Source organism: Chenopodium album, chromosome 14 (genome assembly GCF_948465745.1).
Source record: "Chenopodium album chromosome 14, dcCheAlbu1.1, whole genome shotgun sequence".
In the NCBI taxonomy this organism is placed as follows: domain Eukaryota; kingdom Viridiplantae; phylum Streptophyta; class Magnoliopsida; order Caryophyllales; family Amaranthaceae; genus Chenopodium; species Chenopodium album.
In genome coordinates, this window is record NC_137847.1 from 30,534,968 (window position 1) to 30,607,056 (window position 72,089).

Here is a 72,089-nt window from a genome sequence, read left to right on the forward strand (position 1 = left end):
CCTTGAATTTAGGAACATGATCTTCTTAGTGGGTTGGAGAAGTGGCGTAATGGAGTTGCTGCACAAAGAGATTTTTCCAAAGCGTTTATTTCTCTATAAATAGTTTTTAATCTAAGTTGGAAAAACTCACCCTTGCTCAATTAAGTTTTCAGCTTTTGCTTTCTTTATTCGAGTTAAGAGTCCAATTCCACATTACTGAAATAGAGTGTTCTTATGTTCTTATACTAGAGTTATTTCTTTCGAGTTGTACTTTGGGGAATGGGGAAGTTTGAGTGAACTTCTGTTTGTGAGAAAGAGAAGTGAGAAAGACAAGAGAGATAGAGATAGAGAAGAGAAGAGTAACAAGTTGGGTGACTTGTTCCTCGAGGCTTTAGGTTCGTTGAGGAACTCAAAGTTAGAGTCTTTAGTTTGTAATAGGATCATTTGCCCTATTCTAGTGAAGATTCTTTTCCTAAAATCCCAAGTGGTCGTGGTTTTTCTCCTTGTTAGGGCCAAGGAGTTTTCCACGTAAAAATCTCTCCTGCACTTTTTAGTTCTTTTAGCTTATCTTTCTGTTCCTCTAGCTTACTTAGTTTAAATTCCGCAAAAAGTTTGACTATTCTGTCATACTACAATTCAACAACCCCCCCCCCCCTTTCTTGTAGTATTCATTGAAACAACAGCTTTGGACTTCAAGACATAGGATTTCAGCACTTCCTTGTCAGCTAGACGGTCCAAAGTCCGCTTGAGGCTATAGCAATCGTTGGTTTCATGGCCGACTTCCTCATGGAAATGATAGTATTTATTTTTGTTCCGTGACTGGACGGAACTCTTGATTGGATTCGGCTTCTCAATGGTCAGCCAATCCTTTATCTCCATGAGGATGGAGTAGCAGTCTTTATTAAACTCATACCTCGGAACGTACGGTTTGAATTCTTTCTTTTTCTTTTTGGACGGCTGATCAGGTTCATCAACCGCCCAAACTTCTTTTCTCTTTTTGCTCTCTTCATCTTTCTGAGCCGGCTGAGAGGACCGACTCTCTTTTTATTTATCAGACTTCTTAGAGTCTGACTGATGGTTGGACGAGTAGAGGTCGGTAGCTTGAATAAAGCTCTCCGCCTCCATCAACGCCTCTTGGAGTGTGAAGATCCTCTTTCGAACAAGGTCAAACTTAAAGGTTGACCCATCCTTCATACCCTTGAAGAAGTCTGTGTAAGCTACCTCGTCGGACAGCCCTTGAATCTGGATACTCACCAGATTGAACCATCTGACGTAGGAGTGAAGTCCTTCTCTCTCTCCTTGCCGTATGGTGCTCAAGTCGAGACTTGTTTTCTTGGCAGGGATGTTCATCGAGAAGTTGGAGGCAAACAGAAAGGCAAGCCTCCGGAAGCTATCAATGCACCCGGCTGGCAGGTTACCAAACCATTGTTGGGCTATGCCCTTCAAGGTAGCCGGGAAGCATTGGCACCACATAGCATCCTCCAACCCCTGCATGTGCATAAGGTTGGTGTAGGCCATGAGGTGGTCCTCAGGGTTGGTGGTATCGTCAAAAGCACCAACCAAAACATTCTTAACCTTGGCCGGTTGTGCCACCTCGGTTATCTCCTTGGTGAACGCAGAAGTTTATTCACCAAGTTTAAGTAGACGGAGCTGTCAGTCCAAGGGTTGGACATTATATGTTGCCTGTCCCTTATAGAGGGTCGGCTGCATAAAAGGAGTGGTGTACTGCCCGTATGGCATCTGAGGCACATACGAGACTGCCCCAATCATCTGAGGGCCAATATGGACGGACTTACCGCCTGTATGGCTCTCATACAAGGACTAAGAATTCCTTGCAAATATATTTTTAAATCTGTATGGAAAGCTCGATGTAGAGGCTGACTCAGACAGCTGCTAGCTCCGGTTATGGTCGATGATGTGTCGAGCATCAAAGAAGCTTTTTTTGATGTCATCCGGCTGAATAGCTCGGATGACCTTCCTTTTGCCCGTCTGGGGCAGAAGGATCTTAGTCCAATCAATGGCAGGCGTAGTCTTCTCCTTTGGATGTGGAGTAGGATGCCTGTCTCTAACTGACTTCCTCCTCTCAGCTTGAGAAGTCTTCTTGGCCGACTGACCCTTGTTAGATCTAGTCATCCTCTTGTTAATCAGGTCCTTGATTTCACCCTTGAAACTTGTCATGAATTTCATGAGTTCTCCCGGGTTACTGGAGCCTGACCCCTTGCCGCCTTGGTGTTACCAGGAGGTGGTCTAGCAGTCTTGCTAGTACCAGCTTCATTGTTGGTTCGTTCCAGCTTATCTCTGAAACGGATGTGCTTAGAGATGAGTGACCCATTAGCGGCCACATATGTCTCAACGTCCACATTGTGGTCATCTTCATGGTCTGTAAAGATCTCCCTATCAACCCTAGGACGGTTGGGGTCTGGCGACGGTACAGACTCTTGAACCATCTTTGAGATACTTTCCCCACAAACGGCGCCAAATGTTTTGGGTGTTTTTTTCCCTCGGGAGAGTTTTAGCTCGAAGACTGGTCTGGCGCAGTCCGTACCGGCAAAACATGGAGACTCTGGTTGGTAGGAGCTCCGCCTCCGACGATCAAGTTAAAATGTGTAGGAGAATGCAAAGAGTGCGGAAAAGTAAAGTGAGATCTTCTCAGATTCCGAGATCAGGTGTTTTTTCTGATGAGAGAGAATTTAGGGTAGTGTAATAAATGAACGTGTCCCCAAAATGGGGGAAATCTCCCTATTTATAGGGTCATGGGAATACATGCTCATTAGGTCATTCTAACTTAATGGGTTGCGCCGTTTTGGGCTTTCTATGGAATTGGGCCTTGAAGGCCGCAATTCCAGTTGATATCTGAGGCTGACACGTGTTAGTTGGTGAGTGGCCCATGTTGGACCTGCCCAAGCTTGACACGTGTCCCTCTCTGATTGGGCAACGTGTCTAGGGTATTTTTACCCTAAACACATTGAGTTAAATTATTTTTCAAATCTTTCCACACAATTTGAGAATAAAAAAAATGTTGTTTTCAAGTAGTACTTCGTATATCATTATTTTCAGGGTTAAAAATATATGATTTAGACATATTTATAAGTAAATTCATTATCACTCATTAAATTATTGAATATTACAATATTTGTGAAATGAATATGAGTATCAAGATTTGTAAGTTGTGCATCACACGGGTGTTATACTAGTAAAGAACTAAATTAGTACTTAACTCGACCAAATGACAGGAAAACACTTATAAAGAAAAATAAGTTTACAGGTTACCGAATAAAGGAACATGTGTAGAAAATTACATTTTTTAATGGAAAATCATTTTCAAAATAAACAAGGCTTAAAAATCAACAAGATCCAATTTTACCCTTATAAAATTCCTTAAAAATTTACGCCCCATTTTTAAAAATCAATAAATCTGGTTTTTTGACATTCTCCAACTTGCTGGTAGAGGTGGGATATCCGATCCAAAAATTTAGATATCCAATCCGGCTTTTTAAATTTCGGATATTTCGGATCGGACATCCGAAAAATTTCGGATCGGATTTGGATCACAAATTTTAGAAATTCGGATATCCGATCCGATCCGGTTACATAATAAAAATATAAATTTTAAAATATTAAACATTAAATAAACCCTAAAATCCCACATTCACCCTTGCAAACCTTCACATTCTTGTACTCCGCGCAGCCACACTCACAAAAACATCTCCATCTCCCAAATTCCCACTAGGCCACCTGCCTAAAGGCTTAACGGAGCTAATTTCAGTTTTCATCATCGGTCAAACTCCAACAACACCCTACACACTACCACTCATGATGACAAAGAAAAATTGAAGAAGCAATGAGTTTATTATTATTATTACTACTACGTATTATAGTTGATGTGAAAAATTGAAAAAGTAGTGAATCAACTGTTAACTTTGCCAATTGCCCAGCTGCCAACTCTAACTCAAAATGGAGCATGTGACAAGTTTGGGAGAAAAACAAAAAAAATTTAATATCGATAATCGGATTGGATATCCGGTGATCTAATCCGAAATTTCAGATATTCGAAAATTGGATATCCGGTTTTTTTCGAATCGGATTCGGATCGTAATATTACCGATTCGAAATTTTTGGATATCCGAATTTTCGGATCAGATCAGGTCGGATATCCGAAATGGCCAGCCCTACTTGCTGGTGGATGTCATTCCTTTTCTTTTTCTTTTGTTAAGAGAAACAGGTAACCGTGTTGCTCATGAAATTGCAAAACTTTCCTCTTCTTATGATTCTTTTAGAGTTAGGTTAGAGAAAGTTCCTCATTGTATATTTGAGTTTGTTTTGCCTGATTTAAGGCCTTCGCTTGATTAATAAAGTTTGAGCTCGGTTTTCGTTAAAAAAAAAAACAAACCAGTTTTTTAAGCGTATTTTTATGAAAAGGGTTTGTAGATCGGCGTTCTCTGCTAGAATTCTTCATCATCAAGGTCTGTGGGTATCGTTCTTAAAAACTCGACCTTTCTCTCTCCTTAGCTCAAGTAGATTCATGAATTATTTGTTTTATTTTGTTGAAATTTACGGTTTTTGTTGATGAAATTTGTGTTTTCTGTTGATGAATGAATCTTGGTTTTTGTTGATGAATTTAGGATTTTGTTGAGGATTGAATTAACTTTACACGTATCATATATGAAGTAGTACACTGTACATGTCATGCATATAAATTGATAAAATCAAATCACAAATTTTAACTCTTGTTTATGAATTGATGAATTCATTTTGGTTTGGGCCTTAATTAAGGATGATTCTTCTGGTTTTGATCTAAGTGGTGATGAATTGTCCCTTTAAATGCATACATTCTTGGAATTTTAAAGATGTGTATTCCATCCTAATCGTAGACAACTCTAATTTGAATGCTTCATGGATGAAGCAGAAATTAGGGTGCCCTTTTGATTAGGTAACTTGATTGCCCTTTTTATATGACCCTTGAATTTATTGGATTATGCCCCTTGATGTTGTTGATAAAATGGATAATTATTGTTGACTGAGATAGAGGATTGTGTGTTGCTTGTTGATAAATGGTTGCCAGCAATGTGATATGTTGTTGTTGCTATTGTTGTTGGTGTGTCTGTGATATGTGCCTGAGTTTCTTTCATTATGTCTCTTTTTAATGTCCCTGATTAATGAGTTTTTTTCATTATGTCTCTGCTCGGCTCCGCTCTGCTCTGCTCTACTCTGCTTCAATCTTCTCTGCTCTACTGAAATCTGCTCTGCTCTGCTGACTCCTGCTCTACCCAGAAGCTCAAAAGTACAGGGCCTAAATCTGTTACAAATTAAAACACCTGCAGTCCAGTCCAATACTTCTTCTGACCTTGGTATATGCCTTGCGCCTTTTTAATGTTGTATGTAGCACCATCATAACTAATTACTAGTTTCCATTATGTAAAAAATTAGTGAGGGATCTAGTTATAATATTGGTATATGCGTTAATTATTATGTTGTATTATTATGTTGTATTAAATGAACCTTGCTCTTTGCAGGCGTACCATAGTGTAGACACCTGATTGTGTCTCCCAAAAAACCAAACCCTATGATGAGTACTTTTCACGTCATTGATTATCGAACGAGGTTAAATGTGAAAGAATCTCGTGATTTCTTTGTTTTTAATAAAATAGTTCTTTCTGTTTTCGAAAATCTTTCTTTTCGTATCATGTTTATGAAAAATGTTTAGTTTATTTTGGTCCATGATACGGGTCCAATAATAGTGTAGTTAGATGGGGTTTGGAAAGAGCTTTCCAACGATATATTATAAGCTCAATTCCGATGAATAATGAGGAAGTTATGGTCAAAATACTAAAGTGGATCTTAAATGAGTTTTATGGGCGACCCAATTATCAAGTGGAGGGTCCATTAATTATTATTCCTAAAGTCATTAGGAGTTACTTTAATTTTCTAGAATAATGTAGAAGGTTATTTTAAGTTCTAATGGGATTAGAATTATTAATTATGTTTTTATTTGATTTTGGAAAGATAAAGGATTTTATTTGGAATAAATTAAGTGTTTTAAAAGATTAAAATCTGATTTTTAAGGATAAGTATGGACTCTTATTAATCCCAATTATATTGGAAAAAGGACTCCGTATGGAAATTTATCATACAGCACCATCGCGCTGCGACAGCTTTAGAACCAATTTTACTCCAATTGAAATTCTAACTCTTTTTTATCGTTTACGGTCGTTTTTCTCCATAAACAGGGTTGATATTTCCCCATTTTCAATCACCAACAATCATCAACAATCACCATCTATTCTCTTCTCTCTTTAAGCTAGAAGCTTATTCTTTCTTTCTCTCTCTTTTTAAGCCTAACTTTTTCAAAAACACCACACGTTCATCAAGAGACTTAGACACACCTAGCCAAGCTCGAAGTTGCCTTCGCCCTAGACGTGAAAGGTTGATAATTTGGAGGGTTTGGTCCCAAATCCCTATTTCAATTATTTAAATTAATTGTTTGATTTAATATTTTTATTGAAGTTACTAACGTGTGTATTGTTTTGATAAAAAAAGATACGAGGCATCAAAGTAAGTAATTATATTACTTCTTAATTACTCTTTTGATATAGAAATCATGTTTAGAATATTAATTTAATTCCTTAGGATGCCTTTATTTCTTTCTAGTATCATGTTAGGAATAAAGCTTTGATTTTTATTGTTTAATGACATGCTAGGATTTGTTATTAATCTTGTTAGTATCATGCCTAGGATCTTGCTAATATTATTATGCTTTATTGAGATTATTATTATGATGATGATTTGTTGTATCATGATGTTGCTTGATATATTATTATTATTATTATTATTATTATTATTATTATTATTATTATTATTATTATTATTATTATTATTATTATTATTATTATTATTATTATTATTATTATTATTATTATTATTATTATTGCTTGATCACGCCCTCTCTTGCAGGTTTAAAGGAAATTTTACTTGAAATCATGCTTAATAAGATAATTAATAATTTTATTTAGGCTAATATGATTTTTAATTCAAGTGATCCCCAATAATAGATTTATTTGTGCATTAATACCAACAAACATAGATTAAATAGGTTTAGGATTAATATATTGATTGTATGTTAGTCAGAAAGCGCACATGAATATGAGAAGAACAAAGTACAGGCCTATTTAGGGCAGGTAAAATCTCTTTTAGGTTAGATTTGTACCTTCATCTCCGAATATCCAGTCATGGTTTAGGACCACTATGGGGTTAGCGATCTCATGGATTGTGAAGGGGTGTAACCTTCACTCTGTGAACGGTTTACAAGTTCCTGAAACTTGTTGGTGACTCTTTTGCTCTAGCTTCCTTCCCTTTGGATGCCACCATGATTAAGTGTATGACCACAGTGGGCCTTAAGTGTGGGATGCTTGAAATATTGAAAAGAATGGTGTCCTTCGAACAAGTGTATTATTCCGATAGAGGGTTCGGAGCTATTAGAAAGATAATTATTTAGTTAGTTCAAGTGATCGTAATGCCTAGGTGGAGGCCGTTTCCGATCACTAATATTAATGTATAATTAATATTACAGCTTAATCTTGACTGAACCCTTCGGGTCACATCCAAGAAACTAACGATCCGACACGACGAATTAATTCGAAAGGAATTAATGAGTCACTCGAGTAATAAATATTTAGACGTCGGAATTCGAGCTAGGAGCGTCGAAACCGAGCATCGCATATCGAGTCGAATAAATCAAAGACGAGATAGTAAAATCAATAATTAATCAACAAGTTACCAAAATACCCCTAGCATTGGAGTGCCCTGAGAAAACCGAGTGCTAGGGGCATTAGGGATAAAATGGTGGCTAGCATGTGCACCGCACCAAGCCTAGGCTGGCTGGTGCATGGTGCGGCATGCTGGCGCACCTTCGCTAGCAATACTGCTAGCACAAGGCTAGCAACCATCGCTAGCATACGCAAGCTAGCAGTAGCGTCGAGCTAGCAGCGCGCTAGCGTGCTAGCACTGCTAGCAATGCTAGCTGGCTGGTGCGGAAAGAGCAGGCAGCAGCGCACAGCAGCCCGCAATAATGCGCGGCTTGCTGGCGCTCGTTGTTGGGATGTGCAAGCAGCTAGCGTGCCCAGCCAAGGGGCCAGGCAGCCAGCTAGGCAGCCTTAGCGCCCAAGGCTAGCAGCGCCAGCTAGCGCGTTTTGGTTGGGGCGTGTGGCAATTTGAGAGCCAGTTGGGGAAGCCTTGGGGATCAAGTATTGGTCCCCCCCTTTCCCTTGTGGTCCTTACCTAACCCCTCCTCTTAGAATGCCACTTGTTTATTAATTAGTTGTTGGCTATTTTCTTTTGTTTTTTTATTTAAAAATAAAAGGAGAAAATTGATTTTACCAACTCTCCCACATTGATGGGAGAGTGGATTTCTCACTTGAATTTCCTTATAAATTGAGCGTATGGAAGAAAGCCTCAACAAAATTTCCAACAACTACATGTTTAAGGGAATTAGTTCACAAGGGGTCTAAGTGGACAAGGAACTTCTTTCGCAGAAGTTTAATGCCAATGACATCCCTAAATTCAAGCCTACCGACAACCCTTATTTTCATTTAAGAGCTTTCAAGACTATAATGAATATTAAGGCAATTTACAAGAAGGTCTTCCCTTCATTATTCACACTATCTCTTGAAACCGTTTGTCAACAATGGTTTTTCTCCCTAGAAAAGGAGAAGATCTCTACCTGGGACTCTATCACAAATGCTTTCATTGATAGGTACAAATGCAACATCCAAGTTGAGACTGACCATAGGGAGCTTGAGATGTTGAAACAAAAGGAAGATAAGGATTAATTTCCTTCTTCAACAAGTGGAGGGAAACTTCTGCTAAGATGGTAGAAGTTCCTACCGAAAAGAAGTCTGTGAGGATGTTCATCAAGAACCTCCATGAAAAGTATTCAAAACATCTAAAGTACCAACACAACTTGAATACTTTCAAGGCCGTCTATAACATAGGCAATGACATTGAAGATAACCTTGCAAAACAGAAAGCTACTAACCATAATAACAACAGTGGCGGGAAAGGAAAGAAGAACAACAATCCTTCTTCTTCCGATAACACCTACTCTAGTAACAATGTTAGTACCTTTGACCTTAATGAAGTCTTAGCCATGGATAATCAAAGACATAAAAAGCAACTAAGGAAAGAGTTCACCCTTATTGGGATGAACTACGATACTACTTTCAATCGACTCCATGCCAAGGGACTCATCACTCCCATTGGACCTCTTCAAGATCCAGCACTCAAAAATAGATCACCCAACTGGGATTCTAACGCTCATTCAAGTACCATCAATGTAGGGGACATACTACCGAGAGTTTTTGGAAGCTAAAAGAGACCATCCAATATTTGATCGATAATAACAAGCTTCCCATACCTCCAGCGGGCAAGAAGATCGAGTGATGATAAAGCACAAGACACGAGGTGAGCTTTAACGACAAGATTTCGTGACCTCTTTTCCTATTCTTTTTTTTTATTCCTCCTTTCCCCAATAAGTCTAGCATAGGCATTCCTCATCTTCCTCATTAGATTTATTAGAGTTTGTTTTTTTTTATCCTTTTTCATTTTAATAAAATGAGCATTTATTTCCTTGCGTGTGATCTTTGCATTGCATTGAAAAAAATCCATGTTGAACTAAGCATAAGGTATACTAATGATTTGAGGCACCTCTTGTAGCCACATCATATCACCTTTACTCTTTTCAAATATACAATCCTTTCTTGGAAAACCACTTTGAGCTTCGCCTAACGATTGACTTTTCTTTTTTCTACCCGCATCTACCTAACCCTAGGATGGGATGGTGTGCAATTTATGCAATTTTCAAAAAGACAAAAGCTTAAGTAAAATTCATAAAAATTTCAAAAGTTCAAATAACAATTTAAAAATGTAAAAAAGGGCAAGTGTTCCAATGTCTTTGATATGAACATGTCATTGATAAGAACACGTCTCAGATTGCATCTCTTATCGAGTGCTCGGTACCGTGCCTGAGAAACATGAATGCCAAGTGAGTGATAGACCACATGATTGGGATTGCCCACACTTATAAAAAAAGGACTGGAATAAAATTCATAAAGAAAAATAGAAAGCAAAAATAATAAACAAAAGAGTTCAAAAGTGAGAAACCTCAAGCATAAAAATACTAAGATTCAAAAGCAAGGTTGCACACCTTGGGTGCTTACATTGGGTCTTGAGCTTTCATCCTTTCTTCTTCAACCTTTAGCCTAGCCCCGTTACAACCCTTCAAAAGACCTCTTTGAGTTATACACACTTGTGCGAGGTTCGGCTAGAGCTACGTTCGACCTGATTCCTAACGGATACGTAGGCAACCTCACATTGGGGTGCGGCCGTAATAAAAATGTATTCATTCACATTCACATTCATACATGATCATATCAAGGGATCTCCAATGCTCATCCCTATCCATTTAGAGCTAGACATGGGGGCTTGATCCCTACTTCATTAGCCTACCCAACCTAAGAGTCACCATTATTTGGCTCTTCTCAAAATATTTTCCACACACTTAGCCTTTGCGCCCTAACTTTAGTGTCACTTTCACACACAACAGATATATGACCAAAGTATCCTTCCTTTAGGAACCCTTTGGTCATGAAATCTTAAACGTTGAAGCATGCCTTGTCATCTCAGAATCACTCACTATCACAATCATCATTGCATCACAAAGTATGAAGTACTTAGCCTCCGCGCCTAAGTTTTCGTCATCGAGTCAACAATTGAGATAGCCTAGGATGCTACAATCCTTGTACCATGAGATACAACATCGACGCATACATTTGACTAAGCTCATTCAACATGCACCACAAACACTCAAACACTTCACTTCTTCCTTCTCACGTCTTTCTTTTTCGAGAGAAAGTCGGTACCCTCCACAAAAAAAAGACGGAAAATTTTTGCATTTTCGAGTCACACGAGCACAAACATGATACAATGCACACACAAGTAATGTACATATCACATCGAGTTGAGTCTACACACACGTGTCAAAACACATTAAGTCACATAAAGAGTCAAATACACTAAACCTTGAGTTAACCTCAAGCCAAACTGATGAGTAAAAAAAAAAAGCAAACCTTAGGTCAACCCTAAGAAAAACATAATCAAAGTCTTATAGTCCAAAACATAGATGCAGGTGCACTAAGTCCCAGACGGACAAGTGATCTTTACAAATATCTAAGGCAAAAGACACAAGGTCTTAAAGACATACGAAGCTATCACTTCCAAGGCGTGGAGATGAGAAATTTTGACAAAACGGCTCAAGGCTTAGTGATCTTGGACAACATTTCCTAGGATGAGAAAGTTGTCACTTGCTTTGAGAAGATAGCTTAAGGCAAAGCAATCTTGGATGGTTCCCTAAGATGTGGAAGTTGTCGAACAAAACAACTTTGATTCAACAAAAATTGATTGTGTCCTGAGGCATAAACGACTCACACATCAAGTTTCTCAAGGCAAAGAGATCTATAATTATCGGACAAGTTTTTCCTAAGACGAAGAGAAATTGTCGATTGATGCACACTTCCTAGGGCGTAGAAGTTGGCGATTGCATCCCAAGGCGTGGGTACTTAGTGAAATTTCACTTGCAAGCTACTCAAGGCATAGAAGCTCACGGTAGGACTCTCAAGGCATGGAAACTGTTAAACTATTAGACTTCCCAAGGCGTGGAAAATCATCATTTAGAAGACTGTTTAAGACAAAGGAGTCTACGACATGTTGCCTGAGGCTAGGAAATTTGTCGTCATTCACTTGTGAATTTTTCAAGGCGTAGAAGCTCATGATAAGGATTTTCCGAGACGTGGAAAACCGTCATTCAGTGGATCGCTCAAGACGTGGTGGTTCGCGATAGAATTCCCAAGGCATGGAAGACCATCATTTAGTGGATCACTCAAGACGTGGTGGTTCGCGATAGAATTCCCAATGCATAGAAAATTGTCATCTAGTTGATCGCTCGAGGCTAGTGGTTCGCGATAGAATTCCAAAGACGTTAAAATCGTCACAACAAAATACAACAAAATCAGTCACTATAGAGACGTGTACTCGACGGTGCAAGATACGCGATTCTAACTCTTTTATCTGTTTAGCTAACGCTAGTTTGCAGGTATCGGAGTCACAAGAATGATTTAGGATCGTAGAATGTTCTTAATCATTCTTCGTCCCTATCGCTACTTTGACTTTTGTTTTCGAAACTTATGTTTCTCCAAACTTAGTCAAAGTGGGGGCTTTTGTAGACACCTGATTGTGTCTCCCCAAAAACCAAACCCAGTGATGAGTAATTTTCACGTCATTCATTATCGAATGAGGTGAAATGTGAAAAAGTCTCGTGATTTCTCTGTTTTTAATAAAATAGTTCTTTCTGTTTTCGAAAATCTTTCTTTTCGTATCCTGTTTATGAAAAACGTTCATTCCAGTTTTGTTTGGTCCATGATACGGGTCTAATAATGGTTTATTTGGATGAGGCTTGGAAAGAGCTTTCCAACGATATATTATAAGCCCAATGAGGATGTTATAGCAAAAATACTAAAGTGGGTTAAATGAGTTTTATGGGAAACCTAATGATCAAGTGGAGGGTCCATTAATTATTATTCTTGATGTCATTAGGATTTAATTTAATTTTCTAGAATAACCTAGAAGGTTATTTTAAGTTCTAATGGGATTAGGATTATTAATTATGTTTTTATTTAATTTTGGAAAGATAAAGGATTTTATTTGGAATAAAACAAGTGTTTAAAAATATTATAATCTGATTTTTAAGGATAAGTACGGACTCTTATTAATCCCAATTATATTGGAAAATGGACTCCATACGGAAATTTATCATACAACATCATTGCGCTGCGACAAGCCTGTCGCCAGACGACAGAGCTGTCGCGTCGCGACAGAACCAGTTTTACTCCGATTGAAATTTTAACTCTTTTCTATCGTTTACAGCCGTTTTCTCTATAAATAGGGTCGATATTTCCCCGTTTTGAATCACCAACAACATCATCTATTCTCTTCTCTCTCTAAGCTAGAAGCTTATTCTTTCTTTCTCTCTCTTTCTAAGCCTAGCCTTTTAAAAAACACCACACGTCCATCACGAGACTTAGACACACCTAGTCAAACTCGAAGTTGCCTTCGCCCTAGACGTGAAAGGTTGATAATTTCTGAGGTTTTGGTCCCAAATCCCTATTTAAATTAATTGTTTGATTTAATTTTTTTTTATTGAAGTTACAAACGTGTGTACTGTTTTGATAGAAAGAGATACGAAGCATCAAAATAAGTAATTAGATTACTTCTTAATTACTCTTTTGATACAGAAATCATATTTAGAATATTATTTTAATTCCTAATATCATGTTAGGATGCCTTTATTACTTTCTAGTATCATGTTAGGAATAAAGCTTTGATTTTTATTGATTAGTGACATGTTGGGAATTGTTATTAATCTTGTTAATATCATGCCTAGGATCTTGCTAATATTATTATGCTTTATTGAGATTATTATTATGATGATGATTTGTTGTATCATGATGTTGCTTGATATATTATTATTGTCATTGCTTGATCACGCCCTCTCTTGCAGGTTTAAAGGAAATTTGTACTTGAAATCACGCTTAATAAGATAATTATTAATTTTATTTAAGCTAATATGATTTTTAATTCAAGTGATCGCCAATAATAGATTTATTTGTGCATTAATACCAACCAACATAGATTAAATAGGTTTAGGATTAATATATTTATTGTATGTTAATCAGAAAGCGCACATGAATATGAGAAGAACAAAGTAGAGGCCTATTTTAGGCAGGTTCAATCTCTTTTAGGTTGGATTTGTACCTTCATCCCCGAATATCCAGTCATGGTTAAGGACCACTATGGAGTTAGCGACCTCATGGATTGTGAAGGGGTGTAACCTTCACCATGTTAACGGTTTACTAGTTTCTAAAACTGGTTGGCGACTCTTTTGCTCTAGCTTCCTTCCCTTTGGACGCCACCATGCTTAATTGTATGATCACAGTGAGGCTCAAGTGTGGGATGCTTGAAATATTCCCTACACATAGAAGCAAGTATTATTATGTTATTATCTGGATAAATGGTTATACTTTGCACTTATATTTGTAGAATTCTAAATCAAATTGTATTGTTTTCAATGATTGGTAAAATCATTGAGAATGGTTCTCAAATAAAGGAAAGGCATTTCTAAAATATACTTCCCATAAAATGACTTTTACGACTAAGTCCAAAAGGACTATTGGACATCATGTATTCAAAATACTAGGTAGTTTTGATAAAAATGAAGTATTGAGTTGAAAACTCAAATTGTCAATAGTTGACAACCAACATATCTTTTCGCTTCGTACACAAATGAGTAGGACTCATTAATGTAGTAATACGAATTAAACGAAAACATGGAACTTTGTTTTACGACACGTTAGATTCTTAATTATGCCTAACAAAGTATAAAAGCCAACACACTTAAAGAAATGGTTCTTAAAGGTTATGAGATGATGTGTGATAAGAAATATAGGAAACAAGGAACATAGAGGAGGAATACAAGATTCCAATTCTACCTATGAGTTCATGTTATAGTAGTTAACTCATTATCTTCACAAAGTATCGGATATTGCTTGAGAATCCACTTTGAAAGTGACCCCATACCATTGAAATTAAGCTAAGTGATTGACTTACAAGCTTGAAAGAAGCATGTGATGCTACATCAGTTGTAAGGTCGAATGCTTTGTTTAAAGACCTTTTAAGCTAAGGCTGGAACAAATATGTTAATTATGTTCCATGATCAGCAAATGATCCGTTTACACACAAAAAGACTCACATTCAAAGTAAAAGAGCAATAGTTGTTTGTTTTATTTGAATGGCATGCCCCCCCCCCCTTCTTATGTGCTTTATATGATGTTTATCGTTTGCCTATATGTCTTTAGGTTTAGAGTTAGGGGGGTGGTCCAGTCTAAGCTTGGGGGTGCTTTCTGCCTTTGTTTCTATGCTTCACCATATTTCCCCCCCTGCTTTTGTAGTTCATTCCTGGTCTCCTATGCTTCTGGTATTGATCTTTGTGTTGTTCGGTTTTATGATGATGCTGCTGTATTTCTGCTGATTTTTCTGCCCGGTTATTGGTTGTTGTTTGTTTCGCTGATTGTTGTCCGTTGAGTTTCTCTGTGTCTTTATTATGATGATTCCTGATGATGACTGTCTGATTTCTTATCTCCTGATACTATTTTAGTCTGATGATTCTGACCCTTGATGCTGCTATTACTTGCTTTTTCTTTATTTTCCTACATTTTATTTTCTATTTTCTTCTTTTCTTTTGTATTGAAGTTACTAACAATTTTCTTTGTATATAGTTTTTTGTTATTTCTCACCTTGCTCTATTGCTTATGCTTTGGATTTCGACGATTCATAAAGGTGCTCTTTCACCTTGTTTAATGTGCAATAGCTTTGGCGCCCGGTGAGATCTTTCTACTTCTTTTCTTTTTCTTTTCTTGGTTGCTTAGTCTAGGATTAGTTCTAGGAGAAGTTGAATGGTTCGAGGTTGTTTGCTTTTTAACACCCTAGTGTGTTTGGGAACATTGGCGTTGTGGCTGAATGTTCACTTGTTTGTTGATTAGGATTTATGTGTGTTAGCATTACTTCCTTTTTGCTTTCTACTTCTCCTATACTTTTCTATTTTTCATTTCATTTTCCTTTTCTTCTTTTTCTTTTTCTTTGTTTTCATCTTCCTTCATGTTTTCCTTTTTCTCTTTTTCTTATTCTTTTCTTTTCTTTTTATCTCTTTTCTCTTATAAAAAAAAATTAAAAAAAAATATTAAAAAAAAAACCTTGTTTTTGTGAATATGAATAAAATGTTTTTGCTTTTACTTTGGATTTAATACCACTCGAACTTGCACACTGGCTATTTTTCTTCCTAAATACAATGGTTTGCACGGTTTGAGAGTATCTTTGGTTGATTTTAGGATAGGGTATGCTAAGGTAGCGGTTTAGACCTTTTGGGGCCTTGAAGCCGGATTCTTTTGGTTTGTGGTAAGACGGAGTTGCTTCCTTTGGTGAATTTGACACCTTTAGTAAGTTTTTGCTACAACCGTGTGAGGTTTCTCTTTTTCAAGCTTTCATCACTCTTGATTGTGCGGCGTGGATCCTCCACCTTCGCATCCCTAATCTTGAATCTTGATTCATAATTCTCAAACACGAGACCGAACCAACTAGGAAGGACAAAGGCCATTTTTCGGGGTGGTAATTTTTCATTTCTAGGATTTTCTTCTTTCTTTTTAGTTCATTGGGTTTACATTTTCCATCTTGCTAACCATTTGAGCCATTCCCCTTCTTTTCAAGCCACATCTTTAGAACTTTGAACCTTTTGTTTCTTTTCGTTCCATTATTTGTTTTTGTGAAGCAAATGGTCATGCTTTTGGAGTTTGTGATCTATAAAGTTGGAAATTGGTTTTATTTGTATGCGAACTCGTTTTTTGTACATATTGTGAATAATGGCAAATGAATATAATCGAAAAAGCTGTCCATAGTTAAAAAAGGCAAGGACATAATAAATGCAATATCGAAAAAGCCGTCCAAAGTTAAAAGAGGCGAGGACAATTGCTTTGATATAATGAAAATTACATAAAAAAAAAAGAGAAAATGAAAAATTCAAAAAATAGTTTGATATGATTCTTTTCCCTTTTCTCGCATTGAGGACAATGCTTCCTTTTAGCTTGGGGGAGAAGCGTTTACGCTTTTTGTATATATGCTTGTGAATATAGCTTTGAATAAGCTTGGGGGTATTAGTTTGTTTTTGTTTGGTGACTTCTTGGTTTTGGTGTTGAGGTGTGGCCAACCTTTGCTTCATAATCTAGGTGTACCACCAAATTCTAAATTTTAAGCCTACCCCTAACCTTTTGCCCTTACGTTACAACCTTTGGGAAAGTCCTTTCGACCTAGTGGTTGAGTCATACACCGAGGGAGGGCATTATGAGTTAAAGCCCAAAGAAAAAGGATGCAAGGTTGAGATGTCGAGAACCCTCAAATTCTATTCTTTTCCGGTTCCTTCGTGGAACCATAGAGACACTTATTAAGGGAAGATTTGAAGCCATTAGGGAGAACGCGGTTAGATTGGTTGGGATGAAAGTGGATTGCGCCTCATTAGTTCTCTACGCTTAGCATACCCTATGTTTCAATCAACCCTCGATAACTTAGAACGTGCTTGCCATTGTTGTTTTAGAAAGCTTGATATCCTTTGTGCCTTGATCATGTGCTTTGTATAAGCATTTCTTTTCTTTTTATGGTTTTAAACTTTTTCTTTTCTTTTCTTTTTACTTTGCCTCCTTTTTAATAAAAAGAGTTATAGGTTAACCTCTTTGGAAACCTTTACGAGAGCATCACTCGTCCTCTAGAGCGATCTAGGGGTTTAAATGGCTTGTCTTTAGTTGCTAAAATTGACCGTGATTCCTACGAAAGTGAGTTATTGTATATTCTCATCTTCTCTAATTTTCTTGTTTCTTTATATGCTTGAGTAGTGTCATCATTTTCCCTTGGGTTTGATTTTGTTTTGCTCGAGGACGAGCAAAAGTTTAGCTTGGGGGAATTTGAGGAGCGTCGTTTATGGCGCTCAAAAGAATAAGATTTAGGTTCATTTTCTTTATTTTCTTTCATCATTTTCATATAATTCTTTTAGTTTTATTTTATTTTCCATTTTTATAATTCACTTTAGTTCTCGATTGGTTTTTACGAGTTTTTCATATTATTAGTTGATAATTCATAATTTCAGTCTTAGTTTTACCTTGCTACGCTTCCTCTCTTTGTTTTATTTGTGTTTTGTAGGTGAATGATCAAGTCAATTTGCTCATTTTGGGATTGCCATGTTCGCGGGCATCATCTCGAGTGCACTGATGATGGGGATGCTCGGGAGCGCGGAGTTTGATCAAGCAAGCGAAGGAGCCAAAGCCTATGCATCGCACAGGGGTGTGCGCGCGCGGCTGGGCTGTGCGTGCGCACAGCCTGTGTGGCCCTCTTCGCTCAATTTTTCTTATTTATAGCTTTTGACTTTCTTTTTGGAGGACGACTTAACTTTGTACTAGAGAGAGAAAGTAGAGAGAGAAGCTTAAGATTTACTTGTTTGTACTTGAATTTGATCTTAGATTTCAATTTGATCTTGAAATTCCTTCTTCAATTCAATGAATGTTTGTAAGATTTCTTTCCCTTGATTTACTTTTAATGCAATTCCTTCTAGTTTTTTGGATTTGATTGAGATTACATTCCTTGTTTTAGAATTTGTTGATTGATTGATTTTCTTTGATTTAGCTTTAAATGAATATGAATTTGATTGAATTTGTTTTGTTTCTTAATTTCACCATGTTTAGTGAGTAGATTAGTTGCTAGGGAGAAGGGGAAGCATGCTTGATTGATGATTTTTGCTAGTTGATGATGCTAAATTGATTTGAATGGTGCAATTAAATTGGTTGACATAGTTGTGCATGTGATTAATTAGATTAGGAGTGATCAACCTATAAGATTAATCTAGATTGCATTGCAAATTTCAATGACATGAACCCTTGATTTGAGAATTGCTTTAATTGATTGAATTTGATTGTGATTTTCCTAGCTAGCCATTCATAGTGAACCCTAGCTTGGCTTATAGGAGATAGCCCTTGAATTCCTTTGATTGCAACTATTGTTTGTCCTTTGCAATGTTTGAATTGATTGAGTGATCCTTCAATTAGCATAATCATTGAGCTTGCATGTGGAACCTATATCCCTAGTGTTTAGTATATTGAATTTCTCGATTCATCTAGATTTCTTGATACCTTAGTTACCAACCGCATCTTCCCACAAACTTTGAAGTAGCTTGACCTAGGCTATAGCTTACACCTATTCATTCCCTTGGGTTCGACCCTTGACTTACTATATACTCGTATTAGGTTGGTCGAGTGTTTATAAATTTTCTTTGGCTCTAGGAAAGGGTAGAGAACGACCTACATTTTCCTCGTGTCAAAAACAAACATTTCTCTAACATGAAAACTCACAAGGTTCAAGTCATGGACATGATTTGGGTTTCAAACATCTTTAGCAATGTCACATCGACAAGAACATAGTCAAGGCTCAATTAGATAGACTCTTGATAGTTGATCGATTTGAAATCGTTCTAAGACAAGTATGTCTTACTTGTTAAAATCGACAAAGAAAGGAGCTATTGTGCTTGTTATAAACAATTGACCATCTAAAAGCTAAAGAGGATTCCATTAGTTCAACGTTTTCACAAGAATTTGAAAGAATATGGCTACATTCATCAAATGTGGACAAACTGAATCTTGACTAGCTTAAATTTTAGTGAAGTATATAATCGACTTGGCAAGATATCAAAAATGTCTACATGATAAGTGTCATTTATGACACATTTTAGGGCGTTTTTCTCCCTTTGTTTTAGGTTTATTTTGGTCCTTCTCGTTTATTTCTTGTCCTTTTAGTCTCGTTTTAGTTATTAATGCCTTAGTTTATGTTTTTAGGCCTTAGTTTGCAATAATATACTTTTTTCTTGGTTTCTAGCTTGTTTTGCGTGCTTTTATATGTGATCTTTCACTCTTTGTCTCTTGGTCTATTTTTCGGTACTTGGCACGTTCCTCGTTGTTGATGACCCAAGAGAAGGCTGGGAATTTCATGAGAAAAATCATTGAAGCAAAGAAAGCTAAGAAGCAAGCAACAAGCATCACCAAGAAGCATCACCGAGCAGCCACAAGCAACCCACGGCAGCAAGCAAACAGCAGCAGGCAGCCGCGGGTGTGGCTTGGCCACCTGCGGGCGCGACCCCCTGCATTCCCAGCCTACTTTGCAAAGTGGAAATGGCTGGGAGATGGCCACTCGCGGGCGCGACTCTTTCCTCCGCAGGCGCGTCTTCTTGGTTTTTCTCGAATTTTAACTTCGATTTTCTTCTGTTTTTCGTGATGTATATATATTGTACGACCTCCTTAAGATTAGGGGGATCCAAATATTCTGATTTTTACACTTTCTTTCTCCTCTAATTAGGATTAGTGTTAGATTAGGATTTTCTCTCTCTATTTTAGGAGTAGTTTTAGAGAAAGAAAGCTTGAATTTCAATGGAGATTTGAGAGGTTGAAGAAGCAACTTTGTGGAATCTCTTCTCAACTATTCAATGAGATTTTCTAACTTTCTCTCATCTTTATTGCTTTCTTTAATTCTTAGTTTTGCTTATTTGTTTGTTGATTTGACTAGATGATTAGATTACTTGTTTGATTCTTGCTCTAGTTTTAGTTTTACCTTGTTTTCCATTTTCTTCTTTATAATTTTAGCTTAGATTTTGTTCTAGGGATATGGATGAAGGGAATGTTGATGTTTTTAATTGATTAATTGTGTTTGAATTATGATTGAGATTTGGTTTGAGAACATGGATGATGACTTTATTGGTTAGAGACTTTCTAGCTAATTACCCCTATGATTTTTTATCATGCTCTTAATTAATTGTGTGGGAGTGAGTTAATTGAGGGTTTAATTTCATCCATGTTTAGGATAGTTTAATTGCATGGGGGTGAATTGCTCTAGTTGACAATCATTTTAGCATGTTTGATTGTGCGGAAGTGAATTGAATGTGTTAATTTCTCCTAATTAAGCCCTTGATAATTTGTGCACATTTGGTTAGTTGAATTCATCAATATGCCTCGATTCCCCTATCCCTAGTGCTTTTATTGCTTGATTTTTTTTTTGGCTTACTTGTGTTACTTTACCTTCTTTCCAATCTCTATTTCACAACCCTTCCTACTAGTCTAATTAGCATGAATTGATACACTTAGTCTTCGTGGTTCGACCCTTTACTTGCCACTAACTAGTTTAGTGTAAGTTTAGGTTTATAAATTTTTAATTTGATTATGGATAGTAGCCCCCCTAATGACCTACTTTCCGTGATCACTACATTAGATAGAGCTATATTTGCTTGAGCCAAGAGTGATCATCTAAAAGTTATGAAATTGAAATTTTCATAAATAGCTCCACAAGGAATATAATATCTCTTTTCGGAGACCTCGAGGCCATTAGAAAATGACTCAAATGAACACCAATCATACGACTTCGGGTCCTCCACTACAAGTGCTGCAGGAAGAAACTTCGGGCAAAGCCTATGGCTTGTTGTAGGGCATAGGATATCAACAATGGCAAGTAGCAAAAATGCAACCTTAAACTCATACACATCCTCCAAGGGCTTAGACACCGTATCTGCTAAATTTTTCCGAGGAATTCCTGACACCTTGAAGGTGTTGTCCTGCTGAATCTATTAAACACACAGTCCAGTATATGTTGGTTGTCTTCATCAGTAGCCTCCATCGGCACTGTCTTAAATCCCATGGAAATACCTAACACCCAATGCGCTTGAACATGATCAAACGGAAACTCTTTCCCATCAACTGTTAACAATGAATTAGACGGAACATCAACCCTACTTGCAAGCTAATAACTTAACTCGCAAGGAAGCTGCTTGTTAACTAGAGCAAACAAACCAGCAAAACCCATCTCCAAAACTTCCTTTTATCTTCACAAAATTGTTGATTATTATTTCAAAACTCTCCACTCGGCAATTCACATTTTCAGGCTGCAACAACACAAGTAACAATTACTCCACTCAATCATTAACAACTCCATAAATCATATCAGCTTTTTTCATAAACCTAACTAATATACCCTTCTCAGTGCCTTCTCTCAACTTTTAATCACCTTCCCCTACTGCTTCACCATACCCCCTTTACTTAATGAGTTATCCTACCACACACACACACACATACAAGGTTCAACACTCCATAAAAACACTTACTAAAATTCAACTATTCCATAACTAATAATATTCCATGATTAATAATACGCATACTCACCCTATAAACTGCATCTTCCAATTTCCTACATACCTATGTCCATGCAAAACTTTTAGCAAACACAGCACAACAAATACATAGAAACACACAGACACATGCAAAGAGTACAACCCAGGAACAACCTTCTGTGATTTGCTGCAACCATCACCTTCACCATCAACATCACCTTCAAGATTAGACTCCTCGAAAACATCATCTGTTTCTCGCACAACCTTCAACATTCACACCACAATATTAATTACATTTAAACCTTCACAGAATTCACAGCAAACACAACAGCTACTGTTGTGTTTCTTTACACTAAAATTCACAGCACAACTCTATAAAGCCATGGTATTGGAGTCTAAAAGCGAAAACCTAACATTAAAACACTGCAAAAGACTAACAAAGCCTTAAAAATCACTGCATAAAAGAAACATTAAAGACCTGTAACAGCCCAATATTAATAGCAGATTCTATTCAATTAACCCAAATGATATAACCACAATTATGGGGCAAACTAAATCTCCCACTAAGCCATGGAATCTGATTCAAAAACCTCAACAAATTTCTCCCTTCCACTGTGATGTTGTTCACTCTTTAAAGTATAATGGATAAACCAACTTATAACTCAACTATACAACATCTCATATGACAGTAGCAAGGTGTTCCAATTCAGATTCAAGATTCGTACTAACAACCATTATTATTACCATTAAGAAACACATACTTTCACCATATTATTGCCAACTAATTCACCTAATTTAACAAACACAACACCAATTCACCAATTCAGGAATGCCGATAAACTAACACCTCCACAATTCATACTTTAACCTCCACATTCACATGTACAGTAATTTAACAAGCATAATTTGCACATGTACATAAAACACTAACCTTTTCGACAGGAGTTCGCCCATGTCCGCCACAAAGTCCGCCCATTCTGCCGCTGCGACCTCCCCTTCCCTTTCGACCAACAGCTTAACACAAATAACGGATTATCATACTTTTTAATTGTTCAAGTATTAACAATTTCAACACTAATCCATTCAAAACAAAAAACAAATGTTTCAACACTAATCCCCTTACCTGACATATTGCCTTTTTCTGCTTCTTACAATTTCAAATTCGACTTCAAACCCTAAAATGTACCATTCCAAACGAACCAACACTACCACAAAAAGAAGAAAAAGTAACGCACAACACACAACTGTTATGTTGGACAAGCGTTCTCTAGGATTAAATAGAGCGCCTTTGGTAGAAGAACGTTATATATATTGAATCATATAAAACGCCTCTCTTAGTTAACAGTTCAGTTTGATTTTTTAATAAAATTGTAGATTTACCATATAGAACGCCCTTAATAGTTAAACGTTCTATTTTATTTTAACATATTTAAAAATAAAAAATAAAAAGTAAAAAAATTGCCAAAACCCTATTTATTCCATGACCTTCCTCTTTCCTTGTTTTTTTTCTCACTCCTCAACCAGCTGTTCATGGCTTCTCTCTTCCCTCTCCTCAAAGATTTCCTCTTTCTCTCTTCTCAGATTCGGCTTAGAGCTCCTCCACGAGTCTAATCCTAACTTCAATTAACACTATTCCTCTTAAGCACCTTCTCTAATGGCGGAAAACCCATCTCACCCTCCACCCAAATGTTTTAATTTGGATCTTTAACAATGGTGAGGCAACAAGGTAAAATTCAACATTCATACGCCTTGAACAATATCCATAGCCGCCTAATTTATGCATCGGGCTTTCTGAAGCCACACCGTCTCCTCCGCTCTCCATTGTCATTCCCATCATCGCCACACTCTTCCCCGCTCGATAGTATTGGTCCTGAAATCGTCGAATCCATCTAACAGGTTAATTTCTTTCTCCTCTGTTTGATTTCATATGAGCGGCGATTTTGATTGCAGAATTTGGATTTTGATTGTTCAAGTTGAATTGGCTTTTATGGTTTGTAGATCTATGTTTAGCATATTATTTTTATTTGAATGTGTGATTTAGGGACAGATTTTTATCAGTTTTTCGTTAATTATCACATCTTAATCATATTTTATGATCTTTGTAAAGTGGGCATTTATGTTTACGGAATGAAAGTCATTGGGTTACTTTCTCGAATTTTATGTTATTATTTGTTAGAATTATTGTGTTTATGTGCTTTTATAATTTAATTTTATTAATTAATGACTTTTGAAGTATAATGGTTGTGTTGAAGCGTATTGGGTTGAATTTTTTATTGGTGTGCTGGCTTTTTAACTGGAGAACTTGTGGTTGACAGTTTCAATTGGCATGGTTTATAAGATATATAATGTTGTTGGATTAATGTATTACTTATATAATTAAAGGAACAATGTAATTTTCTATCCTTTTACGCTCCATTGATTTTTATGTCGTAGTTCTTCAAGATTGATTATTATTAATTGGTTAGCTTGTTGGTTTTAATTCTCCTTTATTTCTAAGTTCTTTATCTTAATTTTCTTTTTCCTCAGAAAGTCAGGATCATACTCAAAAAAGGAGATTGAAGTTCACAAGGTGTAGTGAAGTTCCGAGCTCGTTGAGTATCTGATTAAATGATGATGATAATTTTCCGTGTGTACTATATATAGCTTAATTGTATCAATATTCCTTTTTTTTTTTAATGTAATCAAATATTTCGTATAATATGATGTTTTTTTAAACGATGTAATCAAATGCGATTTGAGTATCATACTTCATATATACAAGTACTAGTCTTTTTATTTATCACGGAATGCAGTTATTATTATTATTACTAATTATTAATTAATAAATAAAAATAATAATAATAATAATAATAATAATAATAAATTAAGGAAAACAAAACTGTCATCTACGATAGGCGTTCTCAAACTATACAAATAGAGAACGCCTTTCCTAAGATGACAATTCTCTTTTCCTTGTTTATATATTTTGTACATAGAATAAGAATTACCTATTTAAGATAGGCGTTTTGTATTGTATTGTATACAGAACGCCTCAAATAGGCTTCTAGTATACTTTATAAGGCACCTAGTTGAAGAACGCCTCTAAAGTGTTCTATATTGCCTATTTCAGGCATTCTCTTTTGCCTATTTTGTGGTAGTGCAACTATCCAAATTCAGTTGATTTCAAAAGGAATAACGCTCCGTTTACGCTCTTTGCACGATTTTCACTCCCTCGTTCACACAATTTCCCTGGGTTTTCGCTCTAGGTTTCGGATGAGAATTCCCGACAGAGGTAGAGAGAGAAAGAAAATAATTATAGCAGTAAATGGAGTAAGAGGAGAGAGAGTGTTATTTTGACAGCCAAGCGGTCCATCACTCCTCCAAATAAATCACAAACCTCCCTTTGGAAGCCCTCCTTCACTTACAATTTGTAAGAATCTTGGTGGCCCATTTTGATTAGAACATGAGACCGAATATCGAAACCCCTTAAAATTCCCTCACACAGTCACTCAGGGAGTCTTCCCTCAGTCTTCATTTCCAAAGACCAGAAAAACCCTTTTTCATTGCAATGGAAACTGCGAAATCATCATCATCATCATCATCATATTCTTCTTCTCTTCTTAATAACAAGAAACCAACGCTAACTCCAAAAGCCAAAATTTACCAGAAATTTGGGAATAAAGCATGCTATAAAATTGAGGAAATTCAAGAAGAATCTTCTCAAAATGGATGCCCTGGTTTGGTTATTCCTCAAAAGGGTCCTTCCCTTTTCCGTTGTTCGTTGGAACTCCCTGAATTCTCTGTTGTTTCAGAACCCTGTAAGAAAAAGAAGGAAGCTGAGCAATCTGCTGCATTAATGGCTTTACAGAAGGTCTTTTATTTCATTTGCTTATTTTCATTTTTGATTCTTTCATATAATTGTTGGGTTGTTCTCCATTGTACCCTTTTAACTGAATTTGATTTTGTAATGTACTGTGTAATTTGTTGCTATTGCATGTCTGTTTGTAGATTATAATTTGGATGATATTATGCTTACAATGGTTTCTTGGATTGGTAGCTACTTCTGGGTTTTTATTTTATGATTTGGAAGTTTATAGTGTACTTTTTTCGGCTTATTTGCACTGTGAGTAACTCGAATTTCGTATATCATGGTTAAGAGGATTATTGATTTGTCAATCTTGATCAAGAAATTGGTGAGACCTCATGTATGTATACACATGTCAATTTTTGCACATGGGAGAAGACGAGCAATGATAACTGTTGTGATATCATGTAATTCGTAAAATGGAATGGAGGGGAGGCTTAATCTAGAAATGCCATGAAGGTTTGTTGTTGAATATTGATCGTACAATTAAATTTGATTGTCCCTTCACAAATACACATCGTAACACCTTCCCTTTGTGGCGGTAATGTGTTTTGAGGAATCTTAGTCTATTGTCGAGGCATTATATTATATATTACTTCGTATATATTATACGTAGTACTATTTTTACTTAATAAGAAAATTGAATTGAAGGTAGAGAGATAAAGTGATTTTTAGTTTTCTATTAAGAAATGCTTTGATGGATTTGATATCATGTGATTGTAACAATTGGTGTTTTTTGTAAGAATCTGTGTTTCAGTCAGATTTGGTAAGAATTAATAGAGGACATTGGCTTAGATTTTAGGAAAAGCCATACAGGGTGTAAAATTCTTTTGTATACCCTATATCTTCAAAAGTTGATGTCACCAGCAAGCAAAGCCAAACAGTTTTGTAAATTTGGAAGCATAAAAACTTAGCCTCCAACTTCATATGAACTAGCAATAATGTTGAAAATCATGAACAAATCTCTTCGCAAATTCTTTATTACATGAATTACTAATAATGCCACGTACAATGCTGACAACTAGGATTAACTAGGATCACAACGAATAACATTTCTTTTCGCTGCCTCTTTGTTTTGGGATGTTTCCAAGCTGGAGGTTGTTGGCAGTTTGGTTCACCGCTCAAAATTTATCATAGTATTAAAGAGTTAATGCTACATGTGTGATTAAGGGTAATAAGATTTTAAAAGAATTTTTATCTGTGTATTGATTGTTGTAAGTGAATGGAGCCAATGTAGGTAAAACTGATGCACTCATTGTGATTGGTGGCCTTTTCTTTAATTGATTAAACCAGATTTTATTTTATTTTTTCAATCATTGATGTCACTTGAAGTGAAGGTCAGCATCTATATATCCAATATGTATCTTGCATTTGAGGTCCAAGATGGGGGCTGTCAAAAGCAAGGGATTGCAACATTATTTACCTACAAGGGCTTAGGTAATGTTTGATTTATGATATTTAGATAAGACATGTGAAGTAAATTTTGAGAGGAAAAGAGAAAATGTATTTTAGTTGAGCCTCATCAAAATTGTCTTGCCTAGATTGCTAGACCACAAAAGTTGCTTAACCCCTAACGCCTCAGGCGGGCCTTTTCAAACACTGTTAGAAGCAACAGTTATCTCCTTTGAAGTGGTAGAATTTAAGTTTGTCATATGTACATTTTCTTCCGTGAAAACTACAAAATGTATATCCAATGAACTGTTAATAGATATCTAGAGAGGACTCTTATCATTATTGTTGTGATAATATTTCTGTTAAATAACTTCTCCCTTTGTTCTTGTTGTTGCAGCTTGGTATTGATTCCCTTGAAAGCTGCCTCACAGAATCAGATGCAGAAGAGGAGTTGGTCTCTCGTCTCTCACATATATTCTCAAGTGAGGTTGTGCTCCCTTGAGTCCCATCCCCCTTGCCCTCTTTCTCTTAATTGGCATTATAGCAATTCTCATTTTTTAAGTGAATGTACATAATATGCTTTAGGACCACCAGGGTTTCAATTTGATTTCTGTGCTTGCAAAGCTGCATATATATATACCAAAAATTCGAAGATATGATGACATATTCTATTAACAACAATTCACCTTGCTCTTTCCAAATATTGTTGAGTTTGTTTATCAGATCTCTTAAATCATTTCTAGCAACATTGATCGTAAATCTTGAATTCAGCTATGTCCTTTCTATTCAATTTTGTAGTTTTTAGGATATGCTTGCTCACCTTTATGAGAGCATTAATGCACAGGACACAAAAAAACAGGTCATCGTCAAGTCATTTCGATTAGGAGATTGTATACATTTTTGTCCTTTGGGGACTGATAGTTCTGCTCTTTGTAATTAGTAAATCTAAGTTTGGCGTAAACCTATACTACTTTTGCTTTATACCTTTTAACGGGTGTGTTGAACATTTCTAGTTCTGATCGTTGCTTATTTGTTTGTAGTTCCAGTCATCACATCATCCGCTTAGCAGTCACCTGAAAGCAGTTTATTTCAGAGAGGGTGAACTTAGTGGATCTATTCCTGTATCTGTTTTGATTGGTTGTGATCCCAAGCTTAGTAATTTATGCAGATCCATTGACGCAAGGGTTGAGTCAAATCCTTTCTTATCTATACCTATTGTGATGAGAGCTGCAGTCAAATTATCAGAATTACTTTTTATATCAGAGGAAGATCTTTGGATCAGGAGGAAGTATCCTTTCCCCTCAAATGCTATACCAGTATTAGACAACCAACATTCAGACTTAACAAAAGGATCTTTGACTGAGGCTGTATATATTCCTTTTTCACTTGATAAGGATGTAAGTTCTATCAGTATGAATCTGTCATTGAAAGGCTATTATCTGGATGTTATTGCTGCAGAGCTTGGTATTGTTGATGCTTCAAAGGTCCTTATCTCTAGGTGAGTGATTTTAGATCTATCAGTACTTGTTCTAGCTTGATTTGTTTTTCCTACAGAAATCTTTGACCCAGTTGGCTATAGAGAGTTTTCTTATATCTGAATCTGAGTGTAAAAAACCTAGAATTGAGTTTATCACATCTTTTTCTTTGCAGGACCATTGGTAAAGCTTCTTCTGAGTCAAGACTGTATTTTTCTGCTTTAGAGACACATAATTTGAATTCAGACTCGGAATTTATTTGTGCAATAGAGCAACCCGATCTTGATAGCTCTTTCAACATCCGTGCTAGTTACTTGCTGGGACAACAGGTATACGGTAATGCAATTTTAGCATCAGTTGGATACACATGGAGAGGGGCAGAGTTGTTTAATGAAGACGTGTCATTGCGAACCTATTTTAGGTTTCTCTCTTTTTCTTTCTCAACTTCCTTTTATCTTAAATAAATTATTCTACTTGTTTCACTACACTTGTTCTCCTTGCAAATCCACATTTGAGGAAATTTGAGAATGGATTATGTCACAAAGTTCAGTCAGTAAAGACCTTGTTGAAGTTGTTTACCAACTGTAATATTCAAATGCAATTTTCAAGCAAAGAACTTTATTGCTGAAGTTGGATTTAAGCTTTGTTAATAGGGGATCTTTAATTGTTTCTGCTTTAAACATCTACTGAATCCTGTTTAGTCTTTCTTGTGGGCATTGTCTGTTAAAAGATAGGCCACTTTCCCTTTTTGATTGTCACTAATGTGATTAAATTTGTCAAATATGAATCCTGGCAATATCAATTTAGTGGCCTTTAATTACTACTTCATCCGTTCCTTAAATAATGCAATGTGGGGATGGGGCACTGTTTTTAAGAAGAGGAGAGAGAGAGGAATAAAGATAGGAACGCATGTGATGAGGGAAGAGAGAATGAAAACATATGCAAATAGGGAAATGTTGCAATATTTGTGAAACTTCCTAAAATGGTAATTGTTGCAATATTTGTGGAACAGAGAAAGTATTAATTACTACATGTACTGGACTTGCTACTAAATGACTTGATTCCTGAAGTCCACCAACTTTTGAACCTGATAGTTGAAGTTTTTAACCGTATGTATTTATTAATTGTGTCAGCAGAACCTTTTATGATATGCATCGTTATATCCTGCAATAATGTTGATTTAGACCTAAAATGGCTGTTTGTGTAGTTTGGAGACTTACTAATTACTTAGTGAGTCGGTGTATTGGTGGCTATAATCTTGTTTTCATATTAGTGGCTAGTTAGAGCATCAACATCAGATGGTGAGGGTTTATTTGTCAATAGGATGCTATAATTGACGTGCAAATTTTAAGTTAGATTGTCATGTATTTTTTCTAGGATGTGTATGTTTCTATTATTCCTTGAAGAATTGGTGAATCGTTTTCATTCTGTGAGGGCTAATTCTTTTAGTATGTCAGCGACTCACCAGCCTGGGCCATACTGTTGTAGTTTTTCTTGCAAGCTTCTACTGCTGTGAAATACAAAGTAGGAAAATTTGTCAAGAATAAGCCAACCTTTTAGTGATTAGCTCAAAATAAGTCATCCTTTTGATTAACTAAGAATAAATTAACTTTTAAGGGGTATTTTCTTTAAATAGGTAAATGACCTTTAACCTACCAAACAAGTCACCACCTTCATATTTAAGTTAATTTAATTTCCCTTTTCCATTTAAAAAAAAAAAAATTCGTCACCTTCTTTCATTTTTTTTCAATTATTAATAAACTTTTTTTTTAAAAAAAAAAAAAAAAAACACCCCCAGCCACCGTACGGACCACCTCCCCGTCCCTGGCCCTTTTCTCTTCCCCCTCCTAGAACGTCAGCCGACCTTTCTCCCTAAACACCGACCTTCGTCAGCCAAGAGCAACCCAAACCCACACCGAAAACCACCTGAAAACCACCATACCCACAACCCACCTCGAAACCGAACCCTAACCATATAAACGCTGCCCATCCACCCCCCGGAAAACCAACATATACCCACCCGAAATTCGAAAAACCCACCACTAACCTACCCAGAAATTCAAAAAAACCCACCACTAACTTACCCAGAAATTCGAAAAAAAAGGTGGAGAGGGAAGGAGCAGATCGTGTTGGCGCCGGAGGCTGTGGAAGGGGATGAAGAGAGGGATTGGTGGTGAGTGGGGGAATGGTCAACGGTGGCCGGCTAGTGTGTTGTGGTCGGTGCAGGGGTGGGGAGCTGTTCAACCATGGAGGGAGGAAATATTTTTAATAAAATTAAATAAAAAAAATTAATTTAATTACAATTAAAAAATTTAAATGAACCAATTTAATGACATGTGGCATACTTAACCTAAACAACCGGTTACCCCCAAGACCAACCGGTCATGACTTATTTTGGGAAGATATCTTATAAAATTTGACTTATTTTTAGTTAATCAAAAGGTTAACTTATTTTGAGCTAATTATATAAAGGTTGACTTATTTTTGACAAATTTTCCTACAAAGTTTATGATTATACTTTTGTCTTGTATTCCTGCATTTTATGTTGTCAGTTCAAAGTCTTTATTTGTATGCCAAGTATATAAAGGCATGTTATTTTTTTTATTTGGCCTTAATTATTTCTAAAATGATGTTTGACTTGCTTTACATTTAACAAATATGAAAATATATGATACCTCTATGGTGAGTTCTTTGACAAAGATAATAAATGACAGGATGCTTATTGGAAGAATGCCTGATGGGCTTTTTAAGATATCTAGAGATGCATTACTTACAGCAGATTTGCCTGGAGTATTCACGGGAAAAAGTAATTGGAGGGGCTCTTTGCCAAAGGATCTACTCTGTTCATTTTGCCGTCATCATAGACTCTCTGAACCTGTTTTTAATGTACTCTGTAACTCCAACAAATCCGACCAAGACTTGCCTGGATCATGCGGACTTCTATCAGATGAAAGGTCAAACTCGGCATATATTTCTAAACCCGGAGGGGTTCTGGCCACAGTTAGTCCAAATCAAGTTGAAGCAGAATCCTTTAGTTGTGAAATAAAAGTGGTTTCGAAGAATCACAATTTACTCCTTCAAAGATCTCCAGTAGATACTTTCACGAAACAGGGGGATGCAGTGCAGGATGCGTCTTTGAAAGTCCTAAACTTTTTGAAATTTTACTTCAACCAACCAAATATGCGTTTAGAGGAGCTTTCTTCACTTGGTGGTAAATATAACATTGACTGCCACTTGACATGCTTCTTGAAGGAGTTTTTTCTCTGTCAACAGATGCATAAGGTTCAACAGCCAAGAAGTTTACTAGGAGGCCACAAATCAAACTTAAACCATATAGATCGATTTAATAGTTTGACCAGCATGGAGAATAAACAATTAAGTCTACAAGGAACAGCTTGTGGATCATTACCTTCCAATGGATATATTGTCTCTATAAGTTATGGTGTATTCCTGGTATCAGAAGGAAAAGAAATCCTAGAAATTCTGGAGAAGAATGATGATTTTGAGTTTGAGATTGGCACAGGAGCAGTAATTTCATGTATTGAAGCGGCTATTCTTCGTATGACAGCTGGACAATCTGTCTGCTTCCTCACGGACATGCCACAAACAGAAATGGTTATGGCTGCATCTGTGGATTGTAAAAAAATTCTATCCTTTTTGTCCTCAAGTGAGTTTATCTTTTTTTCTTTTGCATTAGCTTTATTTGAGGATGTATGATTTAATAACGCCTTTCATCACAAATAGTTCAAGCTTCAGAGTCATTGTGCATTATAAACAAATAATTGGTTTGTAAACGTTTTCTAGCATACCAGACTTCACACTATGTTTGGATAGAGAGATTTAGAGGGAAAGTGAAAGATACATTTTTGCATATTTGGATAAGACTTAAGGGAAAGGAAATGAAATGATGGTATATATTTTCCTTGCCCTTTTAAAATAAACCAAAAATCTCCATTGTTGGAGAAATTTTGAAGGAAAATGGGAGGTCAGTCTTTCCTCTGCGTTCTTCCTTTACTCTTATATTTTTTCCCTTCATTTCCCTTGATTATTGTTATGCAAACAGTGTTTGTGCTTAAATACGTCTGGTTAGATTTCTATGAAATTTGGTATGTGTAACATTGCCTGTATGTGATTGGATTTTGCTCAACTTTTTTAGCAATTATCTATAATTATAATCTTGTTAGGTGCGTTCAATTATTCAGAGTCTCAATCATTTTTCCTTTGTTTATTCTCCCTCCAGAACCTTGTTGCTTGGAATATTCCATCACTGTATTGCGAGTAACAGAACCATTTGAAGATAGAATGGAGCAGGCTCTGTTCAGCCCTCCGCTGTCAAAGCAGCGTGTAGAATTTGCATTGCAGTGCATTAAAGAATATTCTGCTACTTCTTTGGTACATATTTCTCAATGGTTTCCCCTCTAATTCCATGATATGTAGCTGAATATTATTCAATCAATTTTGCTATCATGGTTTTAATAATATACAGATTATAAAATTTATTATTTTTACAAAACTATTTGACATTGTATGCAATACTAATTTATTTTTAAAAAAATTGACCACTCATGGCTGCAGATTGATTTTGGGTGTGGATCAGGAAGTTTATTGGAATCCTTAGTTAATACACCAAGCTCTTTGGAAAAGATTGTTGGTATTGATATTTCTCAAAAGGGTCTCATTCGTGCTGCCAAGGTATGATACTTTAGTGGCTATGTCATGCTAGTTCAGAACCTATTGGGGTCTTTTTAGATGCTGGGAGCATATTAGGTGTCCATGTGATGAGGCTGACCATTGTTAAGAATAATCTGGAAATACCCTTTAAGTATTCAGGCCAACTTATTTGAATGTAATGGCTAACTTTGATTGCTACTTCATTGCACAATGACTGAACACTCCACTAACTCTGTTTATCCCATATTATTTTCCATTTAGAATGCTAATGCACTATTATCTATCAGTTCAAGGTACCATTTTTTAATTCCATATTTATCATCCCAATGTAATCACTACTAAATAATTATATGTACATAACCTTAACAGTGACTACATGGGAGTGTAGGGAGTGTATATATATATATATATATATATATATATATATATATATATATATATATATATATATATATATATTAACAGATGATAAGGTGGCATGAGTGAAACTATGATATCTGCAGGTTCATTTAGTATAAGATTGGTTTATTTTATCTTTTGAATTGTATGCAATTATTCTTAGCGTGACTGTATGGGTGATATGTGCCACATTGGTTTTATTTATATTTTCATTTTTATCTTCTGTGTGCTGGTAAGTCGGAAATCAATTAAAAGGTGACATGTATTTAATGGTGCTTGACGTGCTTCATTGCTACAAGATATGCATATGCACATTCTGTTTACCTATCATATACTTCATATGTCTGTTTGCTTATATGTGAGTGGGAGAAATCTGTACTGTGCCATGTTCTACTTCTAGAGGATTCGTATGCAATTACTCTCAGTTTCTCAATGTAATATGATCTATTACAAATTTATTTTTTGAGTGACTATATATTTGGTTTCATGATTTGCAGGTCCTTCAAACAAAACTGGAGAATTTGAAGGATGAGATATCCACATCAAATATTAAATCAGCAATTCTTTATGAGGGTAGCATAACTGCTTTTGATTCTGGCTTGAGTGAATATGATATTGGAACATGCTTAGAGGTTTGTGATTTGATTTCTTTGATATTTTGACTCTTTTTGGCTTCTTGCTTATGAAATATTTTCTCATTGTTCAGTTTATTTTATGTATGGCCTTCATTTTAGTGACTTAAGACATGTTCTCTTCACCTTATTTTGCTAAACTAAAATTAATTTAATGAAATGAAATTGTTTTTGCCAAATGGAAATTATTATTTTTGAACTTAAATTATTTTTATCGAACTGAATATTTTTACTATTTAAAACTTGTTTTTATTGGCTGAAATTATTTTAGCTTAATTGAACTTATATTTAGTGAACTGATGTTAGTTTTCGTATATATTACTTCCTCCGTTCCTTTAATATTGCAACATGGAGATGGAATACAGATTTTAAGAAGAGAAGAGAGATAGAGAGGAATAATGATGGTGACTCATGTGATGAGGAGAGAGATGAGATAAATCATGTGCAAATAGGGAAATGTTGCAATTTTTCTTACATGTTGCAATATATGTGGAACGGAGGAAGTATTATTTTGAGGTAAAGATAATAGACTAAAACTCTAAAAGCATGTTTTTGGATTCTTCATTTTGTTTAAATTATTGCTCTTGACAATTTGTTTACCATTGTAGTTGGCAGGTGTAAAAAAATTTCTCAGTACTTTATCACCTTAATTTTTCATCTTATGTAGGCATAGTTTTTGTAGGTCTCATTCAGTTTGATATTTTCCTAGCTGTCGGGCTACCATTTTACTCAAATTGATTCATTTTTTTAATTTTATTTATTTATCTTTGTTATGCGAAGATTCAAGTATAAAAGTAGACGAAAGAGTTCTCCTGGAGATGACCAATGGAAGTGAAAACTAGCATCACAAAGAAACATGCTTAAAAGATGTCCACAAAATAAATTTTAAGGGATACACATTACATTTTCCCTACTAAGACCTCTTTTTGAGAATTTTTGACATTTTCACCTTAAAATCCATTGAAGTGAAACAAGTCGTTGTTAGTGAAAAACTGAAAATTCTCTACCCCATTTTGTCAACATATATTTTAAGGTGGCGAGGTGTTAATTCGGGTTACTAGATCAGGCTTGGTTAGGTCAATCGGGTCAGGTCTATTTCAAATTTGAGTCATAATAAATTATTTTGTCCATACAAGTCGAAATCTCTATCAGGTTTGTCAGGCTGGTTTAGGAGTGGGTCTGTCGGATCAGAATTTGACACCTCTAAACACTAGCTAACCCATCATATATTTGTTATTGCAAACAATCTTTAGAATAGATATGTAGCCCCACCAGATCTCACTGCTCACTGTCCACACAACGCTGATTTGGGAAACACACCTATATTTTCATCAATTCTGTACATTATCACTTTCCAATCACGCTGAAAACGCCGTAAGAAAAAGGTTTCAAATTCTGGTTTCAACTGTTCTTAGGATATTCAACTTCCACATTAGGCAACCCAAAGAAAGGGAGACGCAAGTAGAGACTCTTCTGATTATAGAAAGATTTACACGCAAACACTCAACTCGGTGTGTGATCTTTAAACACCCACTGATACCCATGAAAGTGCTTTCTAATTACTGCTTTAGTTTCGGGTTGGGTGTCATTAGGGTCGAGCCAATTAGGGTTTTGGGTTGATTTAGGGTCAAAATCGGGTCTCAAGTCGGGTTGGGTTTGTTTTGCTAATAGTACAAGCCTAACACAACCAGTATTTCCTTAGTTGTATACTTTAGTCACAAACAGGTACGGGAATGCAATTTGCTACCCAATATTTTCAAGCTAGTCTAAAAGTGTACCATATACATTCACGTTTGAGTTTGTGGTCCTACAGGATTAGGCAAATCAGGTAAAATGCTGAACTCAACCCTCAGATATAAATCACCTAATTCCACTCTAGGACCTTGTTAGATTATGGGGTCATAGTAAAAACAGAGGGAAACATTAGTTTATCAGTATTATTAATATTGACCCCATATTAAAATTTGTACGGTAAGAAAAAATAGTCATATAGGGTCTTGTTAGATTTGTATCGTAATATACTTTCATAATATTCTTTTTATTATTTTTTTTTCTTATAAATGTGTGTAGAGATGTGTAAAATTATCCATGTTAAAAAATTACTAGAATGAAGGAATTATTTTTCTGTTTAGGGGTTCTTTTATTAGGGTTACAGATCCCAATTTTTTAATTAAAGATTTAATTATCATGCAATTTTTTATTTCCCAATTATGAAGCTTATATCTTTTTTAGTGTCATGTCCATTCTGCTAACGTCCATGCATGTTCAATGACTTCGATGCTAGAAGAAAATGTCCATAGGACAGCCCTCAAAAGTTTATGTTGAATGCCATTTTTATCTTCTAATGTTATTAATTAACTTTTTGTATTTTTTAATTTTTGTAAAAATAATTTATATCCTATCAGGTGATAGAGCATATGGAAGAAGATCAAGCACACTTATTTGGTGAAATTGCACTCGGACTTTTTCGTCCTAAGGTCCTGATTGTTTCAACCCCAAATTATGAATACAATATCATTCTGCAAAAATCTAATTTAGCAAGCCAAGTGGAGGATCCAGATGATAATGCACTACAATCATGTAAATTTCGTAATCATGATCACAAATTTGAGTGGACAAGAGAACAATTTAATCAGTGGGCAGCTGGCTTGGCACTGAAACACAATTACAGTGTCGAGTTTGGTGGAGTGGGTGGAATACAAGGTGTGGAACCAGGGTTTGCTTCTCAAATAGCAGTATTCAGGAGGAACCAACAGGAGCCTATTAAAGATTCTGTATTAAGTATAGATATGGAAAACCGCTATAAGACTCTATGGAAATGGCCTGCTACGAGCTTTGCATAGATGGTAATTCAGGGCCTGATTAGTGAAAAATTTGTTTGGTCAATTGCAAATAGTTTAACAGGTTTAGAACTGCAGAGTTCCTTGTTTAGAACTCTTTGGTTTAGAACTGCAGAGTTCCTTGTCTTTTTAAAGGTTCCCTGACTCAGCCTGATTCAGTGTGTTATTACCACATTTAAGCTGAGGCCTATATATATGGCACTTATGTACACACTAACACACAATTTACTAATTCAGTTTATCACATGCTTTGAGCAGCAAGCTAGTGAGTCTGCCAAACTTGTCACACAACTTTCTAGATGATTTGAGCTTACATGCTGTTGCTAGCCCCATTAAAATCTAGACTTGCTCAATGGGTCAAAGCCCCATTAAAAGCCTTAACCCAGCAGTCCAGCTTGTTTAAATAAGAACCAATTGGTCTAAGCTACATCCTTATGCAGTTATCTTAGCAGCAACCAGCCCAATACGCAAGTCCAACACGGCCCATGAAGTTTCACCCCAATAAAAAACAACCCACCCCACAAAATTTTGCCATCTTTATTGAACCACCATATTAACATTTTAAAAATAATTAAAAAATTGTCACTTCACATTTAAGTTTATGAAATTATTTCTACACTCTTTACATTCTCTCTCCTCTCTATGATTTTATCACTATAAAACTAAAATTACCATGGGTATTTGAGAAGAACTCAAAATCCAACCAAAACCTACAAAAAAAAAAAGGTTAAGTTTATATGAAGAGTTACTTAATTTATTTTGAATTTAATGGTACCCTATTAGAAGTGTACCTAGCAATGAAGTCTTCATATAGTATTCCTGCCTTATGTACTATATGCTTGTCTTTGAGTCTTTGACCCTCTTGTATCGATAGATTATTGACCTATTGTTTGTTTTTGTGCCTTTGTGTTCTCTACTAACTAATCACTTGTATTGTGTGTGTTCTTGACCGAGTAGTTGGTATTCATGCTATGGAAGCTCCAGTTCTTCCAGTAAGTAGTGTGTCTGAAATTGAAGACTGATGCATTCAATATATGTTCCCTACACTAACTATGAATTCTGGTTTCAATTAGATGTCTGAAGGGCTTTCAACTTTGTGGTGGCATGGACCTTCATGTTTGCTCCTCTTGTGTACACGATTTTAAGAATGATGGATACAAGAGAGCTCTAGATGTATTATGGGGCTTTCAAATGTTCTTGACAAACAATAAGTTCTCATGATGACTCATTTGCTTCCGATTTTCCTCTGCTAATTTGATTCTGAATTTCAATAAACCTTACTTATCACTAGTAGTCAGAAGCAGAGGCGGATTATATAAAGGGCGTACATACATTTGGGAAAAAACAAATGTGCAATGGAGACAATCAAAGCTCTTAAAGTGTGAGCTCTCAGTCCAATAAGGTTAAAAAAAGGTGTAAAAAGCCCAACAAATTGCATAATGAGCAGTATGACTGAATTCCATTAAATTTATTGTAGGAAACTAATTCCATTTTCCAATTAAAAAGTCTGACACATATTCTTCCCTCTTTCCAACTATTCTCACCAATCACAATCATCTATAGTAATACTCCGTATATTTTTTTGTCCATTATCCCAAAATTGCATTCAAGGCTTCAAGTATTATCCCATCATTTCATCAACTATTAACGAAACAAGTATATTTTTTTCTTTAATCAATTTCAATTTATTTATGTTTCGGTTTTTTTTTGTTACTACCTCTGTTACACATTATTTGTAACGATTAGACATTTTTCCTCTCTACTTTATGTCAAATCGTTGCAAATAATATGTAACGGAGGTAGTATTATTTTATACTTTTGTTTTTTTTTCCATGAATTTGATTTTTAAATTTATTTTCGCTATGAGATTGGTATATTATTATAGTAATTAGAATTGATTATTATATGTGACACGACGTTATCAAAATTTATTAATATCTCACAAGTATAGAGTAATATCTATTCAAGTACTTTGTATAAAGTAATATCTACTCGTAGTAGTTCACAATGTGTTTTTAACTTTTTCAATACTTGTAAATCAAATCGTGATGCATAGATGGTAAACAAATTAAGGCACTAATGACTAATGAACGTATAAACCTATGATAAATTCATTGAAGTGTTATTCATTGAAGACACAACATCTGACAAAGATAGTCATCCAATTACGTTAAAAATTATCGGCCCCCAAAAGAAATCCTTTCAAGATCCACCACTGGTCAGAAGCAAAACTTTGGAAAAACTAAAGCAATTTACCTAGATGACTCTCCTTGGAAGAGTATTGGCCTTCATAGCATTTTCCTGCTTCATGTTGATAATCAGTGGAGACCTTATTGGTCGTAGTTCATCAAAATCTTTTGCTTTACTACAATATTCATAGGTTCAACTGCTCAAGTTGCTTATCCTAAGAACATTATCCTTACATGCTTTGCTTTGTTTCATTTAGACATCTTGATTCACTGGTTTGAACATGACTAGATTGTGATGTATCCTAGGAACATTATCCTTACATGCTTTGCTTTGTTTTGAATATTTTGTGCAAGTTGAGTAAAGGATTCAATAGAAAATTGTAACCCATTTTTATTTTTGGTTCACAACATTCTTGATACCCTACATGGCTATCAACTAAACAAAGATGTGATGATCAAAGGTGCGCCTGTAGTTGGTTTGGTTGATTGGGCTGTGTGCGCAATAACCATTATGCAATGTGGCCTTTGTTCAGAAGAATTGTAATACCCCGTATTTTTTAATCCGTTTACTAATTATTAATTATGGATCTTTTCGAAATATTTTATTATACAAAAATATTTATATGATTTTACGAAGATAATTTTATAATTATACTTTATAAAGGTTTTGATTATACGAGTCAAGTTAAAATTGTCTTACCCAAAAATCGGATTTAAATTGATATTATTTTGTTCTCGAGTCAAGAAACCTTGTTTTCGAGTCAAACTACAAAATATCAAATTCATTCCTTAACCCCAATACATATTTATAGTACATTAGTACTATACAAAACTAGTACTACACAAAGGCCTTGTTTGGCAATTGGCTGTTGGCTGTTGGCTGTTGGCTGTCGGCTGGTTTGACTGGCTGTTTGTATTGGCTTTTTTGTTGGCTGTTTGACTTTTTATTAGTCTGTAAACATGTTTGGTAAAATTGGCTGTTGAATGTTATTAGTAACTTAGAAAGCCAAAAGCCAAAAGCCAAAAGCTAAAAGCTACTCCAAGTAGCTTTTTCATTTTGGCTTAAAAGCCAGCTTTTCAGCTAGCTGAAAAAGCCATTTACCAAACACGAATTTTGAATGTTTGACCAAATGAAAAAGCCAAAAGCCAAAAGCCAATAAAAAAGCCAATAAAAAGCCATTTACCAAACAAGGCCAAAACCAATACTCCAATGTAGCTATCTTCCTGTACTACTACTACTACAAAAAAAAAAAAAAAAAAATAAATAAATAAATAAAAAAAAAATAAATAAATAAATAAAATTGATGAAGCTATGTCGGCAAGGAAGGAACTACCCATCCACTTGCCTCCAACATTGAATAATTATGGTTGAAATAGCACCAAAACCATCACTATAAATAGCTATGGGAACATAGCTACTTCATCCCATTTCCTACTCTAAATTCCCCTCCTCACTTTCCTTCTCCTATTAGCTCCTCTCTCCTCCACACCACCACCAGTCGCATAACACCACCGCCTGGCTGGCGACCCTTTGCCGCCATGCCACCAGCCGGACATCCACCCGCGGCAACCCTTTTCTCCTTCCTCCATTGCTCCTTCATTCGTACACCTTCTTCAACTAAGAGACCAAAGTGGTCTTTGTTTTTTGATAAATACTAAAGAGTAAGCTGGACTTTCTTCCTATATGGCCTAATAATAGTACTGTACTCCGTATTTCTATTTCAAGAACATACATATTTGGGTCCTTGAATTACTTTATTCTTATCATTATTATTGTTATGATTATTACTACTGTATTATTTTAAGTGGTATTGTTACTTACAACTACTATAAATAACTACTAACACTATTCACTACTACTTACACCTAAACTACTACTCCTACCTACGTACTATTACTACTATCTTTTATTATTATTATTATTATTATTATTATTAGCTACTAGCTACAACTACTTGCACATTTACTGCTACTATTCACATATATAGTCATATACTAGTACTACTTACTTACGTATAGTACCACTACTTCTATTATTATTATTATTATTATTATTATTATTATTATTATTGAAAGATTAGTTTATAAAAGTAAATATTGAATTTATAAAAGTGTTAAAATAATCGATTGTTCATGCACAACTAGTAAAGTCTGGTATATTAAGTCCTTATGTCCATGAGTTGAAAAGTATTTGATTAGGACTATTGATTTGTTGAAGGAGGATTTTGGAGTTCTTAAGTAGGAGTTCCGTACTTGTGTGTAAAGATCAAGGTACGTACACGTGGCTAGATCTTTTATAAAGTGACTTTTATACGCAACGTGATTTACATGTTTAAGTGATTTCGAACCATGTTTGAATGATTGTGAAATATATTTCGAAAGCATGTTTTAATTGTTTAAATATTTTATATGGTTGATTATAAACTTGTACTGATACTCAAAATGTTTAAAATGAAGTTTTATTGTTTAAGTTATCCCGAGTATGGGATATTGGAAAGTTTATCTATCGGATTTATTTATTGGATATTTCGGATTTATGACTCCCATTATGTGGAGTTAAAATTGAAGACTATGTGATATGTATGACCTAGTCTTTCCCCTTGATAGCACTATGTAAAGGAATTATTAGCTTGGGGGGTGTGCACATTTAGGTGGAAAAATGATTTACGAAAATGAGGATTGAACCTATATCCTATTCTTTTTGGAACTATCTTTGAAAGATGTCGATTGTGGAATTTTCATTCATGGATGGTTTGAATAATTATGATTTATTAAAGTCGGATCTTTCAAAAGCATGTTTAATTAACTAAATTGATTTTACATGTCTAGCATTTGTATGCACTTAGCATTTTGGCTAATACATATTTCACTTTTGTTTTGGCTTGGCCCTGCTTATCATTAATGATGAGTAGATAGGCGATGGCAATGAGACGACGTGAATTATATGCTGCATTAGGAACGATGGGCGGTGATCACCTAGTTTAATTTAGTAAACATAGTATCAGTGTTTTAGTTACTTCGGAATTGAAGTGTATCAAAACTACTACTATTATTATTATTATTATTATTATTATTATTATTATTATTATTATTATTATTATTATTATCAATAAATGACAAGTACTTTTCTTCCGCTGCAAGTCTCTGTTAAGTTACGTAATCACGTGGCGGTAATATCCCTAAGTTACTCCCTAAATCATGTTTTATAATAATTATTATTGAAAGAGTAATTTGGAGGTGTTACAAGAATAAACAGCGTTTTCGGAAGTTAAAGTGATAGGTGGAATTACTTGTTGAATTTTGGGATTCGAGAGGCTTGCTTATGCTTTTATCTTGGATATCGTTCTTTACATGATTTTCCAACCTTGGCTGATAAGTGAAAACCTAGAAAACATTTAGGATTACTTATGCTTTTATCTTCGATATCATTTTGGAAGTTTAAGTGACAGTTGAAATTACTTGTTGAATTATTGAATCTCTATCCTACTCAATAGTGTTTCGACACTTTTTTAATCGATCAATGATACTAAAAAAGTTACAATGACTTACATTATCACTTCTTGAAAATTTTCACTATCACAATTACAAGAGAATTGTTTTATTTAGTTTAAATTGTTTATATATATATATATATATATATATATATATATATATATATATATATATATATATAGTTATATATATATATAGTTATATATATATAGTTATATATATATATATAGTTATATATATATATATAGTTATATATATATATATATATATATATATATATATATATATATATAGTTATTGGACTTATTTTTTTGAAATTTGTTAGCTAATTGGTTTCAATTTTTCGGAAATTCAAAAAAAAAATTTCTTTTATTTGTTTTTCAAAATTTTTAGAAAGGGGCTTTGTAGTTTTGACATATTTTATTGGAAAACAGGTTTGGTTTCTATTTTATTATTTTGTAAACTTATCTAAAGACTACAAATAGATTTCAACTTTGTTAGTTCTTTTGTTTTACCAATGAATATTGTTTGGCAAATTTGAAAGATTTTTTGGGTATTTTTATAGGTTTAATTTTACATAATTGGTACCTATCTTATTTAACATAAGTTCAACACTTTTTTACTCCATCAATTGTAGTAGAACATGTTACATTGTAGGTTACATTATTATTCTTCTTAAAAAAATCCTTTGTAATTGCATGAGAATTTTCTTTGAAACCTAGATGTTCTTTCATTTATTAATATTTCATAGGAACTTATCCTTTTGAAATTTGTTAGTTAAGATCATTGTTTCAAATTTAAAATAAATTTTATTTTTTTTATTCAAAAAGGGTGTTTTTGGTTTTAACACGTGTAGAAATTGTGCATATATAGTAAATGATATAAGTTGGAAAGAAAACATTAGATTAATTAGAAGTAGAACTCAATAAAGGATCATGTTGCTAAACATGAATTAGTGTGAGTAGGAAAATATTATTTATAAAAGTGATTTTCACATTTTCTTTTGTTTAATTTGTAATTATGTAAAATAGCTTCACCCTCTCAAGGATAGGCAAAATCCATTACTCTAGAGGAAATGTCAGATGTTCCACCTTTGCCTTCTCACATCTAGTCTCACCTATCCACTTATTATTTTTAATTTTATTCTGACGATTTTATTAACAAATAATATATAGAAAATTTTATTAAAAATAAGAAAATTAATTTTTAAAATTATTTTTCATTGAAATGTTGTATAGAGTACAGAGTACTAAGTTAGTTCTCAATATTACACTTTTTTTTTTTTTTAATAAAAAGTCTCACACGAATAATAAAATATGGTGAAATTATATACGAAGTACTATTTAGTAATTAAAAACAAGAAGAGATATTATGATTAATGTCCTAAAAGAAATATCTTAGTTAATGTCCCAAAATAGACTACAACATTGATGATGTATAATGTATTTAAGAAAACTAAGGAAAGAAACATGTTTAAAGATTGATCATCTAAACTAGGGTGGTAATCGAGTGAGTCAAACCCAAATCTAGCCTTGCTTGGTTTGGCTCATTTAAGTTTCATGCCGAGCCACCATGAGCTGACTTTTGATTGAGCTGAACTTTGATTGAGGTTTGACGAAGTTGACCCGAATTTAAAGTTCTACCTTATTTTTAAATAGACTCAAACCCGAATCAAGCCTCCACAAGTCAAAATTTGACCGAACCCAGCCCAACCAGTTCGCACTCTATGAACACCCCTATTCCTAAACTTCTACAATATCCCATACGGTTGATGAGTCTATTTTATATACTTCCTCCATTCTTTTTTACTTGACCCGTTTTGACTTTTACACTATTCACCACCCTTCCTTTGACCGTCTTTGTGAATTGAATGTTATGTAAGAAATAATATATTCATATGGGATCGTTTTGAATTCGTTTCAATAAGTACTATTACTATATACAACTTTTATAATTTTTACTTATGGAGAATTAAAGTTATTGATCACTAAAGTTTTGCATTGGCAAGCGTGATAAAAGAAACATGTCAAGTAAAAAAGAAAAGAGGAAGTATATTTTTATTCCCGTCCCATGGTCATATTTATGCTTACTTGAGCTCTACGGAGCTATTTTTATTACTAACATACGTTTCCTAGTGTTTTGGTAGAGTTGGTATTCTTTTATAGGAATTTGCAAATTTATGATGATTCCCGAGCATATTGAGCCACTACGAAAATATTGGAGTATGATCGTATTTTATGACCGTAATATTTGAAATCCAAGGTCGAGCCTATTAAATTTGGTTCGATGATTAAAGGTCCGGTTCGCTTGGAGTACTAAATTTTATTACAAGTCCAATACTTGGATATCAAGAAGAAGGAAATTGGGCCAATTCATATAAAAGCACAGGTTACAAATCAAAGATGCATAGAAGCCCAATCCCTAAAAGAAGTCCATAAGTCTTAGCTGCACCCTAGTGTTGGGTTTTGATGAGTCCAACTTACCGCGAAAATAAAACCCGAGACCAAGAACAAACTCATAATTAATATAACAAAATGCATAAATAACAAGAATAGAGAAAAGACTAAATTACCCTTGTAGCGTGCTTCACACAACCGGATGAAGCTCTTACTTGAGAAAGCCGAGCCTCACAAAGGGCGAGGACCTCCGACGAAGTCCACCCACAATGCGACCCGACCGGTCTACTACTTGGAGGTTAGCCAAGTCCGACCAAAAAGACTACCCGAGTAATTAATGAGCTAATAGGTTTCCTCTCAAGTGGAGATGCCTAATCGAGCTCTTACACAAGTGAATAATCCCAACTCCTAAGGTTGGTATTTATAGGCGTAGACTCTCCAAAATTCCCATCATCTTTCCATGTGGGAGAAATGATAGTGTGAGAAAAATAAGCAATTAATTTAATTCTAAATTAAATTAAATAGCAACACAAATAATCAAACAACACTTAACACACAAGGTCTCCTTGATCCCCAAGCTACCAAACCCACCAATCATAAGAGGGCATGACCGGTCAACCTCCTTGTTTACCAAGGAATTAACCGGTCAAGGCCCCTTTGACTTGGTTGGGCCTTGCACCCACACGCAAGCCCGCAAGGCTGCTGTGCACTGCTTGGCCTCGGCCAGCCAGCACGCATTGCACTTGGCCAGCCCGCCCAGCTCGCCCATGCTTGCGGCTTGCTGGGCTTGCGACTAGTGCTTGCGATAGCACGCGCTAGCCTAGCCTTCGTACGGTCAGGTCGATACGAGTCTAGGGCTACGCATTTTGACTTTATTATTTGTTGTTTAACTTATTTGTTACGTCTCGTCAATTCCTAGAATTTAACTCTACATGCGACGCTCGGTCTCGATGCTCCTAGCTCGATTTTCGACGCCTAAATTCATATTACTCGAGCGACTCATTAATTCCTTCCGGATTAATTCGTCGTGTCGGATCGTTAGTAGCTTGGGTGTGACCCGAAGGGTTCAATCAAGATTAAGCTGTAATACTAATTATGCATTAATATTACTTATCGGAAGCGGCCTCCACCTATGCATTCCGATCACTTGAACTTACTGAATAAATAGCTTTCCAATAGCTCCAAACCCTCTATCGGAATAATACACTTGTTTGAAGGACACAATTCCTTTCAATCTCCCACTTGTCCTTCCGGACAAGTGCCCTTTTAGTGTATAGACTTTTCCTATGTCACTTAATGTCTCTTCATGAACTATAAGGTAAGATTATTCGTCATCCTTATTACGTCTAGAAGTGTTTCTCGAAATCCGAGTCTGACTGTCAATAAACAGATGATTTCTAAAATCCATTCGAGCACGGCCATGCATTTTCACAGTCTCGCTCTTCAAGAGGCCTTGTAAATAACAAAGACATGTTCCCTATTGTTAGTAGGGGACATTCCCAGTCTTGTAATGTAAGCTTCTCTTACTAAGAGGATCTAGCCATCCTAGTGTTGCCGTTATAATCTCCATGTACGGCAGACATTTGACTAACATCAAAACAAACTAGTACTCAAACAAGAGAACTCACAATACTCATGGTCAAGGAAAGAGGTTCCGATAGCCATAATGAGAAGTATACTTATGACGATTTTTAAATATCTTAAAGTATTCTCATAGGTCAATCCAGCATGGTTCTAAACTAATACCTGTGCAAGTGATTTATGACAATCATGTCCTTGTAGCACAAGAAACGATGCTATAAATCAAACTACACACTAATCTCAAGCGGTCATTAATTGTCCATCATTTAAATGACCTCGATTAGGGATAATTTTCGATTATAATTCAATGTTCACTTAATAGGTGTTTCTTTATCCAAGACTGGTCTTGATCACTATTTTGAATATTCTCATAATCGAATGGACTCAATATTTAATTCTAAACCACAATTAAATAGAAACGGAGTGATAAAATTGCATGAAATTAAATTACTCCAAAACCTGAATGGTTCATCTTAAGATAAATGGTTTTTCCAAATGTTTTAAGAGTAATACTCTTTATAAAAAATTTATGGAAATCACACCCATATTTAATATGCTTGATTTCTTTCGTGCAATTGTGAATGTTGTCATTCACTTATTGCATAGGTTTAGTTATATTTACTTTGCAAATATTAACATCTTCATTATTGATCACTTTCATAATAAGATGGTAAAATTTGAGAGTGTCATGGATTATATGTGATTTAGGATTTATTGTCCAAGTGATGGCTCCCACTCATTTTCATGATCCGAGATCTTCAACTTGACAACCTACAATCATTAACGTTCAACAACGAACTTTCCATTGAACAACTTTCTTATTATTGCCTTTAAGGCAACAACAATATTCTCATTATATATTTCAGTAGACTTCCTAATGGTGCCTTTACTTGGATTTTATTCCAAACGGGTCACAGTGATTTGGGATTCCCTAGTCACTTGTGATCATGGAAATTTACCTTAAATTCTCGCACATTACACATGGATGCACGTCCATGTTACCATTCTCAAGCCACGACGCATTGTTAGCTCGTATTTATAAATGGCTTCCTTGTAAAGGATCTGATCCTTGTTAAGTTTTTGCTTGCAACATCAATTCTCAAACTACATTTGTTTCCATGCGTCAAGAACCCATCCCTTTTACTTATCTAAGAACTTCGGATGTTCTTGATCATAATCTAACGGTCCATGACTTAGATTTATTTTGATTGGTAATTTATTCTTCTCATGTTCTAAACATGTAAATTGTTTGACGACTCCATAGCATACACGATGGTTTCAATTGTAGAATTATTCTCAATCTTATTCCATCCATGTGACACTTTAGCTCATTCAGTTTCACTGAGTCTTGCTAAACTGTTTGCTATGTGATACGTCTGAAAGTCTCTACTAGAGTCTTTCTTGTTTGACTTAGTATTTAGCCTAGCTTATATTAAGTTCAAACGGTTACTTAGTTTTATTCATACGGGTCAAAAGCCTTTCAAAGTCCTTCAATTCATGTTTAACATAGAAAATTCCTTTACTCGTTCAAACATTTTATTAAGTCTATACAATAGATCTTAATTCCTAATATGTACTAAGTATTGTCTTTAGCTTAGTCCATTGTCGAAAATACTTTCAAATATAATCATTTAGCATTTGATAGTTAATTTACAACAGAGTTCGTAAACTTCTTGTTGGACCTTACAAGATTGACTCTTGCTCCCACTAAACTTCTTATTCATAAGAATTTCTATGTTTCTTCATAAGCCAATCCTTTTATTAACTTTATGAGAAAACACATTCCAATTCCTTTATGCAATGCTTCCTTCAACCCCATAATGGATTTCTTGAGCTTGCTTTCAAATTTAGCATTATTTCATATGAGCAATTTTGCTAGAATAATCACGAAAAGACTTGAGCATTCCGATTGGTGAATATGCTTTTATTAAAATCAACTCTGTGAATTTAATTATACCCTTTTCAACCAATCTAGCTATGTATGCATATACATTTCCACATTTGTTAGTTTTCTCCTTGAAAACTTGTTTGCGATCGATGGGTCTTTCACCCTTCATGCAAACAAGTTTTAAACATGATTTTCAAACATGGAGTCTATTTCCCATTTTATGGCCTCTAACCATTATTCGGAATTTGTATTTGTCGTAGTTATCTTACAAGGCATTATTCTCTTACTATCTAATAGTAAATAGTATGCTTGTAGGTCTTAGGTTTATTTCTAACTTAATAGAAAATTTATAGGATTCTATCCAAACCTTTGGTGAATTCTATACCTATACGAGGTAATTGCACCAAACACTGAGTTTCAAGGCTCTTTCAAAGCCCTTTCATTATGTTGATCTTACTCCAACTTTAAGAAGTTTTTTGAGTAATGAATTCTCTTTTAAGGCACTTGTAAAGTCCTTTTGAGTATTCTTGATCAATCATTCTCATGAAGCCCTTTTGAGTCTTCCGAGATTCTCAGTTCTAGTTTGTTGCTAAGCTTGATGGTCATTGAGTTCATTTTCCTCCCACTTGTCATTTTGGAAATGTGTTACTTTCCAGAAAGACACCACTTAGAGCAACAAACATTATGTTCTCAATTAGGTTATGGAGGTAATGCCCGTAGTCTCACTTGAATGTTTACAAAGAGACATGTATATTGTCTTTGGGTAAAAGTTCGTTGTGAAATAAATACTTAGCTCCCTCTTGAGCTATCTTAGCCTTTAATGAGCCATTAAGCTCTCACTTAGCCACCTAGATCTTGCTAAGCCGGTGAGCTCCCACTGAGTCACTTAGCTCCCACTGAGCCAGTGAGCTCCCACTGTGGCTAAGAGTTTTAGACATATACTTGAAAAGACGTTTAGAAGTTATTTCTATCCATAACTGAATATGGTTTCCTTTGTTAGCTTAGACATTTTGTTTAGTGTAACATTAGTCATTTGTGCAAATCTTTAAGAACTTTATAGGAAGGGATGTGATCCATCATTGTTCGAGTCATTTTCAAATGGCATCGAGGCCTCTGTGAAGACACGCTATGTTCTTTGTGGAGTTATTTATGAAAATTTTAATTTCATCACTTTGAGATGGTCACGCTTGGCTCAAGCAAACATCGCTCGATCTAATCTAGACGTTTTGATATCTTACCAAGTCGATTATGTACTTCATTGAACTCTTGAGCTATTCAAGGTCAAGTTTGTTCACATTTGAACTTTGTGAGTTTTCATGTTAGGGAAATGTTTGTTTATAATCAAGCATTCTTGACTCATGGTTTAGATAACCATGCCATTCAAATAAATTCACAGCTATTGCTCTTTACTTCGAATGTGAGTCTTTCTGTGTGTAAACAGATTATTTACTGATTATGGAACATAATAATAACTATTTTTTATTCCAGCCTTAGCTTTAAAAGGTCTTTAAACAAAGCATACAACCTTTCAATTGATGTAGCACCACTTGCTTCATTCTAAGCTTGTAAGTCAATAACTTAGCTTTTCTTCAATAGTTTGAGGTCACTTTTAAAGTGGAACCCTCAAGCAGTATTCGATACTTGTGAAGATAACGAGTTGCTAAGTTAATTGTAATAACATGAACTCTTTAGTAGAAATGGAATCTTATTCCTTTTCTTTGTTCCTCATTTCCTATATTTCTTATCATACTTTATCTCATAATCTTTCAGAATTATTTCTTTAAGATTTTTTACTTTTATACTTTGTTAGGCATAATTAAGCATCTAGTAAAACAAAGTTTCGTCTTTTCCTGTAATTCATGCTTGAATTACTACATTTATGAGTCCTACTCATCAATGTATGAAGCCAACTCAAGCTCTCTATTCGTTATCCTCGAGCTATTTTCTGATTCGAGCCTTGGTGGAGTTCTTTTGGGACACCGCCAACACTTTTAATTTTCCTTGGGGTGAGATGACTATCACTCCTGTTGACTTCACTCTCATTACCGGACTAGAGTTCCGGACAGCTGCAGTTCCATTTGGCAGCGATATCACCGTTTTCTCTCCCGAGGTAGAGGAGCTACTCGTACCTATCGCTATTTGAGCTCGCGGCGAGGCTCGACCGTTACAGATTAGCAGTCGATGCATTCGTCGGACTATGTTCATAGAGGCTTTCCGAGATGATGTGACCACCCCGGAGCAGCGGGTGCGCATCTTTGCTTTGATCCTTCCGTTAGGGACTTTCTCTCCTGACAAGGGTAGCCGAGTGCTACTCTATTACTTGCCTGCTCTTCGTGACCTTCATATGGTCATGATATATGATTGGACTAGTATGGCCTATGCTGACTTCCTGCTTGGATTGCGACTCGCTTGTCGCTATAGCAGCTTTGGTGAGGAAGTCACACTTTCTAGTTTCTGGAGGATCGTAGAGGTACACCTTGTTACTCTTTACTAAAGTTTACTTTAGTTATGTGTTAGCACTTGCTGATGCTTCCCTATTATTATAGGTTTGGTTCTACGAGTACTTCCCGTCCCTTTCACCAATGAGGCCTTCGCCTCGAGGGCTCCCCGTTGCTGCTAGTTGGGGAGGCCGCTATAGTGACCAGACTGCTACCGCCCATGTTCGAGAGTTGATTCTCTCGGTATGCTTTGCTTATAATTTTTGTTGTTCTGCTGCTTAGTAGGATCCTATCTCATGGGTATTCATTTTGTAGGGGCATGAGGTCCAATTTCAGCCATGGGACGATTTTGACCTTCCTGCACGGGCTGTCCAGTATACAGCTCAATGTCGCTATTTTCAGGGGACGTATGACGTTGTGGTGTATCTGGGTGAGAGAGTTGCGATTCAACACTCTTCAGAGTCCTTTGTCGTTCATGTTCATCCCCTACGGCACATGTTGGACCAGACGGACATGAAAGTCCATCTAGGTAGATCGCCAGCTGGTACGGATTAGCAGCATCATATTCATCTGGACCGGAGTTATAGCGAGAGTCACATGTCGCGTTTGGCTCCACCACCTTGCATATCAGAGGAGGCGGCAGTACATTTCGTGCCTTTGATTTATTCTCTTGTTAGCCCCCTAACAAATTTTAATCACCTAAATTTTCTTTTAACAGGCTGTGGCAGCGGCTGCGGAGTTTGTGCCTCCACCGGTGTCCATCACTTATCAGGGGTCCTTCGATCGGGTCGAGGAGATGATTCCTTTGGTCCCTGAGCCCTGCCGCTTGGTAGAGAGGTCGATACCTCGCCACTAGACCTCGGTAAGTCTTTTATCATTATTTGGTTTGCATACATGTTCTTTGATTGATTCTGACTTTATTACTTGACAGTTCTCACGCGAGGTGATAACGAGGATGGCGAGAGCCATGGACGCCTTTCTTTACCAGCTCGTGAGATTAAGTCACCGAGCTAGTTATCGTCGTGGTGATGACGGCATAGAGGTATTTCTTCTTGACATCCTTACTCTTATTTGCTTATTTTCTATGCTTGACTTGATTTGTTTTTCTATTTCAGCCTATTCCTCCGACACGTACTCGTATGAGACCCGAGGATCGGAGGGAGAGATTCGGATCCGGCTCGAGGCGTCGACGTACTTCGGCAGGGAGCCAAGGTGGTCGAGCAGAGTCGGACCACACTGTAGTACTGGAGGATTCCGGCTCTTCGTCTGAGGGTGCTTCGAAGAGGCCGACTGGCCAAGGAGGCGAGACCTTGGCTCCTTTAGCGGGTGGTGGGACGTATGAGGTTGGGTCATCGTCGCAGCAACCACAGCAGCCTCAGCAGTTGGGGGTGCAGCAGCAGGGTGAGGCAGGATGGACTGGCCCCACTCTTTCGATCCCAACCACTAGTGATCCTAATGCTGGTGAGGGGTTGACGTCTCGGGCTGTACAGTTCTTTGATATGTTTAGAGTTCCTCCACATTTGCGTCCTCCGTCATCATAATTGTATCTGTATATATTTTTTATTTTGACTTTGTAGTACTTTGCTTATTTATATGACTTGATACTTATGTTAGACATATTGTATATATATCCTATGATTACTATGTCTGTTTAATCTTTTGCACTTTTATTTTTCATTTCGTGTGCATATGAGTGTGTGAAAATATTGTAACTAATTTTTACGCAAAAATTTCCGTCATTTTTATTATTGATGGAGGGTATCCGACTTTCTCCCCCAAAAAGAAAGAATGAAAAATAAAATCGAATTTGACTAAAAATAAGCTTAGATTTTAATTAAGCTCAAAATAATCAAATATGGGATAAGTGTTTGGAATAAATTTGCCAAAAATAATGTTTGGATAAGGCTTTGAAAAGAATCAAAACTGTACAGTCAAAGTACGAATACGAGTCAAAGTCAGATAACATATGGTCAGCTAAACACGTAATTCTGACGTGGGAAAAATTAAATTGTCGCGGCGCAACGTTCCTATTGCGGCGCGCTAGCACTTGTCGCGGCGCACTGGGTTTATTTTCCCAAATCCTTCTGGGATTCGGTTTGCGTCAATTCTGTTTATAAATAGCCCCAAAATCTGTCAATTTTTGTATAATCCGAACTGAAAAAATAATCTCCTCTTTAATTTTCCATCATGTCTAAGAGTTTTAGCGATTTTACTCTTGAGTGGTGTCGGTCTTGGACTGCTAAAGAGAGGAAAGAGCGTGACTTTTTCCACTTGGGGGTGGGGGGGTTTGTATGGCATCAAGGGGGTAGATCTTGACATAAACTTTATTCATAGCGCCTTAGAGTATTGGGATCCAGACACTCATTACTTTAGATTAGGTCATGACGAAATTTGCCCTTTACCGGAAGAATTTGGTGCCATTCTTGGCTTCCCTTCTTTAGATCTTGCGGTAATTCCTAAAGTGAGCGAGTATTATTATAAGGATTTTGAGCGTTTCCTTAACGGACTTAAAAGGTATAGTGCATGGGAGTGTGGTTAATTTGAAAGAATTTGCACGCTTTTATTTTGATAGACCACGCTCGGAGTCTTTTCATGTTTATAAGAGAAGGGCTTTCCTGTTTTGCATGTTTAGCCAATATCTCCTCACTAGTGGTAATATTCGTGAGGGTCAAGCAATATTAGTGTTTGTCATGGAGCAAATTAAATCAGGAAGAAATCCAATGCCATTAATTGTTGGAGAAACTATGCTTAGTTTAGATGAGCTAAAAAGAGATCTAAAAGCACCTCTTTGAGGTTCTCCAATATTATTACAGGTATAAAATTAATACTTTTAATTACAGAAATTAAAAATATTTAATTTTGTATAGTAATACTTTTGCATTGAATTTTTGCAGGTATGTCTAATGGAGAGACTTGAATTAATCAGTCCTCCTGACAATATTGAAAAATATACACCAAATTGCTTTGTAAGAAGGAAGAAACACTTCTTCATAAAGATGGGCCACCGGGAGTGGAGTAGAAACTTTGAAACTTGCGACTTTGCCATCAAATGGGTTGTTCCTTGGTGGAAGATTGAGAAGATGGTTGGTGTCAATAGCCAACCTTTTTGTCGTCTTCCTAGCTTGTCCAAGTTGACCTTTTATTACCCTTCTAGAGTGAAAAGACAATATGGACTTGCTCAAACCATTCCCTCCGGAGATCTTCGTCGCCCTTATGAATTCCCCATTTCACAAGACATAGAGAGGTTTGATGACTATTGGTGTGCTAGACCTTTGTGCGAAGTTGTTACCCAAAAGGTTCCTCCTTCTTTATCTAGGGATGTGAAGCGGTGGCTAATTGGTAGATCTCAAAAGGACAAGAACAAAGCCCGAAAGATGAGCAAGACTAATGTGAAAGACCGCCTAGGAGATAAGAAAATTCCTCCTAAGGAACGCTTGGGTGAAAGAGTTGAATTCAGGACCCTTGTTATGCCTAAGAAGAAAAGTACTACCAAGGGCAAGGAGAAAAGAAAGACTGACTCTGCAGAAAAGAAAATATGGGTTAAAAAGAAACATGGTGTAATGGCTATTGGAGAAACTATCAATTTTAAGATTGTGTGCAGGTCTCTAAGGGATCCCTATTAGTGAAAGAGATAGATGATGAATAAGAAGCGGAGAAGAATTGGAAAAGGGCCAGAAAAGAGAAGACAGATTAGAGCATTGCTTTTACTATCAATTTATTAGTCAAATTTTATTAATAATGTAATTTTATTTTTATTAATGCAATTTTTAGCTTTTTAAATTAAATTGACCTTTTCACATCGAATTATTTATTAAAGCAATGAAAACGACGTGAATTGATTTCGAAAATTATTCGAGTACGAAAGTCAAAATTTCTCGAAATACACCGCAATTCGCGCAGATCGATGAAGAAATATTGGCGTTGGAATTTTAAACTTGTCGCAGCGCGGCGATCCTGTCATGTGCGCTAGATCCTGTTGTTGGGCGATAGAGGCTGTCGGGCTGCGCTGGTCTTAATTTCTGCGCGCCGCTTGTTCTGCATCGGCGAACTGATGCGAGGATGCAAAATTTGTAAAAATTAAAATGGCTGCACCCTGTAAAGGGTTGCCTACTGTAGACACCCAAATGTGTCTCCCCAAAACCAAATCCAGTGATGAATACTTTTCACGTCATTTGATTATCGAACGAAATGAAAATGTGAAAAGTCTAGTGATGTGGATGTTTTTATTAAAATATCTCTCTTTCTTTTTTTAAAACATTTCTTCTCTTACCCTATTTATGAAAATAGCCAGTCCAATTTGGTTTGGTCCATGATAAGGGTCCAATAATAGTGTAGTTGGGTTGGGCTCAAAAAGAGCTTTCCAACGATATATTATAAGCTCAATTCCGATGAATAATGAGAAGTTAGGAATTAAATTAAATTGGGCTCGAAATGGTTTTATATGCGGCCCGATGATCTAGAGGAGGACCTATTAATTATTATTCCTAAAGTTGTTAGGATTGATTTTAATCTTCTAGAATATTTAGAAGGTTCCTTTTAAAGTCTAATGGAATTAGGATTGATAATTATATTTTAAAGAGTTTTATTTTGAATAAAATATGTGATTTGGCACAAATATGATTTTAATATGCTAAACATGGAATTTGCTGCTTAATCATGTTAAGAAGAGGATTTCATACAAAAGCGCATTTTATCTTTTAATTAGCACTAAACGACAATGTCTGTCGCCAGGCGCTAATTGTTGTCGCCTGGCGCTAATCTTGTCGCTTGGCGCTGATGTCTGTCGCCTGACGACAGATGCTAGTTTTATTCCGAATGAGACTTGATTTGTTTTCGGACTATTTTTATATAAATAGGGTCCTAGACCTCCGTTTTCCATCATCAACAATTCACAACCATCATCTCTCTCTATTCTCTCTCTAAAAAGCTAGAAGCTTTTTCTCTCTCTATTCTTTTTCTAAACCTTCCCTCTTACAAAATTCCTCATTCACAAGTTCTAGACACACCTAGCCAAGTTCGAAGTTGCTTTCGCCCTAGACGTGAAAGGTTATAATTTCTGAGGGTTTGGTGTTGGGGAGACACATTTGGGTGTCTACAGAAGCCCCCACTTTGACTGAGTTTGGAGAAACGCAAGTTTCGAAAACAAAAGTCAAAGTAGTGATAGGGACGGAGAATGATTCCGAACGTTCTGCGATCCTAAATCATTCTTGTAACGCCGATACCTGCAAACTAGCTTTACTTAAACAGATAAAAGAGTTAAGAAACGCATATATTGCACCGTCGAGCACAAGTCTCTAGAGTAACCAATTTTGTTTGACGATCTTCCTCAAGCTAGGGGACATCGCCTGAAGACTGCTCCGCTTGTACCTGCCTTTAATTTCTGCTGTTTTAGTCTTCCACATCTTAGGGAACACCACCGAAGATTGCTCCACTTGTAGCGATCTTCTGCCGTTTTGTGACCATCTTCCACATCCTAGGGAATATGATCGAAGATAACTCCACTTGTAGTCATCTTCAGTTTCGCTACTGTTAATGTTGTGGTCGCACTTCGCTACTATTGATGCTCACTCGTCTTTGAACAAAAGAGCTTCTTTTTGAGGAATGTTCACTCGTCTCTGAACAATGGAGCTTGAAAGGAATGTCCACGTGTCTCTGAACAAAAGAGCTTTGATAGGATGCCCACGCGTCTCTGAGCAAAAGAGATTTATGATATGTCCACGCGTCTCTGAACAAAAGAGCTTGATAATATGTCCACGCGTCTCTGAACAAAAGAGCTTGATAGGAATGTCCACGCGTCTCTAAACAAAAGAGCTTTGATAGAATGCCCACGCGTCTCTGAGCAAAAGAACTTGAAAGGAATGTCCACGCGTCTCTGAACAAAAGAGATTTGATACTTGAATGTTTGTTGAGGTTGTTCGGTTAGCTGCGAACAGGAGCTTTGCTGAATGGTTGTATCCTGTAAAAATCAAAAGATTGCCAAAAGACTTTGCTGGTGTTTTTCTTAGGGTTGACCTAAGGTGATTGACTGACTTGAGGTTGACTTAATGTGTTTTGACACGTGTGTGGCTCTTATGTGATTTAATGTGTTTTGACACATGTGTTAGACTCAATTCAAGGTGACATGACTCAACGTGCATGACTCGTGTATGCATGTGGTTGACTCAAAATGCAGAAAAGCAAAAAATTTCCGTCATTTTTTGTGGAGGGTACCGACTTTCTCCCGAAAAACAAAGACGCAAAAAAGAATCGAAGTGTTGGAGGTGCATGTTGAATGAGCTTAGTCGAATGTATGCATTGATGTTGTATCTCATAGTGCAAGGATTAATTCACCCTAGGCTATCTCGATTGTTGACTCGACGATGAAAGTATTTGAGTAGCTTAGGCACGGAGGCTAAGTACTTCATACTTTGTAAAGAATTATGATAATGAGTGATCTTCATATGACAAAGCATGCTTCAACGTCATATTAAAATTTCATGACAAAGGGTTCCTAAAGGTAGGATTAAAGATGGGCAACGGGCCGTGTCGTGCCGCGGTGGTGGGCGTGTCGTGCCGTGCCTAAATTTGGCACACCCCAGCCCACGGTACGGCACGGCCCACGTGCCTGGTGGGTCGTGCCGTGCTGGGCCGCGGGCCAGACCGTGCCACTTTTTTTTTATATATATATAAAAAATGTAAATTAAAAACGATATAAATATATATATATATATATATATATATATATATATATATATATATTTTAGTACAACTTAATTTTATATAAATAATGTTATTAATTTATGTTTATGTTAATGTTAATATATTTTGTTCTGAACAACTTTATTTTAATTAAGGTTATATAAATTATTTATCTAATTATGTTTAAGTTTATATAAATAATTCTATTAATTTAGCAAAAAACAACAATACATATAATAAAAAAAAATTATGAGTGCCGTGCTGGACCGTGCCCGGCCATGCCACGTGCCGTGCCTGGCCGTGCCGGCGTGCCGACCCACGGGCCGGCCACCGTGCCGCCCGCCGTGCCTCGTGCCGATTCCCGGATTTTTGTTCATGGCACGGCCCACGGCCCACAGGTGGGCCGCCGTGCCGGAAACGTGTCGGGCCTGTGCCGCCCGCGTGCCGGCACGGCCCGTGCCCATCTTTAGGTAGGATTATTTGTCTATGTATCTGTGATGTGTGTGAAAGTGACACTAAAGCTAGGTTGCAAAGGCTAAGTGTAATTTTTTTTTTTTTGAAAAGAGTCAAATAATGGTGTCTCTTAGGCAAGGTAAGCTAATAATGTAGGGATCATGCCCCCAATTCTAGCTCTAAATGGATAGGGATGAGCATTGGAGATCCCTTGATATGATCATGCATGAATGTGAATATGAATGTGAATGAATGCATTTTTATTACGGTCGCACCTCAATGTGAGGTTGCCTACGTATCCGTTATCAGGCCAAACGTAGCTCTAGCCGAACCTCGCACAAGTGTGTGTATACCTCAAAGGGGTCTTTGAAGGGTTGTAACGTGGTTAGGCTAAAGGTTAGAGAAGAAAGGTGATAAAGGCTCAAGACCCTAGATAAGCCCCCAAGGTGTGCAATCTTGCATTTGAAATCTTTATATTCGTATGCTTGAGATTTCCTCACTTTTGAACTCTCTTTTGTTTAAATTTTACTCTCTCTATCTTTTTTCTTTTGCTTTTGCATTTTTTTTTTTGATAAGTGTGGGAAATCCCGATCATGCGGTCTATCACTCACTTGGCATTCATGTTTCTCAGGCACGGTACCAAGCACTCGATAAGAGACGCAATTTGAGACGTGTTCATATCAATGACATTGGAACACTTGCCCTTTTGCACACTTTTATTATTTCTATATATATTTTTTTTTGCTATTTTAATCTTTTGAATCACTCAACCTTTTGTTCTTTGAAAATTGCATAAATTGCACACCATCGCATCCCAAGGTTAGGTAGATGTGGGTTGGAAAAAAATGAAAGGTCTATCGTCAGACGAAGCTTAAAGTGTTTTACCAAGAAAGGGTTGTATATTTGGAATGTAAAAGGTGAAAGTGATATGATATGGCTACAAGAGGTACCTCAAATCATTGGTATACCTTGTGCTTAGCTCGAGTTTTGTTTTTTTTTTTTTTTTTTAATTCAATGCAATGATCATATGCAAGGAAATAAATGCTCATTTTATTAAAAGGTAAAAAGGAAAAACCTACAAAATAAGATCTAAGGAAAATAAAAGGTGCCTATGCTAGACTTATTGGGGAAATGATGAAAATAAAGATAGAAAAGGAGGTCACGAAATCTTGTCGTTGAAGCTCGCCTCTTGCCTTGTGCCTTATCATCACTCGCTCTTCTTGCCAGTTGGGGGAAATGGAAGCTTGTTTGCCTCGATGAGGTCTTGAATGAGATTTTGAAACTTGTAACATTGATTTATAGTATGACCATTGCTTTGATGGTACTTGCACTAGAAATCTGGATTCCATTCAAGTATTCTCCTTTCAGGAGGAGGATCTTGCATAGGTCCAATTGGTGTGATGAATCCCTTAGCAAAGAGTCAATCAAAGGTGATATTATAGCTCATTCCAAAAAGGGTGAACTTCCTTTCTTGTTCTTTGGTCTTCAAAATCTTTTTATCGATGCAACTTCTATTCTGATAGGAAGAAACAAAAGAAGGGTTGTCGTTCTTCCTGCTCTTGCCACCATTGTTATAGATTTTGACCTTCTTGTTGCTCGGAGGAACACGAAGGTAATTTGAATCAACAAGATCTTGAATTCGGTCTTTGTGGGAGACACATTTGGGTCTCCAAACTCAGTCAAAGTGAGGGCTTTTGTAGACACCCAAATGTGTCTCCCCAAAACCTAATCTAGTGATGAATACTTTTCACGTCATTTGATTATCGAACGAAATGAAAGTGTGAAAAGTCTAGTGGTGTGGATGTTTTTATTAAAATATCTCTCTTTCTATTTTTGAAAATATTTCTTCTCTTACCTTATTTATGAAAATAGCCAGTCCAATTTGGTTTGGTCCATGATAAGGGTCCAATAATAGTGTAGTTGGGTTGGGCTCAAAAAGAGCTTTCCAACGATATATTATAAGCCCAATTCCGATGAATAATGAGGAAGTTATGAATTAAATTAAATTGGGCTCAAAATGGTTTTATATGCAGGCCGATGATCTAGAGGAGGGCCTATTAATTATTATTCCTAAAGTTGTTAGGATTGATTTTAATCTTCTAGAATATTTAGAAGGTTCCTTTTAAATTCTAATGGGATTAGAATTGATAATTATATTTTAAAGAGTTTTATTTTGAATAAAATATGTGATTTGGCACAAATATGATTTTAATCTGCTAAACACGGAATTTGCTGCTTAATCATATTAAGAAGAGGATTTCGTACAAAAGCGCGTTTTATCTTTTAATTAGCGCCAAACGACAATGTCTATCGCCTGGCGCTAATTGCTGTCGCCTGACGCTAATCTTGTCGCCGGGCGCTGATGTCTATCGCCTGGCGACAAATGCTAGTTTTATTCCGAATGGGACTTGATTTGTTTCCGGACTATTTTTATATAAATAGGGTCCTAGACCTCCGTTTTCCATCATCAACAATTCACAACCATCATCTCTCTCTATTCTCTCTCTAAAAAGCTAGAAGCTTTTTCTCTCTCTATTCTTTTTCTAAACCTTCCCTCTTACAAAATTCCTCATTCACAAGTTCTAGACACACCTAGACAAGTTCGAATTTGCTTTCGCCCTAGACGTAAAAGGTTATTATTTCTGAGGGTTTGGTTTTGGGGAGACACATTTGGGTGTCTACACCTACGTATCCTTTCCTAAGGAATCAGGCCAAATGTAGCTCTCTTGAGTATGTTACTCAAGTTATCATGGGTATAACTTCTTGAGTTGGTCAAGATTTGTCATATTTGAGAATTCATTACCATCCATATCACTTAGTTTTGCGGCACCTCCTGATAGGATAGTTTTGACAATGTATGGTCCAGACCAATTAGGCCTAAATTTGCCTCTTGGGTCTAGAACATTTTTCCTTAATGCTTTTAACACTAAGTCTCCCACCTTAATGTTTCTTGTCTTGACCTTTTTGTTAAAGTGTCTAGCCATGCGGGTTTGATAGCATTGAGTATGATGTAGAGCTTCTAGTCGTTTTTCATCGAGTAGACTTAGCTCCTCATATCTTGCTCTAGTCCATTCGACTTTATCGAGTTTACTTCCAACGCAATGCGTAAGGGAGGTATTTCTAGTTCTACAGGTTGTACGGCATCCATTCCGTAGACTAAGGAGAATGGCGTATTTCCTGTGGATGAGCGAATTGACGTGCGATAACCCCAAAGAGCAAAATAGAGTTTGTCAGGCCAATCCTCGTAATTTTCTGTCATTTTTTCGATGATAGTCTTTAAGTTCTTATTGGCTGCTTCTACCGCACCGTTTGCTTGAGGCCTATATGGGGAAGAATGATGATGTTGGATACCATACTTTTGAAGCAATTCTTCACATTCCGCTTGAAAGTGAGTTCCATTGTCACTTATCATGTCATGTGGGACTCCATACCGACATATTATGTTTCTTTTGATAAAGAGTACTACGTGTTTCGCGGTGAGTTTTGCATATGATGCTGCTTCAACCCATTTTGTGAAGTAATCAATTGCCACTAGGATGTATTCATGACTTCCTGTCCCAGGAGGAGTGAATTTTCCGATAATGTCTATACCCCATGTTGAGAATGGCCATGGTGATGTGTAGGTGTAAAGGAGCGATGGAGGAACATGTTGCAAGTTAGCGTATATTTGGCATTTAGGGTATCTTTTTACATATTGATGACAATCCCTATTCATGGTAGTCCAATAGTATCCTTGACGCATTACTTTTTGGGCTAGCATTTTTCCATCATATGAGTTCCACATACTCCTTCGTGGATTATTCTCATTGCCTTTTGAGCTTCCTTTTTGCCTACACATAGGAGAGCTCTACCTTTAGGTACCCTTTTATGAAGCTCATCGTTTATGAGTACATATTGGGAAGCTAAAAGTCTTAGCGCTCGCTTTGCTCTTTTGTCAGTGTGAGGTGGATATTCACCTTTGGTGACATAATTGAGGATGTCAGTATACCAAGGTTCTTCCTCTTCTTCTTGTTCTTGAACTACCTCATCATCTTCTATAGCTTGGATGTAAGCTGGTTTATGCCTTTTCTCTATTATTAGAGGCATTTGCTCAATTTCCTTAGGAAGTCTAACCATTGAGGCTAGTCTTGCCAAGGCATCGGCAAATTGATTTTCCTCTCTTGATAGATATGTGTATTCCACCTTTTTGAGTTGATCAGTAAGAGTTTCCAAGTATGTTTGATAAGGAGCTAAGCTTTCACTCCTTACTTTCCATCTTTTGGAAATCTGGTTAATGATTAAAGAAAAGTCTCTGAATATTCGAAGTTTCTAACTCCTAATGCTAAAGCAGTTTCGAGGCCTACCACACATGCTTCATATTCCGCAGCGTTGTTGGTAACGTCGAAGTCTAGCTTTATGGAGATTGGGACGTGTTCTTCCTTGGGTGATACTAATAATACTCTGACCCCACACCCCTCTTGGTTTGAGGCTCCATCGAAGTATAATGTCCAAGTATCATCTTCTGTAAGCATCAAGTCTTCGTCCGAAAAATCGTTCTCATGCATAGGCGTCGAATCTTCTATTGGGAAATCTGCTAAGAAGTCCGAGACCACTGATCCTTTGATAGCCTTTTGTGGCATAAACCTTACATCAAATTGGGCTAAGTTGACTATCCATCTTGATATTCGCCCGTTAAGTGTAGATTTCTCGAAGAGATACTTTAGTGGGTCCATTCGAGATACCACATAGACTGTATGAACGAGCATGTAGTGTCTTAACTTAGTTGTGGCCCATACTAATGCGAGGCACAATTTCTCATGTGGTGTGTAGCGTACTTCATACTCGAGCATCTTTTTACTTAAGTAGTAGATGGCGTTCTATTTATCTTCTACTTCTTGCGCAAGCATAGCTCCCATTGTCTCTTTAATGACTGTTAGGTACAATCGAAGGGGAATTCCTAGAAGTGCTAGTGCTAATACGGGAGGATTAGCGAGATAGACTTTGATCTTTTCAAAGGCTTTTTGGCACTCATCGTCCCATATTACTGGTACATTCTTTTTAAGTTTCTTGAATATTGGTTCACATATCGTGGTTAGCTTGGATATGAACCTACTTATGTATTGCAACCGGCCAATGAATCCTCGAATTTGTTTCTCGGTCTTAGGCGGCGGCATTGACATGATTGCTTTAATTTTAGTTGGGTCTATCTCTATTCCTCTAGAGCTAATGACATAGCCCAAGAGTTTTCCTGAGGTGACTCCAAAAGCGCACTTAGATGGGTTTAGCCTCATGTTGTATTTCCTTAGCCTTTCGAAGAATTTTATTAAGGCTACTAGGTGTCCTGGACGATCTTTTGATTTTACGATCATATCATCCACATAGACTTCTACCTCTTTGTGCATCATGTCATGGAGTAAAGCAGTTTCTACTCTTTGGTAAGTGGCACCCGCGTTTTTCAACCTGAATGGCATTACCGTGTAACAGTAAGTGCCCCATGGTTTTATGAATGTAGTCTTTTCCATGTATACTTTTGCCATGAGAATTTGGTTGTATCTTGCGTACCCATCCATAAACGAGAAAAGTGCATGGTTCGCTGTATTATCTACCAAAATATCGATGTTTGGTAGAGGGAAGTTGTCCTTTGGACTTACCTTAATTAAATCTCTATAGTCGACACACATTCTTACCCTTCCATCTTTCTTGGGGACTGGTACCACATTTGCGACCCATTCGAGGTATTTGGATACCCTTATAAAACCTGCTGTTATTTGTTTTTAAACTTCTTCTTTTATTTTTAAAGCTACGTCGGGTTTCATTGACGTAATTTTTATTTTACAGGTTTCATTCCTGGGATTAGTGGTATTGTGTGTTGAGATATTTCTCTATTTATTCCTGGCATATTTTCGTATGACCAAGCGAACACATCTATAAATTCTTTTAGTAGATTTATTAAATCGGTTCTTTCTTCTTTATTAAGAGTTAGACCAATTTTAACTTCTCTTTTAATGGTTGGATCTTTTGAGATATCAACCGTTTCAGTATCTTCAAATACCGGCGTTTTATTCTGAAGTGTTTCCATTGCCTTAATTTATTTCTTTGTCATTTTTATTGTTAGCTAAGCAATGCTCATCATCTTGAGTAAGGGAATGGCACGAGGAGTAAGCGGAAGAAGACATGTTATTAAAATAGAAAATCATTACATCAAATAAAGAGATGTCCGTTGGGACTTGACTACTAACTATCCTAGGGGTAGACTTTGAAGTAGACGGGAAAGAAGGAGATGCTACTACAGAAGGTTTAGAGGACTCGACTAAAGAAGACTCAAATTCAGACTCAGACTCTGACTCAAACTCATCGAACATTGGCCCTTGTCCCGTTGTTATGGATATCTTTCTTCCACTTGGTGTAGTCACCTTCACAGTCTTTCTCCATCCTTGAACTAATCCCTCTGCCGGAGTAATGAGCTTTGTGGGATTAAAGTCTTCGCTTTGCAAGGCCGTCTGGATAAGCGCATAATTGTCATCGATACTCTCAGGCTCGTTTTTCTCGTAGCCAAAGAGTAATCCCATGACATTAAAGTCAAAGCATGGATGTCATCTAACAAATTGCAATCCAAGAAGATTTCGAACCCAGGTTGTCTTATCCCATCTTTGACAAAAGGCTCAGGAAATTCGTAGCATGGGTAGTCGTCACCCTCTCTTATGAATTGACCATTTAGAGTGAGAGGATATTGGTCCATTAGGATTGCTTTCTTTTCAGTACGAGTGTTCCTCCGTGCATTAATCTTTTCTTCCGAGCTTACTTATAGTCTTTCGGAGTCGGTTCAAAACCAAGCCCAAAAGTATCTAATTTAGGAAGGCTAGGTGATCCCATTTGCGTTGTTACTCCTTTCTTCTTTCTTAATTCTCATTGGAGAAGCATCGATTGTGACAGGAATTCCTCTAACTATGGCCTTTACTTGTTGATGAAGGGACAGCCTTAAGGTCATGAAGCCAAGGGCGCCCTAACAACAAGTTGAAAGAAGCTTTGATATCTACCACTCTGAAAGTAGTAGCATGTTCAATGACTCCTGCCATGACATTCATAGTGATAGTCCCAAGAGCTTGGTGACGAGTGTTGTCATAAGCCCTTATTCCTTGTGTAGATGGAGACAAATCTTCATCTCTTATTCCTAACATCCTCGCAGTTCGAAGTCAGCAAACATTGATTGCTGACCCATTATCTACAAGAGTCATTGGGACATTCATTCTCTTGCAGATTACTGTGATGTTTAGGGCCTTATTATGTTTATCACCCTCTGGAGGTAGATCCTTATCAGAAAAAGTGATTTGGTTGATGGGACTTGGAAGATCACTCGTGAGGAAATTAGCTAACCCCTCAGGAGTGGTTTCAGAATCTATTCTTACTTTAGCCAAGGCATTCATTACTGCAACTCTATGCTCACGGGATATGGCTAGTAGTTTCCATACGTTCATCTCGACTTTAGTCTTCTTGAGTTGTTTAACAACATCATTGTCCTCTATGATGGGTATGGTATTTGTTGGGTAGTAGGAATAGGTTGTGTTGTAATGGGAGGTTGCATTCTCCCTGATCTTGTGAGGACATCTATGGGTGAGTCTTCTTCATCCCAAATGTCATCTACTGGATAGATTATGGAAAGTGGGGCTTCTTCCAAATCTTTGAGGTAGACATCCTCATCATCGCTTTCCCAAACTCCGTCAATACTAGCATCTTTTTCTGGAGTTATTTGAACCAACTTCTTGCTATCAATTAGTCCTTGGACTAGATCGTTGAACTTGAAGCAATGTTCAATTGTGTGTCCCCTAGATTGATGGTATGGACAATAGAATCTATCTGTCCTTTTTAGTGATTCAAAGGGTCTTGGCTCGAGAGGTTTAATCTTCCCATTCTCGAAGAGATTTTGAAACATATTTGCATAAGAGGTCCCAATTGGAGTATAAGGCTTATTGCTCCTTTTGGGTTTTTCGACTACTTGGAGAGAAAAGGGTTTTCTTTCAGTAGTCTTAGCAGTTGTCATCTTTTCCATATACCGCTTATTTTGAACCAATTTTAGATGGTCGAGGGTTTCGCGGCATATATCAATTGCCTCTCTTAGCGTGTTTATGAGGTGTCATACCTCTTCTTTACTGGCCAGCGACTCACCTATAGTGTGCTTCTTGGCATCGAAAAAGATGTCCTCTTCTTCTCCAATGGCATGAGTCACTTCAACTGGTTTAATGAGGGTTGTTGGATCGACATGATCTTCCTCGTCAAAAACAGCCAAAGAATATGAAAATGGAGCATTGTTAATACTTGGCTTCTTGCTTGCAGGAGGCAATGAAAGCTTGTTATTGTCGATGAGGTCTTGAATAGCTTCCTTTAGCTTCCAGCAATTTTCAGTAAGATGGCCTCTGCCTTGATAGTATTTGCAATGTACATTGGGGTTCCAACTAGCCATCCTTTTTTCGACTAGTGGATCCCTAAATGGTCCAATGGGAGTTATAAGACCTTTTGCATGAAGGCGATCAAATGCGGTGTCATAACTCATGCCAATAGGTGTGAAGTTTCTCCTAAATGGCTTCTTTTGTCCTTGGTTATTCATAGCCAGGACCTCATTCAGATTAAAGGTGCTAACATTATTCGAGTGGGTAGTTTTGGAAGAAGAAGGATTGTCGTTCTTCTTTTCTTTCCAGCCACTGTTGGAGTTGTTAGCGGCTTTTTGCTTTGCAAGGTCGTCTTCAATGTTGATTCCCATGTCATAGATGGCCTTGAAAGTGTTCAGATTGCTTTGATATTTGAGATGCTTAGAGTATTTTTCCTGGAGATTCTTGATGAACATCCTTACGGATTCTTTCTTAGTGGGCACCTCAACCATTTTAGCGGAAGTTTACTTTCACTTATTCAAGAAAGAAGTAAAACCTTCATTCTCTTTTTGTTTCAACATCTCAAGCTCTCTATGGTCAGTTTCGACTTGGACGTTGCATTTGTATCTATCTATGAAAGCGTTTATTATGTCATCCCAAGAAGACGTTTTCTCCTTTTCAAGGGAAAAGAACCATTGTTGACAAACGGTTTCAAGAGATAACAAAAACAAAGTATGAAAAACCTTCCTGTCAATCCCCTTAATGTTCATTATAGTTTCAAAGGCTCTTAAGTGAAAGTAGGGGTTGTCAGTTGGTTTGAACTTAGGGATGTCATTGGCATTGAACTTATGCAGAAGAAGTTCCTTGTCCACTGAGACCCCTTGTGAGCTAATCCCTTGGAACTTATAGTCATTGGAGAGCTTGTTCAAGCTTTCCTCCATTCGCTCCATTTGTTGTTGTTTCGCAGGGTCATTGACTTGAAGAGCAAGGGTCTTCATCATCTCGGTCAGACTAGCAAGGTTTTTCCTAAGCTCGTCAACTTCTTGTTGGGTTGCCATTAGTATGAACTTTTTTCTGTGTGCTTATCGAAGAGTAGAACTTGAATGAATGTTTTGTCCTTAATTAATCGTCCTTCTCTTCTTGACCAAGTATTGTAAATTAAACCATTTTGTTTTAATGACTTGACTCAAGATGACTTTGACTTTATTGGTTTTAAAGGCAAAAAGTATGAGGTTTAAACAACATGGGAATCAAGTATAGAGTTCAAACAACATGGTTATGTTTGGAGGATTAATATCCGACTTACCCCCCTAAAAAAATGACGAAAAATACACGCACACAAGACTCTCTAGACATGGTCAAGGTGTAACATATATAAAAAATGTGTGCTTTAGAAGTGAGTGAAAGTGGCATGATTTGACTCTTGTGTAAGACCATGGGACTATGTGCTTAGACTCAATTAAGGACTAAATACGGTTTTTATCATTAATAAACTGATTAATTAGACTCGGCGTGAAGACTCAAGCAGAATACTGGACCATCGTGCAAATAATGGAACTGTCGCGATGCGCCAATACCGTCGTAGCGCGACATTGCTGTCGCGTCGCGCCTGACACTAGAGTGTCGTGCCACAGGCCAAACTTCGGCGGCATTTCTGAAATGTCAGTCTGGGCCTGTTTCCATTGTTCTACTTTACAGGGAAAATCCTATAGTCGTACTAAGTCAGGTTCGATCAATTTATTTAGATTTTTAAAAACTCGTATTAATTGGTCAATTAATTAAGCAAAGTCCTTTAGTCATTAATTAGTTTACTTAGGCTCAATCACAAGTCAAACAAACAGTTAGTGTAAATATGCACAAGCAAGAGATGCACAAGTAGTCAAGTAAGCACAATATGATGCAATGAGTTTGCAACCTAACCATTGCTCTAGTTCTCTAAAGTTCAAGGATAAGGGTTAGTCAAGGAGGGTCCAGGGTTATGAGTCCGGATGCATCGCGCGGAAGCCTTACCTTTGGAAGGGTTGGCGCGTATGGATGGGACCCCGCAAGTTAAACTTGCTTCCACGATTTGGTGAATTCACAAACTCGGATGTACCCTTCGTTGCCATGAGCGTTCAATTGGGTAGATGGAGCATGAATTCCCATAGGGTTATGGCCATATGTAGAACACATATGGGTTCAGAAAAGTGAGAAAAACTCAATCAGGAAGTAGAATCGAGCAAACAGTACATGAACTGGTCGTTATTGGAAGAACATAGCGCGAGACAACAGAGCTTGTCGCGAGACGATGACTCTGTTGCAACGCGACATTGCTGTCGCACTGCGACGGGCACTGTTTTCTCAACGCCAGTTCCTACATGCCTCAGCAGCTTTCTGTTTTTAGAATTTTCCAGTTTTTCGTAGCGTTATTTCGATCCTAGTTGTGAAAGATATTTCCCAAATTTTCAACATGTAAAAATCCTATGTTTTTGACGCATTACAGATGGTCTTTCCAATGCGGAACTTTTTTATGCTTATGCCAATAATGTCAATCAAAATTACGCACATGAATACTCAGAACTTTTCGAGTCTCATCCACTCATTCTAAATTATTGCTAAAATAAATTTTAGGAATTAAAATAGAAATCGTCCCCAGTGGAGCCGCCAAAAACTGTAGGGAATATTTCAAGCATCCCACACTTGAGCCTCACTGTGATCATACACTTAAGCATGGTGGCGTCCAAAGGGAAGGAAGCTAGAGCAAAAGTGTCGCCAACAAGTTTTAGGAACTTGTAAACCGTTCACAGGGTGAAGGTTACACCCCTTCACGATCCATGAGATCGCTAACTCCATAGTGGTCTAGAACCATGACTAGATATTCGGGGATGAAGGTACAAATCCAACCTAAAAGAGATTGAACCTGCCCTAAAAATAGCCCTCTACTTTATTCTTCTCATATTCATGGGCGCTTTCTGACTAACATACAATCAATATGTTAATCCTAAACCTGTTTATCTATGTTGGTTGAATATTAATGCACAAACAAATCTATTATTGGCGATCACTTGAATTACAATCATACTAGCCTAAACAAGATTATTAATTATCTTATTAAGTGTGATTACAAGTACAAATTCCCTTTAATCCTACAAGAGAGGGCGTGATCAAGCAACAATAATATATCAAGCAACATAACAATCATCATCATAATAACAATATTCAATAAAGCATAATAATATTATTAGCAAGATCCTAGGCATGATACTAACAAGATTAATAACAAATCCTAGCATGTCACTAAACAATAAAGATCAAAGCTTTAATCCCTAACATGATAGAAGAAATAGGAAGTAACCTAAACATGATACTAGAAAGCAATAAATAACATCCTAACATGATACTAGGAATTAAAATAATATAAACATGCTTTCTAAAGAAATATAATAATGAAACTACTTACTTTGTTTCCTCGTGTCTCTTTCTATCAAAACAAAACACACACGTTAGTAACATCAATGAAAATATTAAATCAAACAATTAATTTAAATAATTGAAATAGGGATTTGGGACCAAACCCTCAGAAATTATCAACCTTTCACGTCTAGGGCGAAGGCAACTTCGAGCTTGGCTAGGTGTGTCTTGAAATCGTGAACGCGGTATTTTATTCGAAAAGGGAAGGCTTAGAAAGAGGGAGAAAGAAAAAGCTACTAGCTTGTATAGAGAAGAGAATAGAAGATTGCTGATGATTGTGAATCAATAAAAACGGGAAAAATATGACCCTATTTAAAAGAAAAATAGCCCGAAAACGATCAGTAAAAGAACGAATCCTATCTGGAATAAAATTGCCTCTGTCGCAGAACAACAGGTTCCAGCGCGACGCGACAGACTTGTCGTGGTGAGCTAGCTTTGTCGTTTCGCGATGGTTCACGCGTTTTCTAAAAATCGTATGGAATCCTTAATCTAATTAAATTCGATTAATCACGTCCGTACTTATCTTTGAAAATCAGATTTAATCTCTTTAAAACACTTGTTTTAATCCAAATAGAATTCTTTATTTTCATAAAAGATATAATTATTAATCCTAATCCCATTAGAACTCAAAATAACCTTCTAGATTATTCTAGAAGATTAAAATCAATCCTAATAACTTTAGGAATATTAATTAAGGGGCCCTCCACTAGATCATTGGGCAATAAAACCATTTCATGCCCAATTTAGTACTTTGGCCATAACTTCCTCATTATTCATCGGAATTGGGCTTATAATATATCGTTGGAAAGCTCTTTTAGAGCCTAATCCAACTACACTATTATTGGACCCTTATCATAAGCCAAACTAAATTGGACTGGACATCTTCATAAATAGAGTACATTTTCGAAAACTGAAAGAAAAAACATTTTATTAAAACCACCGCATCACAAGATTTTTCATACTTTTACTTCGTTCAATAATCAAATGACGCGAAAGATATTCATCACTGGGTTTGGTTTTGGGAAGACACAATTAGGTGTCTGCAATAATATTTGTCTATTTCCATGTCTTTAAAAAAATTGTGTCTAAGGGCCTGTTCTATTCAGCTTAATTTCAGTTTAGTTCAGTGCAGCTCCAATCAGTTCAGTTCAGCTCTTAATTTTCTTCTCCCATAAACAATTCACTTCATCTCAATTCAGTTCACTTCAGGTCAGCTTTAATCAGTTCAGTTCAGTAAATCAGAACAGACCCTAAGTTCGTTAATTTTAAACCTGTTATAATATGAAATAGTAAGTGTTATAATATGAAATAGTAAGTGTTATATATTGGTATGGGGGTCAAATTGTAATTATTTTTACATTATATGTGTTTGCAGTAAATTTTGAAATAGAACTTAGCTTTTATTTAAAAAACAAAATTGTTACTATAGTTAGTGCCTGTTCTCTTCAGCTTAATTTAAGTTCAGTTAAATTCCATTCAGTTCCTAATTTCCTTCTCTCATAAAAAATTCAGTTTAGTTCAGTTCAGTTTAGTTTAGTTCAGTTCAGTTCAATTCAGTTCAGTTCAATAAATGAGAACAAGCTCTTATTGTATTTTGCTATTTATGTTTAATTTACACTGAAATGAAATTTTGCTTACAATCATTCATGTATTTATAATATCATATTTATAAACTTAGTTTGGCGCATGACATCATAAAAATAGATTCAATAGGGTATTATCGCCATATCCAATCAATTCTAGCTATTGATTGAATATTAAGGCATATATAATTTTTTAAGGCCACAATATAGAATAAAATATAAAATAAAATAATTATTTTTTCAAACAAAGATCTAAGAAAAAATAAAATATTTAAAATAAAATAATTATTGAGATAAAAGAGTTCCAAATCTCCGAAATTATATCTTTTGTTATTTTTGATTTTATAAAAACAAGAATGATTTCTTAAAACGATAATTTATTTTATTTAAAAAAAAAACCATTTTCCTTAAATTAGCACTGTCACAAGGTTCGAACACATGAGGACTTTACATACTACACAAGTTCATCATTTACTAGACCATTGGAGTAAGGGGGCATCAGCATGTTCGTTTGTTCTAAAGAAAG

General features: G+C 36.3%; 1 protein-coding gene and 1 long non-coding RNA gene across 4 annotated transcripts; both read left to right on the top strand.

Moving 5' to 3' along the window:
- The first annotated feature begins 23,326 nt into the window (after nt 1-23,326).
- On the top strand, nt 23,327-24,602 carry LOC145579135 (uncharacterized). Its single transcript, XR_014099039.1, has 2 exons — nt 23,327-23,716; nt 24,347-24,602. It is a non-coding gene; the product is annotated as an uncharacterized LOC145579135 (long non-coding RNA).
- A 699-nt stretch (nt 24,603-25,301) lies between these two features.
- LOC145579136 (small RNA 2'-O-methyltransferase-like) lies at nt 25,302-37,364 on the top strand. Of its 3 annotated transcripts, XR_014099040.1 has the most exons (10): nt 25,302-25,670; nt 27,454-27,543; nt 28,097-28,554; nt 28,707-28,952; nt 31,246-32,198; nt 32,772-32,923; nt 33,107-33,223; nt 34,099-34,233; nt 34,599-34,749; nt 36,639-36,772. XR_014099040.1 is itself a non-coding variant. In XM_081636404.1 (9 exons), the coding sequence occupies exons 1-9, from the start codon at nt 25,368-25,370 to the stop codon at nt 37,074-37,076; spliced, it is 2,892 nt and encodes a 963-aa protein (XP_081492530.1). In that variant the 5' UTR covers nt 25,302-25,367; the 3' UTR covers nt 37,077-37,364. The 3 variants fall into 3 exon arrangements, 2 of the variants coding, with proteins under 2 accessions (XP_081492530.1, XP_081492531.1); XM_081636404.1 differs by lacking the exon at nt 34,599-34,749 and having other exon boundaries at nt 36,639-37,364; XM_081636405.1 differs by lacking the exon at nt 34,599-34,749 and having other exon boundaries at nt 25,533-25,670; nt 28,225-28,554; nt 36,639-37,364.
- Nucleotides 37,365-72,089: the final 34,725 nt, after the last annotated feature.

Excerpts from the sequence above, each read along its gene's own strand:
- LOC145579136 (XM_081636404.1), top strand. The coding sequence starts at position 25,368 with ATGGAAACTGCGAAATCATCATCATCATCATCATCATATTCTTCTTCT. Across the intron at positions 32,199-32,771 it reads TCTATCCTTTTTGTCCTCAA|AACCTTGTTGCTTGGAATAT; the intron begins GTGAGTTTATCT and ends TTCTCCCTCCAG. Across the intron at positions 32,924-33,106 it reads AATATTCTGCTACTTCTTTG|ATTGATTTTGGGTGTGGATC; the intron begins GTACATATTTCT and ends TCATGGCTGCAG.